Source organism: Nuphar pumila, chromosome 2 (genome assembly GCF_984573655.1).
Source record: "Nuphar pumila chromosome 2, dmNupPumi1.hap1.1, whole genome shotgun sequence".
NCBI classification, from domain to species: Eukaryota; Viridiplantae; Streptophyta; class Magnoliopsida; order Nymphaeales; family Nymphaeaceae; genus Nuphar; species Nuphar pumila.
In genome coordinates, this window is record NC_143250.1 from 128,095,623 (window position 1) to 128,167,711 (window position 72,089).

Sequence of the window (72,089 nt, forward strand, 5' to 3'; positions counted from 1 at the left end):
TACACCAAACTATGCTAAGAAAAGACGGTAATTGAATAGTCACACAAAAGAAAATTAAATCGGCTAAAATGAGTTACCTTAAACTACTCATGCTACTTAAACTAATTAAGTTGTTGTGCAAGTTGTAGACTAACGTTAACAAATCTGACTTAAAGAATAATAAAATAACCTATGTTGTAGAAGTTAATAAACACAAAATAGAAACCGACTATGGTAGACGTGATCCTAAACTAATACCAAAAAGAAAGAATATGAATGAATCTAAACTGCTTTTTATTAAAGAAACTAACGCTAATCTATAGAACATAGCACACAGTTGCTAAAAGAATATGAAGTTAGACTAATAAAGAAAATAATCTAAGCAAAAAAAAAATGTGAATCAGGAAATCTAATTAACGTCAAATGCATTCCAATATGCTAAAGAAGTGTAAAAGCAAATCTTAACTCACGGCCTACCCAATGTCAATCACGAGTATTTGGGTTTGACGTTAATTGTATACACACTGGGTCTATGAATTTTTTTATGAACTTGCAAGCTAGGCCGTTTGATTGAATAGATAAAACACAGATTTATTATAACGAAAACTAAACTATATGAGCTAGAATACTGATTGAACTTGAACTAAACTAAACTATTTTTTTATATTTTTTTATTCAGATGATAGATCTAAACTAAATATGCAGAATCATGACAAAGAAAATCAAATGATGTTATGCTTCATGCCATGCAAACTAAACTATAGTGAAAGAGACGGAGAAAGAGGGAAACCATGATTCACCTTCGAGGGAGGGGTTGGGAAGAAGAAATGATCAATTCAGTTGCATCCATGCTACCCCGACGACAATGATTAGAAGAGACAATGAAGACAGGGATTAGAAGATAGATGAAATAAAGCATAAGAAGAGAAAGAAGTAGAAGTAGAGAAGAAGAAGAAGAAATCGACTATGGAGAAGAAGAAGGGGGAAGAGAAGATGAAGGCAAAGGGAGCTGCTGAAAAAACAACCTCTATGGCTGAAAAAGATGTATTTATAATGATCTAATTAGGTTAAAATAGGTTTTTCAAAAAGATTTTGAAGATTTTGCTAATTTTCAAAACAAGGTCTCTTCTGAAAAACATGTTTTTCTAAAAATCAAAAGTTACTAAACTAATTAAAATTTAGCTAATACGAACCTAAACTAATTGAACTACAATTAAGAAAATCTAAATCTAATAAAAACATTAAAAACGCAGGAAAAGCTTTGAAAAACATATTTTTTTGATAATTTTCATTTCAAAGTGGTTTCTCAAAACTAACGATAAAACTAGGTTTTTAAATCAATTTTAACATGGATCATGCATAAATAATGATTAATAAAATACAAAATATTATGCATGATCAGTATGCTCCGAGAGAATTTACCTGGGGGCCACAACCTCAGGCCGCCATTATGATCATGATCACTCACTTCTGCAGAAGTCCTAAGGACATGCCCACCTAGGATAAAAGTAGCAGTCTTGGTCTCCCTAAATTTTTTGCGTTAAGGGACCATCGAGGTATTGCCCCTCGCATCTCAAAATAATTAAGGGCCCAGAGAGTTTCATACCGCCTACTTTCTCTATGGTAGACCAAAGGACCATTCTGGTTCAACATACCTTAGTAAAGGCATACTCAGAATCTTGTTCAAGGCTATCTTTATTAATCAGGCCATAGGTAAATGCAACTACCATTTAGGCTAGTACATTGTCATCTCTCTATTCTCTCTTTTGGAACCATAAATTTTTTTAATTCATCAAGCACACCAAGTGCTCATACAACCATGTGGGATTTCTATCAATCCTGCATGCATTTTCAAATACTGCATCTCAAAGAATCACATGCATCATCATAATAAGAAATCATATCAACATGTGGTTTAGCAATTCATTCATGCAGTATCACAACATTTCAAATATTTAGGGACAAATATGCAATAATATCACAGATATATATCATTTTGCATCTGCACATATGGTCAATATGCAATAAAATTAACATGCTCATATTCAATTTTCATATGCTTTGCACTTACAAACATGCTTATAATCAGTTTATCATAAAATAACATAATTAAACTGCCATAATTGAACAGATTCATAAATCTCAATTACAATATATATAGGAGTCTTTTTCATCAGAAATAGGGCATCCCTACACCATAATCATAACTTATCCAAAAGCAATCAAACTCACCTTTATCTTTATCACAAATATTTATATTAGATATAATATGATTCAAAACTGAATTTATAAAAAGTTTAGGATATCAAAACATAATTAAAGCCATAAACCCGACTTTCCTAATAAGAGCTCCTATAAACCCTCATCGAGCAAATCAGTATGACTCTAATTAATATCTTGACTTTTTAGTTCTCAAATCATACCAGAACTAAATGAAATATTCATGATAGCATACACCTTAAAGAACTCACTACAACTGGCCTGTAGCTAAAAACACATAAGTTTTTTTCCTTAATTTAGGCCCCTATAAGCTCAAACCAGAAAGGCTCACATGTTTCTAATTACGCTTAGTTGTAATCATACTTAAAAAAGATGAATATACTTCACTTAATTTAATTCAAGCTGTACAAACTTGTAAACATTTATATTTCATTGACATATGCCTTTGGAAACATCAAAATAAAGTAAAAAGCTCAAAAATCCTAAAAATCGATTTTTGAAAAATCAAAGTCTTGATTCTATTATGAAGAAATCATCAGATATATATTAAATCAAGTATGTATTCAGAGATTTAACAAACTAACATATTGAAAATAATTATATAACAAAAGTACTTGCCTTTGGAATCAATCAAAATAATTAATTTGCAAGACAATATAAATTGATTCAGGTCTTACACATATAATTCACATAAACCTTCATTCAGATTTTCTTAAATGTCTAATACATTTTTTTATACAATAGGGTTAATAAACACTGATAATATGCAATACATGTCAGAAATATATTAAAACTATAAGTTTTTAACACGTTACTACTTAAACAAGAGCATAAGTTTTCAGAAAAATTTGGATCCTTGTTGACCTATTTTTATAAAATCTGTCAAGAATAACATAATGTATATAAAACCATGATATTTTTATCGTGGTTACCTATACTTATCAAGAACACAACCCAATAGATAGATCTCAAAATTAATAAATATATAATTAATTAAAAATCATTTATAGAACCCTGTTATGATAGGGTTTCAATCCAGAATTTGTAATCTGTAAGTTTTTCACTACATTGATGTATTTCTTGGAATTTATATAAAATATTTTTGACAAAACTCTTTTTATACAGTATGTTATTATGTACTAAGATTCACTTAAAATATTTAGAGTCATTTTTTAAGAGTGTTTATATTTCTTACCAGAGATCGAAACCATCCTGTAACCAGAGCCAGAAACTAGGGCTCTGTTAAAATGGGTGTATCTTCATCAATATAAATTCAAAACCGATGGAAACATTTCTAAATTCAAGATTAAGATATGTAGATTGTCATAGTAATTTTATTTAAATTTTTTTAACTGATATTCCTAGAGATATTGATCTATTTCTGAAAGTGGTTGAGAATAATATATCAGATATCGCATATTTTAGTTTCTCAAAAAGTGTTTTCATAAAAACCTTTTTTTAAGATCATAAAACCTTTGAAATCTTATTATTTTAGATTTGATCTGACATAACATGAATTAACTCATGAATAATACCATCAAAGTCACATTATGATTGAATCTAATACGAAACAATAATGAAACCCTAATTATGCATGTTTCTTAAAATCATTTTTATGAAAAACTTATTATTTATAATTTTGAATCAAAGAAACTATTTCTTCAACAAATAGAACATGCAAAACAGATCAAAACATGTACATATGTTGCTGGAAACTAAAATAATCTAGACATACATGCTTTATATACGTAAAGAGCATTGGCTACGTAAATCTTACATGTGAATCGATAGATCTTTAGGGTGGAACGGGGGAATCGGGTAATCCGACTTCTACACCACTGCCACCAATGAGGTATGTGCAGGTTTAATGGTTGTACAACTCTTCTTCAGACCTTCTAAACATTTTGGAGGAGAGAGAAAACAAAAATCATAAAAGAAAAGAAGAAGAAGAGAGAGAAGAGATTCTTTTTCTCAAAAGATGTGAGGGGCATGTGGGAGGGGGTATTTATATCTCCTTTCCAACTCTAGTCTGATCTAATTTGGACTCTCCCTCTCTAAAATCACGTAGAGGGGGAGAAAAGTTCTTTCTAGAGAAATTCTTACTTCTAGACTCTTAATTGTTTAACTAATTTGATTTTTTTCTAATTTTATTTTAGTGAGATAATTAGGTTTGACTTTTCATCAACTCCAGCCCATCCAACTTGTGTGGTCTCTTCTAGAGGTGTGGGGTGTCCTACCCTCTTAATTCCTTTATTTATTGCTTTAAAAATGTTTAAATTAAAAGTCTTAATTATTGTCGTTTTATTTTTGTCTAATTATTTTTATGAATTTAAAACTAGAGGATAGTTTAATCCATATGGACACTTGGATCCGAATGGGGGTCAACATTGGATGTCCCCTATGAGGGTCCAAAATATATCCATTGGATCCAAATAACATTTTAAATTGAATCCAAACTGAACAGCACCCAAGATCCAACTTGAATCCAAACTGAACTGCACCCAAGATCCAACTTGAATCCAAATGGCTATTTTGGATCTAAAACCAAAGTTAAAATTCAAACCACCCCAAACTCATAAAATCTCTATAATTTATCTTTTTTTGCTTATTTTTGAAATATCATTCACAACTTGAGACAAAGTTTTATAATTAATTGAAACCAAGAAAATCAAGAAAATTGATAAACTCAAGGAAATCAAGAATATCATGAATTCAAGAATTTTAAGAAGATCAAGAAAATCAAGAATGCCCAATTATAGTCATAATCACATAAATACTCCATCATTTATTCATTTTAATCATAAAAAAGAATCTCAAATTTTATAATGATCATATGATTCTTATTGTTATTTCATTACTATGAACATGTTATTTATGTTGTTATCAAGATTGTGAACATGTCATTACACATTTGGAATTATGATCATGCTAATCATATTGATATTGCATAACTGAAATCATGATAAATGCTTTTGATTACTTATCATAATACACAATGCTTAAGTTTACTTACTGGCTCGCAAGAGCTTTGACCCTGTTTCATGGGGTGCAGGTGACGAACAATGATGCATTGTGCAGCGAGGCCCTGATCCAACCTTTCTTAACTACGCTCCCGATCTTAAAAGCAACTGTCAAATATCTCATTCTCATGGGATATTTTACTAAACCTTTAAAGTTCAAACTTAGAGAGCAGATTACCAATGTGTCATAGGTGGTATGTTCATATCTTCTACAAAAGTTTAAGTTGCATCATGTTTTTATGCTGTCATTGGTAAAAATTTCTCTCGATCACAGACTGCCCGCAGTGAGACCAATTCAATGAGGATACATATAAGAAAAAAACAAGAGCCTTATACTTGAACATATTTATTTTGTGTGACAATATGTATTTTGATACATTTGTGTTATGTTGCATGAATTCTTCAGTTGAATGCATGAGTTTAATTATTGTAGTTATCCAAATTGAATGCATTATGATTCTGAATGATGTATGTTTCATGTATGCTTGGTTATATATACATATGGATTGTTATTGTGTTTCTACTTAGATATAATGAGTTTGACCCCTCTATCATAAACTTATAGGTAACAAGTAATGAGCTGGAACAATGGCAAAATGCTACATGTGGTGCCAAGAACCAATTATCTAGATTCATGATTTGTTTTGAATATAAAGACTTGTTAATTTGTTTGATAATTGTCTACAAAACAATTCATTTATTTGATGAATGGTTTAATTTGGAACATGAATTATATTGCTTCTTTTATATTTCATATTTGGGTTCCTTAGTTAGAATCAATTTATAATTTGGACTTGAACCCTAGTCTAATAAGAGAATTGGATCCAGCCTTATGCTGAATTTGCCTAAAATTCTAACAAAAAAACAAAATGAATATTTTCGTTGTATTTCTGTTTTTCTTGATAAATGGTAATTATCCTTAGTTGTCTCTTTCTCGAACTTAGTTCTAATGAGCTAATATATGTGAACGCTTGTGCACAAGATTGATTCGATTAGAGCATTGCTATCAATAAAGCCTTGCATAAAAAGAATCAAGTATTTTTGAGTTAAAATTCCCAGGCATATAATGAAAATCTAGTATATCATAAACTTTTGATTTTTGAAGCATTTTGAAAACTTGCCTAAGTGTAATAATTGGACAATTGTAGAGTGAATTCTCAATGAAAAAAAATCACATTTACAAGGTTAGATTCATGAAAAAATTGAAAAAAAAAACAAGGCCTCGTTTGGATGACACCCAAAACTATGTTGAAAACCTGGTTTTGGGTGTCAAACCAGGTTTTACTTAGAAAACCTGGTTTTGTGGTTGTTTGGGTGCCACTTAACTAGGTTTTGTAAAACATGGTTTTATTAAAAACTATCAAAATCCAAAAATTTGAAAAAACCACCCACCTTATTTTCACTAGGAAACCTGGTTTATCGAGTGTGAGTGGTGGGAGGGATCACCATCTCTCCTCAACCCACTACCATCCCCTTGTAAAACGAACATCAGCTGGCCAATGGTCGGAAAATGTTGGGACGATATTGTCCTCCCCAAATGGTACCGTTCTGGCCAATTTTCTGTTAATTACTAGCTGAAAATCCATTTTTTTCTTTTTGAAAAATGACATGATCTGGCTATTTCTGGCTGGTACGACCTTTAACAGGTGGTATCAGTTCGGCCATTTTCTGGCCAGCTATTTATTTTTTATTTTTTATTTTTTCATGTTTTTTAAGTTTTTCACCTTTTGACCAGCCACCAGATTGAAAATGGCTGACTAATTTATTATTATTTTTTGTTTTTACATTTTTTTTTGAGCCATTTTTGGCTAACCACCGATTGGAAATGGTTGGGCTGGTACCACCCTTTCCAGGTGGTATCAGCCGGGTCATTTTTCGATCAATGGCAACCCAAAAAATGGTTGACCAATTATTTATTTATTTATTTATTTTTCTGCTATTTTCGAGCCAGCCACCCACCAGTGCGGTCATTTTCTAGTCAGTGGCTGGTTGAAAAATGGTCATTCAATTTTTTCTATATTTTTATTTTTTTTATTTTTTTGGCTTTTTGTCCATTTTCCAGCCCACCACTGGCAGGGAAATGGAGCCGATGGCGGGCTGAAAAGTGGTCAACCAGTTTTTTTTTTTTGCTTTTTTCTGCATCTTTTTTCCAAAGTTTTTGTCATTCAAGATCTGGAAAATGGCCAGACAAGTATCACCCTTGTTGGGTGGAACCACACTAGCCATTTTTTGGTCAGTAGCAGGCCGCTGGCCACTGAACATTTTTTGGTCAGTCTCCTTTTGACCATTTTTATTTTCTTATTTTTCTTATTTTTTAATTGTTTGGATTTTGTCCATTTTTCAACCAATCATCAGCCTAGAAATAGTTGGACTGGTGCTGCCCGACACAAGCAATAATAACTAACCATTTTGCAGATGGTGGCCATTAAGTTTCCTTTTTTTGTTAATTTTTAAAATTTGAAAATCAAAAACTTGATTCTTTCATCCAAACTCAATGAAAACCTGATTTTTGATCAAACCAGATTTGCCAAAAAGCAGGTTTACAAGGAAACCGAGTTTTTGAGTTTTGGTATCCAAACAGCGCCCAAGTGTTTGTGAACTAATGACACCATGCCCAAATGTTATCCCTTGTATACGAAGAACTAAATTTTTTCCCTTGTCAGATTGTTATATATTGGACTATTCTTATGATGACACTGCTGCCTTTCGGTTGCTTTACGCAACTGGTGGGCCTCTCTTAATCTTATTCAGCACTCTTTTGTTTTCTTAAATGGTTGATACAGAGGAATACTACAGCCTCTCTCTCTCTCTCTCTCTCTCTCTCTCTCTCTCTCTCTTCGGATAAGAAAATGCGACTCAACGACCCCAAGCTAATCAAATTTGACCAATTACAACAAAATTTCAAAGTTAAACACTAAAGGATCCAAACTGGGAAAAGAGAGAGAGAGAGAGAGAGAGAGAGAGAGAGAGAGAGAGAGAGAGAGAGTACTGACTCTATCACATATATTCTCAAAACTAATTCGAGCCAGGTGATTCAACTTGCAGGACACAACGGATCTGACAAATTCATTTCAAATCTGGGTCAGTTGGCAAAATAGGACACGAGGACATTATTTTAATATATAAATATACATTATTAAAAATAAGAAAAACATTGTACCATGATAACATACTGTGCTACACTGTACACACTCTTGTTTTGATAGATCTAGCCACCAAAAGGAAAATCTAACCACACATACATGTTTAGTATACATCATTTATTATATTAGAAGGTTTTCTCATATCTAATATATTATAATATCTTATTTTTAAATCAGTGAAAATTAACAACTTACGATTCATGAAAATAAGGGTGGTTAGAAATTGTATAAAACACCATATTCGAGTCAACTTTAACATATGAAAATAATCAATAGAGTATATTAAATGTGATTCAATGGTTAAATTTATTCTTTAATTATATTTTCTTTCTTAAATAGTGTATGCTATGTCTGCACATACATATTAAGTCATCACTTCTTAGCCTTGTGGGTACAACACATACATGAACCTGAATTCGGGCCATGACGTAGGAGTATTTTCATATAATGATGACTTTGGCCTGGCCAGGCACATTTCACCAGTCTCGGGTGAAGGACGACAATTCAAGAGAGACTCTCAACACCTTCATATCGATGTATCAGAATTTTACTTATAAGTATCTTTTTTCTTACGCTGCAGTCTAATGCAGAGGGTTTTCCCTATCTTCGTGGGTGGGGAGGAACAACCTTTCATACTCGAAATATGACTTGCCCCACAAAATCAGATATACCGCTTGCTACTCTCCTAGTAAGCCGCTTTTACTTATGATGCGGCATTATTTTTCTTACATTAATTAATGCATTTTATGCAATCATAGTAATTCAAATCTAGCAAAAGGATTCGACCCTTTGTTGAAAAATTGATGCACTTATAAACTTTGGTCTTGATTCACACTCATTCATGCTTATAAACCTACCTGTAAATAAAATAGAACATCCATGTGAATTTCATATACACCTTGACATACATTCATGTCATCAACCACATCATTAACATTACATGAATTTGCATAATTTAACATGTAAAACATTAATCTTTCGTAATCACATTATGCAAATCAGACCTCTTAGTCTCTTACTTAATTCGTAGCCCTCTCTTAGGCATCATATCTTAATATTATAACATACATTCATGCCTTAGGGTAAGCATGTTATACCTTGCATAAAATTAGACATATACATGCATACACATTCTATATACTAATCATAAAAAAAATTATGCAAAGCATTAGCAAACTATGCAAGTATCAGGGTTCAGTCCTTAGACCGGTTTCAATTTGCAAAACTCTCAACTCTATCTAATTGTTACAGAGTTAACCAAAAAAAAATTATTCTTTTTCATTAATTAAAAGAAATTCTGTCAGCTTTCTATAGTCGTAAAGCATTCATAAAAATTCATCCGTATGAAAAACTTAGGAACGCTTTACTATAGACATATATATTTTTGTTCTGACTATCACATAATCATGCTCATTCCATGAGCAGAGTTCAAAATTTCACAGTACGTGTAAAATTTTGTTAGCTTTCAAACACAATAAACCGCTCATCAAAACTCCTTTGAATAAGAGAGTTATGAGTGTTTTACTGGTCGAATGTCTGACCAAAAAATTATAATATCGAGCCTATGCATTCGGGTGGGGTCAAACCGGGTCACCCGAATCCATACATTCATTTTTTTAATATAAATTAAATAAAAAATTTAAATAAAATTACACACATTATACTAACATAATCTAATATAAAAAAATCTATTTTTCCTTAGCCGTTTGGCTGGAAAAATAGACCTGTCTTTCTCATGGCTTAATTCCTCAAAATAAATTTCGGTAAACTACATAATTAAATAAATAAAATATAAAATTTCTTTATAAATAAAAATCAGAAAAATATAAAAAAAATCACAGAATATCCACATGCACATATTTTTGTCAACTATAATTAAATATTGCATGGACTTAATTACAAATTTCATGGGTTTTACTAAATTTACCATTTTTTTTCTAAAAAATCTGATACGACTAAATTCATAAAATCTAAGGATTTCATTCGTGAAAATCCCTCAATTTTTTACAAAACATTATTAGTATCATGCACTACTGACCCAAATCAATTTTTGCATGAAAGTCATAGCCCAACTTACGTATTTTGAAAATCTATGTTTTTATTTTTTGAGAAACCAATTTTTAAGTAAAATGTATCTTCAATTGGATTTTATCTCGGAAAACCATTTTTTTCATATTTTAATAGCCCTATGCCCAACCCACATATGTAAGGTTTGGTTTAGGCTCTATGCTTATGAAAAATCAATGAAATTTATGCTACAAATTTTGTTTCGCAAGAGAAGTATAGATCCCCCTACCTTTTGGCAAAAAAATTGTTCCTACGTGAGTCAGTTGGCCTTTTCGCACGATCCGGCTGTTCCACACGAGCCACAAACTTGATTATAGCCTCCTTACACCTCTTTCAACCATGTGGAGGCTTCCTCAAGGTGAAAACCCTTTGAAAGAGGCATAGGAAAAGGAGAAAAAAAGAGTTTTGGAAGAGAGAAAACTTGAGAGAAAAAAATTGGAAAAAATCCAAAAAGAACAAAATGAGGGAGGGGGTTGAGCCCCTCCTCTCTTTATATAAGCATAGGGTTTGGGTCAAGGGCTGGGATCAATCCTAGCCCTTGATCCAAATCAAGGCTTACATACTTTTTTCCAAACCTCCACGTTTCTTTCTTTTAAAATTCCTTTCTTTCTTCCTTTTTTATTTATTTATCATAGCTTAGTATAATATAATATATTTCATACACTATAAGATATAGTATACATATTATATCTTATGTTAGGAGGAAAGGGTTGGTCGACACCCCCCATGGGGTCCCAACCTTTTCATTTTGCTATTTTGTCAACTTGCTTGCTTGGCAAGTCAGCCCCCCCCTCCCCTTTTTCCTTCTTTCCTTTTTCTTTGTTTCCTAATCTCTTCATTTGGTCCAACCCTTGCTGTACCCTTTTAGAGTCCTCTAAGATTGACCCCCTCCTCTTATGGGGTTTGATTTTTCAAAAAAGGCAACTTGTGACTTTTTGCCACTCTTCTTGTTTTTATGGTAAGTTTTCACTTTAGCTTCATTTTAAAGTTTTATTTGCTTTTTACAATTTAAAGCTTTAATTAGGTTGCCACATAAGATGAGATCACCCACCTATGGACTCCTACCATTTTATAAATTTTAGTTAATATTTGAAATCCATTACATGAAATACCAACTTAATTTATATTAAATTCAAATAAATTTTTTCACAAATGCAAATGCAAATGCAAATTCATGTAAAATGTTAATACATGGAATTTAAATTCAGTATATGCCTAATTAAGTTATATTAATATATTTTCAAAATCTTAAGTATTTAAATTACTTATTTTAATTAATTCCTCTAAAGGGTCAATTCAAAAATTTCAAAAACTATTTAGGAAAATATATTTCAAAATTATAGAAAATCCTAGGCGTGTAGGGGTTCTTTTTTCACATTTTAATTTCTCTAAATCCTACAAACCCTATAACACAGTGTCTAGTTAAATTATCATTATGAAATTTCGTTTCTAAAAATATCGCTTTCTCTATAATGCATTTCGAAAATGATTCCCACCTCAGTCGGCAAGACCTGTTGTCGTATTTACTATTTGATTTTATTTTGGTTTTGTACATTAGGTTTCAAACTTGAATTAATATTCAATTAAGTCTTAATTTAGATTTGAATCAAACTCAAATCTAATTTATAATATTCGAGATATATTTATTAAATCTGAATTCAAATCCAACTTCGATATGAATTTGAATTTCCAAATCGAAATTCGAATTGATAAAACTTCAGAAATTAAAATCAAAATTCAATAAGACTTCAAATTAAAATATACACTTAGTTCGAATCCTGACTAATATTAAAACTTAAATTAGGTTTTCATTTAAGTTCAGCTTAAATCTAGATTAAATCTGATTAAAAACATAAAACCTTGATTTAGAATAAATTTTCAACTTGAAATTTATTCTGAATCCCCATTAATACTTGAATTATAAATAATTTTATAGCTTAATTTTGAATAATATTTCAGCCTTAATTTACTATTATTTCTTATAAAGTATAAAAAATTATGGGTTTTACAAATGACCATACTGTATGGGTAATTTAACCTGATTCTTTAAAAACCATACAATTTAAGATATTCTTTTGATGTCTAAAATCACAAATAACCAATATCATTAGGATTATTTTACTATTCATAACTGAGAATTTAGACCTTTTTGCGATAAAATTATACCGACCGTCAGTTAATTCCAACTCCTACTTAAATCCAAAATTGCAGGTTTATTTATGTGAAAATGCAGACCTCACAAACTCACATAAATTTATTTATGATTTTTTGTGAAACTGAAACCATCAAAATTGCAAATATCCTACTATTTCACATATATGTCATAAAATTGCAAAAACATATTTGTGAAAACTCTACTTAAACTGAAACCATGTTTTGCATATAATTCACATTTGTGCATAAACATATTTATGCAAATCCTACAGTTTCGCATAAATCCTTCTATTTCATAATTGAATTGGTTATTTGTGATTTTAGTTATTTCAGTGGTTATGCAAAACAATAGGATTGTTGCGAAATTGTTAGCTTTGTGTGAATCCATAGAATTTTTGCAAATATTATTTTCACATATAACAACCCAAATAAGTGAATGTAAGCCAATAGACATTCAAATGGTTTGAAAACATATAAACATATAAACAATGATGTTATATATAAATCATTCAACAATGCTTTCAGTTTGCATACTCAAATCATTTAACCATTCAACAATGGTTTCAAATTAAACATTCAACAATGGTTTCAATTTTATATTCAAATAATTTAAACATTCAACATTGGTTTCAGTTTAACATTCAACAGTGGTTTCAATTTTACATTCAAATCATTTAAAGATTCAATCAATGACATTATATATAAATCAATAACAAACAAATGGCTTTATATAAAAATTTATCCATAGAAACATTCAAATGACATTATATACAAATCAAGAAGTTACAATGTTGATCTTCAAATATATAAAAAAAATAAAAAAATAATTAAATGAATTTCTACATTTGAGGTTGTTATGATTGCTGCGATCATAGCTCCTCGATGAACTTATTTGCGTTCTCTCGAAGGCTAGCTTGAGTACATATCAAATCCTTTTGAGTACGTACCATATTCTTCAACATGCATATTTCTTCAAGTGTAAGAGTCAATTCTCCCTCTGATCCATTTATGGTCTTTTTGTGTTTCTCTTCAACTTTCTTCTCTCCTTGAAAGACCTTCTTTACTGTTGAAGAACATGCAACCTGTTCGACAACTACAAAATCGTCAATGGTGGCACGTTTTATGGATGGCAAGCTGATGTCTTCACCACCTTCATGCTAGCCTTAAAGTTCGAAGATGAATACTGTGGAGTAATCCTTTGTGGCATGCGGTAGAAATTGGCTAACTGAGTGAGGGTGATTGGTTAATTGCTGAACAAACCCAAATTGCCGAATGACTCGGCTGACCATTTGGTGCTCAACTTTATTCATGTTGTGTATCTAAATGTCCTTCGCCCCCACAACCACATCGACATTCTCCTCATCCAACGCGCCTTCATAAGGGCACCACTAGTTTACCTATATTTTCTTTATGGTTAGAAATACACACTTGCATTTATTAAAAAATCATACGAAATATCAACAGCAATACTTACGTTTGCCTTAGTTAGCCTGCAAAATGATGAAGCCAAGTCAACATGTGACATGCGAGGACCCACCAATCTTCGATCATAGCCCTCTTCATTGCATGATTGACTCCATATTGTAGTGCATGAAAATTCAAAGGCAATATCACACATCTAGGGCCTTTCAATGGATATGTGCTTCCATATCCAATCCTGCAAAACAATGAATAACAAGGATTAATACACGATATGTATCAAAATATAATATGTATAAAAAATAAATTAAAAATTTAGGTACAATGAAGGAATAAATACCTCTAACAATACCAACATCCTGACAAGGTTTTTTCTTCTCTTCCTCGTGCTACTCAAACTTGCATACAAATGTGCAAGTGTGGCTGCTCCCAATGCGTATTGATTGGCATGATCCAGGTCTTTCAATAGTACGATGTATGATACATGAATCGATGTCCCACGAATGTTGATGAATAAGAATGAATTAAAAAAGTATAGCAAGAATGCTCTCACCATCTTGTCCACCCTTCCTCGCCTTACTGGGGTTGTAGTAGCTCCTAAGCCATGAAAAGTTAATTTTATCAGTTTCGAACACATCATCATTTGCTTACAAGAAAAGATCACACAAGTGCTTGAAATCTCTCCACCTCATGCCACCCACTGGCTCCTTATGGCACTTTAGTCTGGTGTTTGATGCTACGTCCTTCAATGTGATGGTCATCTCAATATCTCTAGACTGGAATGTGTGTTTGGTTTCAGTAGAACCGGTGCATGCAGGATGTTGTCTATTCTAAATCAATTGGTTAAGAATCCTGCAATCCAAATTAATTTTATTCAAATTAATCAATTTCAGTGAATTTAATCAATAAAATCAATTAATTACAATGAATTTCTACACGTTGCACACATACATGATAAAGTAATCAATCCTTTTTGTCATATCCAAGGCCGTCACCTGAATAGGTCCTTGATACTTAAATGGGAGTTTGAATAACTTGATTGTCTTTTTCTAACCGCTTGAAAGGTTGGTATCCCATTCACGTACCTCCTAAGATCTGAGTTATCAATTCTCCCAGGTATCATGTGTAGTATATATATATATATATAATTAATGAAATCAATCAATTTAATTAATTTCTATATGTTTTATAGATACATGATAAACTAATCAATTGAATTCATGCATAGTAACAATATATATTACAATTTAATAAATGAAATCAGTCAATTGTAATGAACTTCTACATGTTTTATACATACACGACAAACTAATTAATTGCATTTATATGTAGTAGCAATACATATATATCTCAATTTAGTCAATGAAATCAGTCAATTGCAATTAATTTCTATATGTTGTACATATACATGGCAAACTAATCAATTGAATTCATGTATAGTATCAATTTCAATTTAATAAACAATTATTACAAAATAACAAAATGAATAAAACACATGTCCATAAACACTAGACCTTTTCCCTCTCTGTGACCTCTTTGTCAGAGCATACACTTTCTCCTGTGCATGAAGAGCAGCATCAGAGTCCTGTACGGTGTTTGCATCCGACCCAGCTAATTGACCCTCACTTACATCTACTTTCTATACGGTGTGACAAATTTTTATCTTCTTAAAAATTTAGCTCAAAAGTTACCATATCATTTGAGGACAATTAACTTTTTTGCTTTTCCTTCATTCCTTTTAAGCCTATAGCTTTGTAGGGTACCTGAATATGTGAATAGTGAAATGTTTTTGGGTCAAATGGACCCACTGACGGCTCCATACATGGGAAGTGATCCAACATTTTCTTCGGCTGACGGCTAAATTTTACAACATTGCTTTCAATGCTTAACTGTTAAGCGACATTCAGGATAGACCCAGCTTTGGTTGCCATCCTTATTGCAACTGCATCCAAATTAAATAGTTTTTACTGGATTTGGATCCAAGTTTAGGGGAAGTATCCAAGACTGGTTGAAAATGGATCCGGATCTAATCCATTAACTGTCTTCCCAGCTGATATGACTCAATCTAAATTCTAAACCCTAAAATCCCATCGAGGGGAAGAGGAAAGAGTCAAACCCTGGTATGAGAATAACTTGATAATTATTATTTCATTTTTTTTCAATAAAAATAATATAATAGGTCTAATGACTCCTCTAATTACCGACTTTGGATTTTGTTAGGTAACATTGACATAATTACAAATGCTAATAATAGACAAAATTTATATCAAATATAAACAAAAAATACAAGTAATTGTTCTTATCACTGTAATATCATGATAAAAACATGTTATTTTCAAGGTAATTTATTTTGAAAATATCTCCTTTGTGGGTACTATCGGCCTAAACCCAATTTAACCCAGACCTTCAGGCTCATAGAGTCCATGAGCTCAACCAGCAGCCCGTTATCTTTATGATCCAGAGGCACAAACGGATCGAATTTAGTCAGACCTCCAATTTGGATACAACAGTACTGCTCAAATTTACTATATATTGGGTCCAGATTTTGCGGTGGTATTTCGATGAGATCTATCACAGCCAACCTTTTTTTACCTGTTCACATGTAGAACACTTGTTTCGAACTTTTTTTTTTACTACATCCAATTTTATCATTTAAAAGCTGGATTCGAATCCATCTTTCCAGATTCATATTAGTTTGGATTTAGATCTAAACTTAGACTTCTATTCCGTGAAATGGGCCCCTGTTCAACCATGATCCAAATTGATTCTTCTGCTTTTGGACAATAGTCGTAACACAGATAATATTTTGAAGTCATCCTGCTATCGTAGTCAGATATTCACAAGCAGTTAAATTGACGATAAATATAATGAGACTTTCAAAAGTATTGTTGATTTATTTTGTATTTTTAATGCTTTAGATGTTTTCTATATATTTTTAGCACTGTCACGCGTCTCAAAGTTGCAGTCCCACCAAGGTTATCATCCATCCTCAGATCCAAAAGCACTTTTTTTATTACACAAATTTTAATTTTTTCTTAGTTACAATATATTTTTAATTGTTTTACAAAATAATTTATTTTATCTAAAGATTTTTCCTTGTTATGAAATTTCAAACACCAATATATTAGGCATTGTTTTTCAACGATAAAGCACCAGCCAACTATGTCACATTCTTCAATCCTTGTATTTTAGAAGTCAAATTATTTTATATTTTAAAAACAAAAAAAAAATCTCAATTCATTCCAGAGATTTTCCTTTTTAAAATTTCTCAAGCAGAGAAAAACCTCCACGGAACAGAAGCGGTTGCACCTGTACCACGATCACGATTGACAGCTCAGGATTGACATGGCCCAAAGTCCGCCTGTCCATCCACACCGAGCTTGGGTGGAGTCAAACTGGTCTTCCGGTTCGTTAAAACGGGGTACGATACGGATCTCAAACCGATTCTTCTACACTTTCTTTCATTCGGCCGCTTTATAAAAGACAGACAGAGAGGAAGAGAGGCGATCGATTCGTTTCTTGCTCGCGTTCTTCCTTCTCCATCTCTCCGGCGATCGGAATTACGAAAGTTCGATCGAGAGAGAGAGGAGCGATGGCGGACGAATCGAAGGGCGACGATTTCCTGAAGAAGGCGGAGAAGAGGATCAACGGCTGGGGCATCTTCGGTTCCAAGTACGAGGACGCCGCCGAGTTGTACGACAAGGCCGCGAACCAGTACAAGCTAGCGAAAGCATGTAATCTCGATCCCCTCCCCCACTAAATTTCCCGTTTCTCGATCGATCATTTTTTCTTTCTCGCTTTTATTTATTTATTTTTTGGGAGAAATTCTCTCTCTCTTTGAATTCTGATCGCATTTTCCGTTCATTTTAATTTGGAAAATCTGGGGTCTTCCCTTTTCCTCATCTCTCTCTCTATTTTCGAGGCTAATGGGAGAAATTTAGGTTCTTTTTGGTGATCAGTTGCGTTGTGCAATTGAATTAGTTTTTTTGATAGTTGGGTTTCTCCTCATAATCTGATTATTGCTCCTTTTCAGTTTTTGAATTTTGTTTTTACTGATACAGATGATGGATTTATGAAGTTAATGTGTTAGGTAGTTTGGAAATTCTGCTTGTTTATCTTTTTAATTTACAAAGGATTGGTTGGACGAGTTGATAGAACATTGAATTTTCGTAATTAAAACAAAATTAGTTCTTTTTTTTTTTTAATTTCAAACAGAGGGTATTTCTATTGTATACTGAGAAAAAGCAAAGAACGAACGGAAGAATTTATTGGATATTGCGTAGTTGATTTTTCTTGTTTGCCTAAGGAGAGAACGTCTGTTCTTAATTCTGTTTCAGGGGAGAAAGCGGGAAGCACGTACCTCAGGTTGGCCGAGTGTCATTTGAAGGTTCTTCTCTTCATTCTTGCTTTCTGGTCGATAATGGGGTTGGTAGGAGATGCATTGGTCTTTTTATGGTTAATTGATTTTCTCCTTCTTCTTTGGACAGTTGGATAGCCAGCACGAATCTGCTTCGGCATGCGTGGATGCAGGGAATTGTTACAAGAAAATCAACACTTCAGGTCTTTGTTTTGCATCTTTTTTGACCTCTTGGGCACTGATTGCTTTAGAGTTTTAAAGGTGTCTTTTGTTTCTTCTGTTTCTCCTTCCTCATTAATGGTTCTGCCAGTTGTTGTAAACCCCATGTTTTCCGATCGCTTGGTTCAGAAGAAATAAATGCGCTTGTTTATGTTAAATTGCCTGAATGAAATGATCTTGCTGTAAGATTTTAATCCAAAACATTGAGTCAAAAGCAATTGAGTCTATATGACATCTTGCCTTTGTCTCACTTGGTTGTGCTTATTTCTTTTTTGCATTCACTGTCTTACTGCCTGTGAGCATGTCGACTGACATTAGTGCATTCCCATCGCAGTGGTTTCTTTGGTGTTTTTAATTTATTTACCGACGTTGTTGATGCTGTTCATGTTGTTGTGTCTCTATGTATATAGCTATCTTAAAACCCAAACTGGACTTTTTATCATTTCAACCTGCAGACATATCATCTTACATCTAATGGATGAAAATTTATATTTTATTAAAGGCACTTTTCTACATTATGTATTCAAGAGTTTGTTGGTAGCTTTTTTATCTTAAAAAATTATTTACGTTTTTTGTATATCCTTGCACTGGGGACAATTTGGAACCTTTTGGTTGTGCCATTAGATGTTGTCACGCTTCTTGTGCATTAGCATCTGAATTTCACAACATTCAGGATTTTAAAATACATAATCATATGGTAACGTTATCATTAAACATGACAATGCCAAATTAATTCCCCATATTTGACTCTTATATCGGCGTTTTCTGTAAGTCAAGATGTACTCTGTAGCCATATCCTGGTTATATTGTCAGTACCCATAATACTTGTACCACGTTAGAGATGTTTTGTCCTATTCTTTACCTCAAAAAAGGAACTCATGCATAACTTTTTCATATCAACATAAGAATTAGCTGCAATTATCCAAGAAATCTGTTTTAGTAAAACATAAATGAAGTTCTGTGAGATCATGCGCCATGTATTTTCATGAATGTGCTATCTGCAGTTTTATTTTCCTTTCTTCTACATTGGAAATTAGTCATACTTTTAATTTTTGATGTATGCACACACACATGCACGTGTGTGCAGACACACACACATATGTGTGTGTGTGTGTGAACATTATCATAAGGACGACATCAACGAGATCTTACTCTCTCTCTCTCTCTCACATAGCGTTTGTTTTGTTGTAGATGCTATAAGATGTTATGATACAGCAGTCAGTCACTTCATGGAAATTGGTAGACTTAATATGGCTGCAAGATATTGCAAGGTACTAAATTCTCACTTTTGATCTGGAAACCAGTGCAGATGCTTTCTGTTGGTTTCTGTATATATTTCTGTTCTAGCACTACTAATTCCCTATAGTTGTTCCCATCCAGAAGCATTCAATCTCTTCTCTGACTTGATTGCTCGAAATTTTTGTTGACAATGTTTTATTGATTGAGGTTTTATCTTTCATGATTCTTGTGATTTTTGTGTTTGTCTCTTGCACTTACATAATTACATTTTCTTGGTGATTATATTATCAGTTTGAATGTTGATTAACATCCTTAAAACTTATGAGCAGGAAATTGGTGAATTATATGAAGCTGAACAGAACTTTGAGCAAGCAATTGCATACCTTGAAAGATCTGCTGATTTGTTTCACAGTGAAGAAGTGTCAACTTCTGCGAATCAGTGCTTGCAAAAAGTTGCACAATTGGCTGCTTCATTAGAACAGTAAGCAGCAGTTTGCTCGTGATTCTGTTTTCAACTTGGAGTTTTATGGTGTTAGATTGGTGTTTGTGCAGTGTTTTAATCTTTTTTCCTACAAGAGCTTCTATGTTTGACATTCATTGGGAATTATCAAGACCTTGGTATTTGGTGTGTTTTTTGGTATTTAGGATTTTTTTTTTCTGTAGACTTGAAAAATCAGGGGATTTCTTCCCACAAATTTTTTTCTAGATTGTTCTAAACTCTCCGTTTAGTTATACACTGCCGGTCCCAAGCCCGGATAAAGGAGGAGGGTTGCGGTAGGCCAGTGACAACCATCATAAAAACTTAGTCACACCCTATGAATATGAACCGATATGAGAATTTCGTTGAGGCGTTCCCTACTGAGCGACGCACTGTACTCTATAGGCCTGGAGGCAGTGATAAATGGGCAAGGGTTGCTAGGTCGTCGCTTAGAAGCGACGCGTCACACCGGCGCCCGGGTGTGGTGTCAAATAGGCAAGGGTTCCCTAACTTTGTTGGACGGGTGGGGGTAAAAAAGATAGTTCAAGACCATAAAATTAGGTTAGCCACTTGGAACATAGGGCCTTTAACTGGTAAGTTGGTAGAGTTAGTAGATGTTATGTGTAGGAGAAAGATGAATATTTTATGTCTACAAGAGACCAAATGGGTAGGTGAGAAAGCAAAAGTGATAGAACCTTGGGGATAAAAGATTTGGTATACAAGAATAAATAGGAATAGGAATGAAGTAGGGATTGTTATTAGTCGTGAATTTATAGATAATGTAGTTAAGGTCCGTAGGAAGGGTGATAGGATTTTACTTATTAAATTAGTATTAGGTACGAATATTATTAATATTATTAGTGTTTATGCACCTCAAGTAGCTTTAGATGATTCCATTAAGCCTCAATTTTGGGAAGATTTAGATGGAGTAGTACAAGGGCTATCTTATGGAGAAAAGCTTTTCATCGGCGGTGACCTTAATGGACATGTAGGCATTAGTAGGGATGGATTTGAGAGTATCCATGGAGGCTATGCAATAGGAGAAAAAAACAAAAGTGGAGAAAGGATTTTAGATTTTGGTTTGTCCTATGATATGATCTTAGCAAACACTTGGTTTAGGAAGAGAGAGTCTCACCTAGTAACATTTAAAAGTGTGGTTAATACGAGTGAGATATATTTTTTCCTACTTAGAAAGAGAGATAAGGGTTGTTGCATCGATTGTAAGGTTATACCGGGAGAAAGTGTAGCTACACAACATAGAGTCTTAATTTTAGATCTTAGAATTAGAAAATGTCGCAAAAGGGATAGACATAAGATAAATCCTAGAATTAAGTGGTGGGCACTGAAAGGAGCTAAACAAGGAATGTTTGTAGAGCAGGTAGTTAAGGAAGCTGATTGGTGTCTCGAGGAGGATTCATAATCAACGTGGAATAAGATAGCGGGTGGCATGAGAAAGGTGGCTAAGGAGGTATTGGGTGAGTCTAAAGGCGGTGCATCGCTAGGTAAGGATACATCATGGTGGAACGAGGATGTCAAATTAGCTATTAAAGTTAAAATAGAGTGTTATAAAAATCTAAGTAAGAGTCGTGATAATGAGAATTTGGAGAAGTATATGATAGCAAAGAAGGAAGCTAAAAAAGTAGTTTGAAACGCGAGGGATAAGGTATATAAGGAGGTTTATGACAAGTTGGATACCAAAGAGGGCGAGGAGGATATTTATAGGCTTGCAAAGATGAGAGATAGAAAATCGAGTGATCTGGGTATGGTTAGATGTATCAAAGATGAAACACAAAGGGTTTTAGTAAAAAATGAAGAGATTAATGAGAGATGGAAAAATTATTTTGATAAGCTATTTAATGGAAGTCATGCTCAGGATCTTGGAGACTTCTCCATTCCTTTTCATGAGATGAATCGTGACTTCATGCGCAAGATTCAAAAGAAAGAAATTGCAGAGTCTTTGAAGAAAATGAAATCAAGAAGGGCAGTTGGTCCAGATGGTATACCTATCGAGGCTTGGAAATGCTTGGGTGAGAAAGGTTTAGAATGGTTGACAAATCTTTTTAACAAGATTTGGCGGACAAATAAGATGCCTAATAAGTGGAGGAAGAGTACTTTGGTGCCTCTATATAAGAATAAGGGTGATATACAAGATTGCACAAACTATCGTGGTATAAAACTCATGAGTCATACTATGAAACTTTGAGAGAGGGTGGTTGAGTATAGGTTGAGGAAGGTTGTCACGATATCGGAGAATCAATTTGGTTTTATGCCTGAAAGATCAATTATGGAAGCTATACATCTTCTTAGACAACTTATTGAGAGATATAGAGAGAGGAACAAAGATTTGCATATGGTTTTTATTGATTTGGAGAAGGTATACGATAGAGTACCTAGGGATGTTCTCTGGTGGACAATGATGAAGAAAGGTGTTTCTCTCAAGTACATTAGTATAATTAAAGATATGTACGAAGGAGTAATAACCAATGTCCGCACTTGTGGAGGGGTGACAACCAATTTTTCTATAACGGTTGGGTTACATCAAGGATCTGCATTAAGCCCTTTCCTATTTGCTATTAGTGATGGATGAGCTTACGAAATCAATTCAAGAAAATGTGTCGTGGTGTATGTTGTTTGCTGACGATATTGTTTTGATTGATAAGTCTAGAGTTGGGGTTAATGCTAAGTTAGAATTATGGAGACAGACATTGGAAGCAAGAGGTTTTAAGTTGAGTAAGAGTAAGACAAAATATATGGAATGTCGGTTTAGTAAGCAACGAAGTAGTAATAACCAATGTCCGCACTTGTGGAGGGGTGACAACCAATTTTTCTATAACGGTTGGGTTACATCAAGTAGTAATTAAAGATATGTACGAAGGAGTAATAACCAATGTCCGCACTTGTGGAGGGGTGACAACCAATTTTCCTATAACGGTTGGGTTACATCAAGGATCTGCATTAAACCCTTTCCTATTTGCTATAGTGATGGATGAGATTACGAGATCAATTCAAGAGAATGTGTCGTGGTGTATGTTGTTTGCTGACGATATTGTTTTGATTGATGAGTCTAGAGCTGGGGTTAATGCTAAGTTAGAATTATGGAGACAAACATTGGAAGCAAGAGGTTTTAAGTTGAGTAAGAGTAAGACAGAATATATGGAATGTCGGTTTAGTAAGCAACGAAGTAGTGATGAGAGTGTAGTGAAGCTTGGCGAGCAAGAAATACCGGTGAATGATTCTTTCAAATATTTGGGATCTATCATTCAAAAGTATGGAGAAATTGATGGAGATGTAAATCATAGGATAAAGATTGAGTGGATGAAATGAAAAAGTGCAACTGGAGTGTTGTGCGATCGTAGAATGCCATTGCGATTGAAGGAAAAGTTTTATAGGACGACAATTAGGCCCACTTTACTATATGATACGGAATGTTGGGCTGCCAAGAGACATCATATTCAAAAAATGAGTGTAGCTGAGATGCGTATGCTTAGATGGATGTGTGGAAATACAATAAAAGATAAGATTCGAAACGAGGAAATACATAAGAAGGTAGGCGTTGCATCCATTGAAAATAAGATGAGAGAGAATTGTTTACAGTGGTTTGGACATATTCGGCGATGGCCTAATGATGCTCCAGTTAGAAGGATGGAGAAATGGGAAAATATATTAGTTAAAAGAGGTCGGGGTAGGCCTAAAAAGACTTGGATGAAGATGATAGGAAAGGATATGAATGCTTTGAACCTCACCGAGGACATGTCATTGGATAGAAATGATTGGAGGAGAGGGATTCATGTAGAAGACCCAGAATGATTTTTTTTTTGGTTCATATCGCCGACCCCAATTGTTTTGGGATGAAGGCATAGTAGTTGTTGTTGTTCTAAAGTCACCGTAATTCACCCAAAATTAGTTCTAGAATCCAGAAAAGATGTGTTGAACACTGAACAACTTTTATTGTTAGTAACCCTGTTAAGAACTTTCAATTTACTGGCTATGCAATAGTATCTTTCCTTTTCACCATTTAGAAAGATTCTATGAACTACTTTTGGCAGTGAGGTTTGTTATATATCTGTTAGTTTGAAAATCCAATGATTCATAACACCATTCACTTTGTGCCAACCTATGTCACACGGACTCGGCTCCAAGGTCGCCGCACCCGCGTCGACACGCACCGACACGGGTGCGGCTCGGACTCGGTCAACCCGACCCTGGGTGTGGTCAACGCACCCAGGGTCATTTTGGTCCATTTTTTGGATTTTTTTTTTTTAAATTTTCTGGGCTACAGCTGTAAGGAAAAAAACCCATCACAACTAAAAAACCTGTACACTTTCAAGTTTTAAGTACAGAATGGGCACAACTCAAGTTTTTGTGGTTTTTTCCTGTATGAAGAAAGTGAATTATTACAGTGTATGAAGAAAGTGCCCAAAAGTGAATTATTCCTGTACGAAGAAAGTGTACAGAATGCCTTCACAACTCATCACCTGTCCCCTAATAGGCACAACTTTGACCGAGTCTTATATATATATATATATATATATATATATATATATATATATATATATTTTTTTTTTTTAATATATATATAGCCGAGTCCCCGTGTCCAAAATTTTTGAAATTGCGCCGCACCCGTGTCGCACCCGCACCTGCACCCGCACCCGCACCCATGTGACATAGGTGCCAACTTGCTAAGTGGGTAGATCTTCTGAAAATGTCTAATGATGGTGAAAAACTATGTTACGTGGACACACCCAAAAGGACGTAGGACACATTATCTTCCTGCAGTTTTCCATTAGGAATAGTATAAAAAGGGGTCATGACATAAATTGGAGTATCCCTGTGATATAGATAAAAAAAAATATCATATAAATAGATGCGATTTGTATATAATGGTAAATTCATCTACTACATTTGCATGTAAATGTGTGTATTTAACTAGCATCTATGTATCTAAAAGTATGCGTTAAGAATATAGATCTAATGGTTAGTGGCTATTTTATCACTAACTAACATCAAACATTTGTCAGTCAACCAAATCCACAATCATCTATAAATTGTTCTCATGTTGTCAGTCTATAATGGAATAGGGGTCCATTTTGGAAGGGAAGGATGACTGGAAGTTTTAGTCCCGCACAGGATACTCATTTGATAGATCTTACCACCACTGGATTAACTACTGTTATGGCCTGAAGATGCACAAACTTGCAACATTATTGAAAGTGCTTAATACTGTCATCATGAGAGCAATATCACACATAAAATAGTAAATAATGGTAATGAATGAAAAAGTTTGAAAAGTAAATCCTAATGGAAGATGACATGAGAACAAGTGCAAGAGTTAGAGCTCTTTCACTGTCTTCATAATTTAAATTTTAAATTGAATACAACATGAGAACAAGTGCAAGACTTAGAACTCTTTCACTATCTTCATAATTTAATCTATCTCAATGGATACGGATGTGGGAGTGGAATAAGATGTGGATACACTTTGGTACGATTTGATCATTTTCAAAAATTAGGACATGGGGACATGGCTGTACACGCATAGATGTAAGTGTGTGTGAAATAACAATTCTAAATCACCATAATTAGGAACATCAAATAATGAAACTAAGTTGAAATTGAAATGTCATGTAATTGATGACAAATTTTAAAAGCAAGAGAACTCAAGTGAATATGAAATAAGATCATAAAAAGAACACATAAAGCTAATGACACAATGTTGATTGTGCATGAAACTGGTTTGACTTTGTCCATGAAGTGTCATATCGACACGGGATACACATACTAAGTGAAGTGTCCGTGTGACATATCAACATGGGATGCACAAGGGATAAACTGGTTTAGTGTGCACATTTTTTTGGTGAGAAAACATCAGTGTTATTGAAATAAAAGAAGAAGTCATTGTAACTCACAAGCTGATATGAGAAATCATGAAAATCAACTGATCCGTGAGATGTCTGAATGAGGCCATTTGACTCTCGCGTAGGATGCAATATTGAATTGCGCATGATAGTGGATAAGCTCAGGTCTAGATATTTTTTCCTTGAAAATCTGATTGTTTCTTTTGATCCAAGCCATTACACTTAGGGCATCCGCCCACCTCCAGATACATTTCTCCACTTTTTACTTACAAATCATAGGAAGACCGAAAAAGAATTTCAGAATAGATGACACAGGTCTGAGACTCTGAAGTGGGGTGTAACACAGCCAGGGAAGGCCAAGCAGATGCTGAGAGAACCATTCTATACAATGTTAATTTGTATACACTATACAATGAAAATTAGAAATACGAAATAGGAAGCTTCCCAGAGGTCTTACCTCTTATTTGAATGAATGGATGACCCAGCCACGTTGAGAAAGGATCGATCATTGAGGTGGCTATCTCCTCATTCACTGTTTGAGGGGAAGATTCGTGAGCAATCATTGATTCTTTGAATTGCATCTTCTTCCCTTTCTCAATTATGTTTGGATTGCATCTTCTTCCCTTTCTCAATTAAGTTTGGATTGAAGTAGGCCTTGGGCATTATCTTTGGAGGCAGATTATGGGAGATCTAGTTAGTGCTGATGATTATAATGATTATGATAACAGTGATAAAACTATGTAAATAAACTATAGAAAGAGTTGCTAATGGATGTTAGATATCTATGCTGAATATGTGAGGGCTAATGATTTAGTTTGAAATTGATAATAAGGATCTATGCTGCATTGAAGAATAGTACAAGGGTACTTCATAGAATTTGTCATTGTCAAAGCCTTATTCCATCTGCATGAATTATTGTTACAAGCCATTTTGCATTTCAAATTCCTGTGCTAAATCCTCTATAAGCATATAAATTCTGATATGCTTTGTTGTTCCCATGCAAGTGTTCCTTCATCTTTCTTCTTTAGTGGTTCCTTCAACCTATGTTATGTCTTTCTTTTATATTTGTGTTATTGCAAGTCTCTGCCTTACATGCTTAAACCATATCAGATAATGCCTCTTAATAATATCTTTACAGCAACACTTTTTTTTTTAAAGAGACCACCATTGGAATTAGGTTAATTCATTCCTTAGCTTCTTGTTTTTTTTAGGTAAGGAAGTTATAATCAAAAGGAAACCTAATGCTATGCAAAGCAAAATGGTTTGAATCGGTTCTAATGGTGGCTTGGTCTCAACTGTGTAACACCCCAATTTTTGAAACTGAAAATTTAAGATTTTTTTTTAAAAACCCTTTTACACAATTTTCAAGAAACACAACGAAAGCGATTTTTAAATATGGTTCAAACCTTGGGCGGGCTACAGATACAACACACACATAAGTAAGACTGTATTAACTATTAACTCAATCAAACCATAGTTTGCATTTAAAATAAATCAAATATTAGTCTCAAATGTTATCAGAGTTTACAAGACTTAATTAAATAAACAAATAATAAAATATCAAGTCTTCTCAAAGCCATAAAGAACTGTGACCCTCTTGGTGCCACCCCGAGCATACTGTTATCACCCTTTTGCCTACTCATTACCTGAAATATTACAAATAGAAGCATAAGTCAACAACCTCAATAGGTAATCACCAAACACGTGAACACAAATATTCCAATAACATAAATAGGCATTGGTACAATTTCAAATATTATCTAAATCATGCAACTTCACAATATTAGAATTAAGCATAATTTACATCTACATAACTAATCATGCTTGCATTCATTTTATAGGATAAACATGCTATAATGCATCGTGCCAATGAAATAATAATTTATGTACAAACTGAAATATTATAATTATTCCATTATGATTTCTTATATTTCACTTTTTCTCTTGTCCGAAGGTATACTCTCGGGTTCCTAACTTCGATCCAACCAATCTAATGAGGGGTATATTATGCAATGTATTTTATTGACCTCATTGAATTGAAAAATCCGCAACCTTATTTCGAGGTTTCACTGGAGCGGTCCGTAATCGAGAGAAACTCCCAGTGGTTCTGCACAAAATTGATTCCTACTTTACAAAGATTTTGAACATACCACTAGGACACATAGTAGTTCGGGCTCCCTACGACCGAAGATAGGAGATCAGGAGACGTCGCTGCTCTCCAAAATAAAACAACGGTCAACCGGTCGTGTGTACCTCCACTCTTTCCAAAGTGGGCCCAATCCAAAAGACCTGCTTCAAATGGGTCATGGGTGTTATTTAATTATTAGGACCGTAAATTAAATTATATGTGCTCACAACACATGCACCCGAGCTCACAAACCCAATCTCTTACTGAAGATTCCGTAAGCAAGGTTGTTTTGACTTATTCAGATCTCACAGTTCACACTGTGAGCCCGGCATCCACGAGGCAATTATATAATTATGTGCATGGATATATTTTCTGTCTCTGGTGAACTATAACCACCCATAGGTTCTACCAAACCCTGGCTTAAACCAAGTTACACACATATTCATATCACACATCATTATCACTATGTCATATGCTGACGTGCATAAATAAAGGCTGCAACCATATGCAATTCATAATCATGCTTAAACATGCAACAACATATGTAACAATTCACTTTACATTGATCATGCCTTATAATATTCAATGTTCATTAACATGTATGTCATATGAATGATTATAAATCAAGAATAATATGAAATACATTTAGTTTGCATGCATATCAATTCAAATTTTAAGCTAAACATCTATAACCATGCTGCATAATATAAAATATACTTAAGCATCCATATGTGTCATAATGTGTAAATTCGATTTAGATCCCTGTTAACCCAATTTTGGAAAACCCACCGAAAATCACAAGAACTGAATTATACCTTCCCAATTTGACTAGGACTGCCCCCATATCTCAAGAACACAGTCTAAGAAACAGAACTGAAAAATTCGTTATAATAAAATCAGTAAAATTCTGGAACTAAACCCTGTTCAGGAAAAATGTAAGACAAATCCTGTCAATTACACAAATTTATCCCGGTTTGAGAAATTTCTCCAGAGCTACAGAAAAATCTTTTGACAAAACCCTTTTTAAAGTATCTTCTTATACATGTTACCTTTCACCCACATTTTTCTCAATTTATTTTGATCAGTCTTGGTTGGGTTTTTAGAACCATCAAAATCGTTGGTCGAAACAGTCCCACAAACAGGACAAAAAATTTGTGCTCTATTGCAATAGACTTTTCGGCCTCAATACTGATCCAAACAGAGCGAAACAAAATTCTAAATTCAAGCCCTGAATGTGTAGACCACTCCAATATTTTTATTTTAATTTATTGACTTCATTTTCATGATGATATCAATTTTTTTTCTGAAATAAGTCATAATAAAAAATGAGAACAAAAAAGTCAAGATTCAAACCCATGCAAGATCCATAAAGTAAGAACAAGATTCAAGGTAAAAATATATACAATCACGATTTTTGATACTCTAAACATATTTACATTATCATACAATACATATTTGCTCAGATTCATGCTAATCTTGCTAAAACAATAACATACATCATCCAAGAATCACAAAACCTTTAAGGATTACCTCAAATATGATTACATCTATGCAAGAATTATAAGAAACCCTAAACAATCATGAAAACATGGATTCTTTATACAATAACATATTCAATCATGCTAAATATGGAATAATCCATCATACATTGTCAAATAAACTTTCTTTATCAAAAACATCAAAACCTTAAAAACGTTCACATACAAGAACATGAATTCAAGCATATAATGGATTTTTAGAACTTATAAAACTTATATTTCATTAATATAACCTAAGATTAACATATTAAACATGCTGAAACAAATAAGATCTAGCAAATAACAAGAAAAAAGCTTTCTCCAAATCGTTTTTCACAAAAGAAACCTGAAAATCGTCTTGTTTCGAAAATTGTTTTTCTTTTTTATTCTATGGTAATAAAGATCCATAAAAACATATTCTCTAGATTGAAAATCAATCTTAAAGAGATGTTTCAAGGTCTGATCCAACATTGGTTCAGATCTGAAAATGGTCCCATGCATATTTCATGCGTTTGAAAAAATCTCTGCTTATGCGATTGATGTACCTACTTTAATCGGGTTCTCAAATGTAGATCGACCTTCGTCTCCCATCTTAAAACCTTAGAGGATCTTCAATGACTACTGGAAAAGCTCCAAAAAGGAAGAAGAAAAAAAGAATAGGAAAGAAGAAAAATAAGAGAGACTCCTTTCATTTTTTTTATATTAGAAAAGCCCACTAAGAAGGGGGCGTCCCCTCCTTAGAGTCCAAAAAGATCCTCAAACTAGTTAGGCTGATCCCTAAGAGTCCTATTTTCAAAATATTCTAACTAACCCCTTAATTAATTTAATTTACTATTATTTTTACCTTAATTAATTACTAATTAGTTATGGATCTACTAAGAGGGGGCATCCCACCCTCTATAGAATCTTCTAGGGTTTAAAGGCCCTCCTAAAGAGGTCTCTAGAACTTGGAGTGAATCCAAAAACCTGATTTAGATCCAAAACCCGATCCAGATCCAATTCTCCATTGGGTTCGATTTAAGAATCAAATAAGAATATCCAAATCCAAAACCAAATTAAAGATTCATATTCAAACATAAGATCCAAAACAATACTGGATCTAAACTCAAGTTTGGATCCGAACCTAACCCATCCAAGATCCAAATAATCCTGAGTCACCCCTGAACCCCTGTGAGCCACTCTAACCGTACCTGGCACCCCACTGGGCTGGGCGTGACCCCCCTGAGCCTCTCATGGACTCTGGTTTGAGTCCAAAACACCGCTTAGTTAACTTAGACTCTTGAATTTTTCCAGAATAAAAAAATGATTTTAGCAAGAATTTAAAAGTTAAACTAAAACAAAACTGCAAATGTTACGTCAACATATTCGGTTTGGGTCGGTTTAAGTAAGAAACAATTTTGGGTATATAATCGGTTTGGATATATACAAGGATCAGGTAGGTTCAGTTTTATATTATGTGGGACCATTAGGGTTGGGTTTGAAAAATGGGTCATGTCTAAGCAGGTTTGGATCTACATTCATTATACCCAAAACCCAACCTGTTTTTTCTACAAGTCTAGATTTTAGACCCAACCCAAACCCATGGGTCTATTAAAAACCGGCTGGGTTGTGTCCAATCGGTTCAGAGTGGGTATACATGACCCTGTTATACCCTTAGTTTGTCTCATAGTTGCTAGAGATGGGTACGCGAGGCCCTCAAAAGTTTTAGGTACGTTTTCATTGAAATGTGTACCTAAAAATTTTGGTACAAGTTTGTAATACAATATATGAAGTTTTGGTATGTGGTTTCTTTGATCATGGTGTGAGTTTCTAACGAAAGTGATACGAGTTTCTGGAAAGTAAATCTTTATCATTTATGTTATAAGAATAATGACATCATATATATAGTGATAAAAAAGGAAAAAATTGCTAAAAATCAAAATATCACATAATTTTACCATGTAAAAGTAAAATATTGAAAGCAAAACGTTTTAAGTCAATAACCAAATGAAGAGAAAACATAGAACAATCTCAAGCTAACACGGTCAATAATGTAAAGGCTGCTTCTTGCAAGAATTTGTGAAAAGTATATGCAACTATGAGCATGATATCTTGTTTTTCTTCTCAAATCTAAACCGTGAAATCGGTATAAAAAGTACAAAAATCAAGTTTAAATTAAAGAAAATAAATAACCTTCAATGATGCCCTCAATTTAAGTGATAGAAGCCTGCTGATGGTTTCTGAAACTAAATTAGATCTACATATATACAAATGGTGTATGAGGGGATGTGGAGGTCATATTATCCCATGTTTTAACTTATTTGAGAGGATACAACAATTGCCACCACTATAAATGAAACAAGGTTTCATATTGGTTTCACTTGTACAAGGGACTGGTTTCTTGTATTCTTAGGTACAAATTTCATATGCATTTAGAAACAAATTTTTTAGTGTTTCTAAAATTGGTTTTATTGTTTTTGAAACTAGTTTCATACCAGTACCACGTACTGGTACACCTGAAACGGTATATGTAGGAAAAAATGGAGTTTCTATGCAACTATGGTTTGTCTAATATGTATTGTTTCATCTACAAAGGATTCTTGTATATAGGATCTCACCATGTTTTTATTATAACTGATGGAAGCAAGTGTAAACTTAAATAATAACTCTATATGGGTACATGTTTGTGACCTTTAGTCTTAATATATAGATTGCTTATTCTATTATAGTTAATTTTCTGAATAAAGTCTATATTTTGAATTTCTCCAATATTGTTACTTTAAATATGTGTTACCCTGACACATGTTAATGTTCATCGCTTGGACACCTACACTCCTAGACACTTCATTTTTTAACATAAAAGTGTCTAAGAAAAAATGGACACTCGGTGTTGCGTGTCCGACACTTTTGAGTGTCTTACACATGAAATGTCCGATGCGGAACACTTTGTGTCAGCTTTGTTTGAACTCTATTTTCTCTCCATATATTTTATTGGGTCCTAACTCCATCAACTTTCTCTCTCTCTCTCTCTCTTACAGTTGATGAAAGAGTCAAGTTGATGAAAAAACTCTCTTCCTGTAACTACAATCGATCTGTGCTTAGTCCCATTTAAAAACTAACTCTCCTCTTTCATAGTTTTGATGAATTATGTGGTGCCACATATAGGGAAAAGAGAGCCAAAGATGCCTCCTCTCTTTCTCTTGTAGTAGGTCTTTTATTTTTTACTTAATTACCGTTCTCTCTCTCTCTATATATATATAGTTGTGTCCACGTATCTAGTTTTTCAAAACCTGCTGTGTGAAACACTATGTACCCGTGTACGACATCAACACCCATGTCAATGTCCAAGTAACATAGCTTTAAGTCGAACAAATTTTATAAAGATTACATTCAATTTATCCAAATATCAAATTTGTCATGAAAATTATGTGGCAATTTTCAATGCATTTGATGCTTAAGGATTGTAGTTTTCATTTTTTTTTCGTAGGATATTGAAAATTTTACTATGAAACTTTGGGAGAGGGTGATTGAGTCTAGGTTGAGGAAGGTTGTCATGATATCAGAGAATCAATTTGGTTTTATGCCTGGAAGATCAACTATGGAAGCTATACATCTTCTTAGACAACTTATTGAAAGATATAGAGAGAGGAACAAAGATTTGCATATGGTTTTTATTGATTTAGAGAAGGCATACGATAGAGTACCTAGGGACGTTCTCTGGTGGATAATGATGAAGAAAGGTGTTTCTCTCAAGTACATTAGTATAATTAAAGATATGTATGAAGGAGTAGTAACCAATGTCCACACTTGTGGAGGGGTGACAACCAATTTTCCGATAACGGTTGGGTTACATCAAGGATTTGCTTTAAGCCCTTTCCTATTTGCGATAGTGATGGATGAGCTTACGAGATCAATTCAAGAAAATGTACCATGGTGTATGTTGTTTGCTGATGATATTGTTTTGATTGATGAGTCTAGAGCTGGGGTTAATGCTAAGTTAGAATTATGGAGACAGACATTGGAAGCTAGAGGTTTTAAGTTGAGTAAGAGTAAGACTGAATATATGAAATGTCGGTTTAGTAAGCAACGAAGTAGTGATGGGAGTGTAGTGAAGCTTGGTGAGCAAGAAATACCGGTGAATGATTATTTCAAATATTTGGGATCCATCATTCAAAAGTATGGAGAAATTGATGGAGATGTAAATCATAGGATAAAGGTTGGGTGGATGAAATGGAAAAGTGCAACTGGAGTGTTGTGCGATCGTAGAATGCCATTGCGGTTGAAGGAAAAGTTTTATAGGACGACTATTAGACCCGCTTTACTATATGGTACGGAATGTTGGGCTGCCAAGAGACATCATATTCAAAAAATGAGTGTAGCTGAGATGCGGATGCTTAGATGGATGTGTGGAAATACAATAAAAGATAAGATTCGGAACAAGGAGATACGTAAGAAGGTAGGTGTTGCACCCATTGAAAATAAGATGCGAGAGAATCGTTTACGGTGGTTTGGACATATTCGGCGAAGGCCTAATGATGCTCCAGTTAGAAGGTTGGAGAAATGGGAAAATATATTAGTTAAAAGAGGTCGGGGTAGGCCTAGGAAGACTTGGATGGAGATGATAGGAAAGGATATGAATGCTTTGAACCTCACCGAGGACATGGCATTGGATAGAAATGATTGGAGGAAAAGGATTCATGTGGAAGACCCAAAATGAATTTCTTTTTTGGTTCATATCGCTGACCCCAATTGTTTTGGGATGAAGGCGTAGTTGTTGTTGTTGTATATTGGAAATTTTGTTGTTAATTTGCAATCATTCTAACATTAGTAACATTGTATGATAGAATATGTCTTGGAGTTTTTATTTGGATGGAGCTCCTGAGGTGAAAAGGTGTCATTTCTGAAGGGAAGAATGCTCAAAGCTAATTTTCCCCCAAGTAAACCTTATGCATGTGACGTTTACTCTGGCTAGCAATATGATATTGAACTTGTAACAAGTTCTGCTAAAGAAGGCTCTGCCTTTTACCCCATGGTCACGGAGATGATACCTATGAAGGACTGCTTATAAAAGGAGTTTCTGATATCTGAATCGTCTCATGCACATCTATTAGTGCTTATGGGAATTTCAGGTTGGAACACACATAAAATGCTATATCTTGTTTTATGGTGCTAATATGCATGTGAAATTCATTTATAAAATTTCTCAGTGGGTCCTAAAGGCACAAATCATCTGGCTTCTTACAGTAAATAATCTCTCTTTACTTTTGAAGTGCATGAAGTTCAAGTAAAATTGTTAAGCCCATTATTCTTTATTTTGTTAAGGATTTGATGGTGTTAACTGTGTTGTATACTAAGGCACACGGTTCTGTTTCAGGTATCCAAAAGCTATTGAGATTTTTGAATCCATTGCAAGGCAGTCTATGAATAATAATCTTTTGAAGTACAGTGTTAAAGGACTTCTTTTGAATGCTGGCATTTGCCACCTCTGTAAAGGGGATGCAGTGGCAATAAATAATGCATTGGAGCGCTACCAGGTCAAGATTGGCTTTATGTCAATGCGTTGGTTTTCTTTATTTACTGAACATAACAGAATGAAAACAAAAAGACAGGGAAAGTTGAAAGCATCTTGAAGATTTTATTATTGCTTTTGCAGGACTTAGATCCAACCTTTTCTGGAACACGTGAGCATAGATTGTTAACTGTAAGTTAATCGAAATCTGACATTGGTGTATGCTCTATACATTGACAATTTATTCTTGTGTTGTTTAATATTTTTGTACAGAAGGGACCTTGTTTATGCAATATTTGAATCTGTAAATTCGATATGTTGCTGATCTTTAGTTCTTGATCAACATCTGACTGTGCAAAAATGATTCTTTTAGGATGCATAGGATGATGATATCTCAGCTTTGTAATGATATGAAGAGCTCTCACACCTCAGGCTAAACACCACCCAAAATGGGTTCAATCACAAGAGCTACTAAGGGCCAAGAGAATACACTTAAAAAATAAAATATATTAAGGGAGGAATGCACAAAAGATGCATAGCCTCAAGGGACAAGAGGTCCCTATATATTATACACTCAAAGAGGGCATTATGGGCCTATTAGAGCCGTTGGGAAGGCCCCAATGACTCTATGATCACAAAGACCATAATTCCCTTATAAAAAGAAAAAAAAAAAATACCAAAAGGAATCCGTAATGGACATACCCTATTACATGAGTAAAATTACCAAAATACCCCCATAGGGTATTCCTATTACAATGTAGAAAAATATGTACATATATTCACACACACACATATACTATGTCACAGGGATTCGGCTAGCAGGGTGCCGCACCCGCATCGATGCGACGCGGGTGCGGCACCAGATGCGGTCAACCCGACCCTGGGTGCAGTCAACGCACCCATGGTCATTTTGGTCCAATTTTTCAGACTTAAAAAAAAATTTTGCCAAGAAATTTTTTTGCCCTATATGTCACAGGGATTCTCCAACTAGGTGCCGCACCCGCACCTGATGCAGTCAACTTGACCCTGGGTGCAGTCAACGCACCTAGGGTCATTTATGTCCAACTTTTGGACTTTATATATATATATATATTTATATTTTTGCCGCACTCCCGCACTCGGGTTTTTTGGAAGTGCCGCATCCCCGCACCTGCACCCGCACCCGCACCCGCACCTGCACCCATGTGACATATATATATATATATATATATATGTGTGTGTGTGTGTGTGTGTGTGTGTGTGTGTGTGTGTGTGTTACATGAACATATTCTAATGCATCTCCTCAAACCAGAGTTATCGGAAGCTTCTTAGACAAGTGAAAATCTCGCTTCCTGAAAACTCGCTTCGGAAGCGCGATACTCCTCGCTTTCGAAACTTGATGAGAACCTCCATTCCCCCACGCTTCTCCTATGCTTTCCACACGCTTCATTTATTCTTATTATATGTTCTCTTACTCAACTTTTCATGATTTTTATGTGTTTTCTCTGACTCTTCTCACTCACTTCCATGTGCTTTCTCTAAATTGGTAGTCATCATTTTTAGATTTTGTTAAAAATTTAATTCTTACACTAAAAAATCATGAAATTTAATATTAGTCGCTTTTATTTCAGTTTTTATGTGTTTTATTTTGATTCTCATTCAATTCTTATATTTTTTTTATTCCTCGCTTCCCGCTTCCTATATGTTTTAAACTGCATCGCTTCTTGCTTCCGCTTCCCGTATCGTTTCCCGTTTTCGCTTCCTAATCTGACAACCTTGCCTCAAACTCATGGTGTCACAACTGAGAGTTTGCCAAGGAAAATCTTGGAGACGAAGCGCTTTGATGAAGTTCACGAGTTGATACTCAGATGGTACATATGACAATGTAATGATCTTTTTAAAAAATTCTTCTCTAATATAATTGCAATCCATTTCGATGTGTTTGGTTCACTTATGGAATGTGTGATTTCCTACAATGTAGACCACACTTTTGTTGCCATAACATAATTTTGAAGGTTTCGCAATGTGAACACCCAAGTCTTCTAGCAATTGTCTCAACTACACCAACTCAAAGGTTGTAGTGGCCATGATACAATATTCTGTAGATGATAGGGATATTTTTTATTGTTTCTTTTACTTCCATGATGCTAAGGAATCACCTAAAAAAGCGCAAAAACTGGTGGTTAAGGTGTTGATCATTGGCATCTCTCCAATCACAACCTTAATATGTAATAACTTTTAATGAGAAAGAGGATGACAAAAATAAACTATAATTAATAGTATTTTTAATATATCTAACTATCTTCACTACAACACTCATGTGTACTATAGTGGAAGACTGTTGAAATTGACTAGTAGAATGAATAACATGTGCAACGTCAGGAGTAATAGAAAGATAAGAGTTCCAATCATTTATCGGTATGGAGTTGGATCTTGCAGAGGTTCTCCATCATCTTTCTTTATCTTTTGCATTGATGACCTATAGTGTATCAACTCGCTTTTTATCAGTAAGACCGAATCTTTATATTAGTTTGTGATAAAAAATACTCATGAGGTAAATATGTAACTTCAATTATAAGAAAATGACGAAGAAAACCAAGGTTTGTCATATCATAGTTAGCCTTGAGGACATCTTTGATATGACTAACTCCTTGTTTATCACCTCCTTTGCTAATCATGTCACCCATATAGAAAAGTAAAATTATTATAATTGCATCATAAGACTTAACAAACAACGCATTATCACTGTAACAAAATTTAAAACCTAGTTGAACCATCTTGTTGCTAAAACGATCATGCCAAGCCTTAGGGGCTTGCTTCAGACCATACAAGGCCTTGCATAGGCGAAAAACTTTTCCATGTGCCAACCCTAATTTTGAGGGAGGTTCCATATAAACTTTTTCATTACCATTACCATTACCATTACCATTACCATTAAGAAAAATATTTTTATCATCAATTTGAAAAATAGGTCATTTTCTAATAGATGCTATAACAATGAGTGTTCTAACCATAGTTATTCTAGGCTTCTAGCTACCGAGGCAAAAGTTTTCTCATAATCTATTCCATATTCTTAATCATAACTTTTAACCACTAGCCTAGCTTTGTATCTTTCTAATGTTCGATTACTTTTGTAAACCCATCTACACCCTATGGTTTTTTTTCTTATAGGTAATGATGGAGTCTCCAAAGTTTTTTTTATAGGGGCTTCTAATTCATTGTTCATAGCTTCAATTCATTCTTGATGATTCTTAGCCTCATTATAAGAGGATGATTTTATGTATGAATGGATGGCCATAAGACATGTTTTATGCTTAGGTTCAAAGGATTCATAATATACAAATCTACCTATGTCATAGGGACTCTGCTAATCGGGTGAGGTACTCGGTGCAGTCAACATAACCCTGGGTGCGGTCAATTGCACCCATGGTTATATGTGTCAAAATCCATTTTAGACCAAAAAAAATTAAGAAGTGGGGGGGAGGCTATGATTCCATCTCCCTCCTCCCCTGACTTCTCCTCTCCTCCTATTTCGACGACGGTGACCCTCCCCGACCCCTCATCTCCAACTCTGCCGACGGTCGAGACGACCACTGCAAGGTACCTCTCTCTCCTCTTCTTCCTCCTCGACCTCCTCCTTCTCTTCTCTTTCTTCTTCCTCCTTCTCTTCTCCTTCTTCCATCTCCTCCCCCTCCTCTCTCTCCTCTTCTTCCTCCTCCTCTTCTCTTTCTTCTTCTTCCTTCTTCTCCCTCCTCCTCCCCTCGTTGCCGCAAGTACCGAACCCTTGGGTTCGATTGTGCTGAACCCAAGCTTGCTGGGTTCGGCTTTACTGAACCCAAGGGTTTCGCTCTATCGAAACCAGGCTTGTTGGGTTCGACTATGCTGAACCCAAGCCTGCTGGGTTTGGCCCAATCCTGGATTCAGCAGAACCGAACCCAGGCCGAAAATGGTGGGATAAAGGCTTCATGAATTTTATTTTTTTTGGTTTTGCGAAACCTCATATGAATTTTATTTTTGTGTTTTAAGGATGAAAATAACAAATAAAGAAAAATGACTCACAAACAAAAGAAAAGGAATTGCGTCATTCTCATCTCCACATTTAAGTTCTGCTGCTAGTGCAAGTGTTGCTGGTAGCGGTAGTGATAGTGTTGGTTCTCGTTCATCGGCTGCATCATGTGATGATGAGCAACTATGGGCATATGTGGATAAACTTGAAAAAGCTGGACAACGTGGTAGAAATAAGAAATTTTGATGTAAGCTTTGTTAGAGATATTATGTTGGGTCTTCCACGAGAGTTAAGGCTCATTTGTTTAAAACATCAAGACATGACATTTCAGGATATAAAAGAGTTGACGAGGCAATGCAAAAACAATAAAAAAATAAGATAGATATGAGAAGAGGAAAATAATGAGTGATTATTGTGCAATCAATGTACCATTTTCATGCCACCAAGAAGATGCTAAAAAAAAAGAAAAGTGGATGTAGGAGGTAGTGAAAGAGGAACGATACAAACATCATTTAATACATATGGAAGGGATGAGATTGATAGAAAAGTAGGGAGGTATTTTTATTAGTTCACTTCCATTTAATGCATCTAGAAATCTTTATTGGAATGATTTAATTACTTTACTGGCAAATTGTAACTTAAATTATGTACCTTCAAGCTCAGAAAAACTACGAATGACAATTCTTGCATAAAGGAAGGCAAATGTTGAGAGATTGCTAGACATTAATAAATTTTCATGAAAACAAAATGAAGTTCCCATTGTTTATGATAGGTGGACGGATATTCAAAGGCCTCTACTGATTAATTTCATTGCTTCTTTGCTTAATGACCCAGTATTCTTGAAAGCAGTTGATGCATCTGGCCAATATGAAAATGCTGAGTATTTGAAGGAGTTGTTTATAAAAGTAATAAAAAAAGTGGGTCATGAGAAAGTAGTGCAAATCATTACAGACAATGCTGAAGTTTATAAAAGTGCAGTATTGAGTTTTGAGAGTGACTATCTTCATATTTTTGAACTCCTTGTATAGCACACAACTTGAATCTGGCTCTTAAGAGCATCTACAACCCAAAAGAGGAATAAGATTTGCATATATATAGTCACCATATTTTTGCTCTATGCTCATGGATCAAGAAATTAGAAAATGATGCAAAAAAGCATTAAGAATTTTGTTGTCAACCGCCATCATGCTAATGTCATATTTAATAGACATTATTATATAAAATTGTTGAAGGTTGTTGAAACACATTTTGCGTCTATCATTGTGATAATGAAAAGAATTAAGGAAGTCAAAAATGTTTTGGTTAACATGGTAATTGATGATGTTGTAAAGGCCCAAGAAATCAATAAATTCATTATTGATGATGAGTTTTGGGATAGAGTAGTGTACTTCCTTGAGTTTCCACAACCTATTTGGAAAATGTTGAGAGAAGTTGGCAAGGATGAACCCATGCTTCACAAAGTTTATGAAATATGAAATAATATAATTGAAAAAATTCAAGTTGTTGTTTTCAAGCATGAGGAAAGCAATTTATGATTCATAATTTTTTAGTTATATACATTCAATTTTAGTGAAAAGATGGGATAAATGCAACACTCCTTTGCATTGCATGACGCATTCTCTCAATCCCAAATATTATGCAAATAAGTCGCAGGAATGATGTGTTGGTCATGTCCATCCAAATCTAGATGCAGAGCTATCACGACATAGGAATATGTGTATGCAAGACTTTATTGAGAACAACATATTATAAAGCAAGCTATACAAGAGTTTGAAAAATTTTCCTTTTAGAGGTTATATGGACATGCATTACCAGCGAGAGAGGAGGAGGATATAGATCCTATCACACGATGGCCAATATATGGATCATAAACACCTCTTCTCCAACGTCTTGCATTGAGATTGCTATCTCAGCCTGCTACATCATCATGTTGTGAAAGAATTTGGATCACATATGCTCAAATCCACAACACGAAGAGAAATAAACTCACCAGCAAACATTCCAAGGATTTAATTTTCGTTCATTTCAATATTTAATTATTTTCGCAAACCGATAAGGAATACATGTACTAATTTTTCTCTTAATTATTTGATTATTTCTTAGTTTCTTCATTTAAATATGTAAGTATTTAACATTTTTAAATTTTAGTTGTAATGCAGATAAGGAGTATCCAAATTTTGGAATATAAACCCAAAGGAGTGTAACTTAGAGGGGGAGCATGATTTCAACACTATAAACATAGACTTATCTGAGCTTACTCTTCCTTCTTATGGTGAATTTGATGATGAAACAAAAAATTATTAGGATCATTACCTCATTGTCATATACATTGTTTAAAATATACTTTTGGTATGCAATTATGTATTGTTTGCTTTTTTTATTAGTATAATTTACTTCTTTTCTGCCTAATTTGTTTGATTGTTTCCTGTTTTCTTAATTCACTTAGCATACTCATAATATATTTAGGTTGATTTAATTGTGGTGTTTATTATTGATGAGGAATAACAATTGTAAATTGTTAATTTGATTTATTGCATGATGAATTGATGATATGATAATTGTTTTTATTTCATTAGGGTTAACTATTAACTTAAAATTGTTAGAAATATATATATATATATATATATATATATATATATATATATATATATATATATATATATATATATATATATATGCCTTCCCGCACCCAAGTTTTTTTAAAGTGCCACATCGTCGCACCCTCACCTGCACTTATGTGACAGAGAAATCTACTAGGTGCTTTAGAGATAGATGATTCTTGGTACGACGAGTATAGACTTGTATTTCATTGTGTGGTTCAATTATATCATCTTGAATATCATTGTCATTCTCATGTGCATTATGTGTATTATCATTGTCACTCATGCACATTATGAATATCAACATCATTATTCTCATGCATATCACTATCAAGATTATCATTAACATTATCATGCTTATTATCTAGCTAAAAAGGAAAGAGTACTCATAATGCTTCTTCGACTCAATCTTATCAAATCTATTTTTTTTTCTAAAGTAACATTTCTCGAAACATAAAGTTTATCTGATAACATCTATATCTTTTTATTTTTATTTTCGGCATATCCCAAAAATACACAAGGAATAACTTTTGTAAAAAGTTTATCATTTTTGTTGGTAAGGACCAAACATTTACCATAAAAAATTCTTAATCTTTTGTAATCGGGAGGAGTTTTAAACAAATTTTTTATAGGAGAAATGCTTTTAAGAATGGTTGAAGGCATTCTATTAATCAAATAAACCATTGTAAGGGCGGATTTAGCCCAATTTTTTTGGAACATTCTTGGATATGAGAAGAGTCCTAATGGTTTCAATAATAGCCCGATGTTTTCTTTCGGCTAAACCATTTTCTAGGCAAGATCTTTGATGTATAATTCCATGATGATTAATATAGTTTTTTTTAAAATATTTGATAAAAAATCACCTTTGGAATTGGATATGAAAATCTTAATGTTTGCTTTAAATTGATTTTTAACATAGTTGTGAAATTTTTGAAAATGATTAAATACTTCAGATTTGAGTCTAAAAAAATATATCCATCTATGTCTACTATAATCATATACAAATATTACATAATATGATACTCCTCCTTTATTCATAACCGTTGTTGGTCCATATACAACTGAATGTATTAATTCAAATGGTTATTTAGAGACAAAATATCTAGACCCAAAAGATGAAGATTTTATTTTTCCAAAAATATAATCTTTACAAACAAAATGCTTTTCATTATAATTTTCAAGAAATGAAAACAAGTACAATTTTGGCATACTTAGATGTCCTAATCTCCTATGCCAATTTTTTATGTATTTCTTTTCAACAAAATTACAAAAACTTTATTTGATAACTCTAGATTGTCCATGAAGTAGAGATCCTCACTTCTATGATCACGCTCAATCGGCTTCCCGGACCGGAGATCTTGCACCAAAGAATCACTAGATGAAAAAGAGATCCTACATCTATAATCGAAAATTTGAGAAACAAATAGGATGTTCAACTTCAATTTTGGTACTCTTTAACGTTTGACACAATTTTGAATATTTTTGGGAGAATCTTTTAATGTTCCAAAACTTTTGATTTTTAAGAAGGTCCCATTAGCGGTTAAAACATAAGAATCATTGGGGTTAATATGACATTTGGATAATATAGACTCATTGAGACTTATATAGAAAGATGTACCGGAATCAAGAATCCAATAAGTCTTTTCGTGATCAACGCAAGTAGATACCGCCGCACCGAAGAAACAAGAGTCTTGGTTCTTGAGTAGTGGTTGTAGTGATTCTATTAGTTGAGCAAGTGACATTGATCAAATACTTTTAGAGCTTTCATGTACACCACTTTTCTCAAATGATGCCCCCCCAGAAGCCATTGTCTTTTCTTCTCTTCTATCTTCTTTCCTCCTCTCTGGGCAAAAAGGCTTGATGTGGCCCGACTCATTGCAAAAGTGACATGATTTTCTTTTTGCATTCAGTCATTGAAACTTCTTTCAAAATGTGGGGGCTTTGTAGGTCCTTGTGTAATTCCCAGGTCTTGACATAGCAAAAATGAAATCTTTATCTTTAGAAGAGGTGGGTTTCTTTAACCTATTTTCTTCCATAGTTAGTTCTTCTAGAGTTTCAATTATGGAAAGAACACCTCTTCTATGAAAGAGAGCGGATTTAGTTTCCTCAAATTCAGGTATAAGTCCATTTACAAATTGATAAAAATGCTCCGTTTTGATTTGTTTTTCGCGGAGCTCAATGTCCATAAGACACTGCCATCTCGGCTCTAAGAGGGCTAACTCATCTCAAAGGAGAGATATAGCATTATAATATTGTCTTATGCTCATATCTCATTGGGTCATGATTCTCACTTTATTTTGGAGGTTATATACATGCACAATATCCTTTAAGGAGTACATATCTTAGAGATATTTCTAAGCATCACTAACAAAATCAAACTTTGCCAAGGTAGAACACTTCTGTATATTCACGCTATTAATGAGCTACACTATAATCTTGGAATGACCCATCTTCCATTCCTTCAATCTTTTCTCGTAATCAGTAGCGACCTCATATCTTTGAAACACCACTTCTTTTTCATTGAACAAGTTTTGGCTCCTTCTTAGTGCCATCTACCAAACCTCATAGACCTTTGCTTCAAATTTGATGTTTCACAATTGACACCCACATCACATAATTGATATCATTAGTCTCACGAGAATGGTACCAATGGTCTCTCGATCCTCTTCCATAGTAACCAAGATGAAGAAAAGAGAGAGAGAGAGGGAAAAATTGAGGAAAGGAGGTAAAAGAATTAAACCTCTTTTGAACACCATGAGCCCACGATCTACGAACTCACGTCTATAAGATTCAGTATTCCAAAGCTCTGATACCATGTAATGATATGATGAACTCTCACACCTCATGCAAGAGGCTAAACACAACCCAAAATAGGTTCAATCACAAGAGTCACTGAGGGCCACTTAAAAAATAAAATATATTAAGGGAGGAATGCACTAAAGATGCATAGCCTCAAGGGGAACAAGCGGTCCCTATTTATACATCAAAGAGAGGGCATTATGGGCCCATTAGATCTGTTGGGAAGGCCCGAACGACTCTATGGTCATAAAGACCATAATGCCCTTATAAAAAATAAAAGATAAAAATACAAGAAATAAATAGAAAAGACTGTTCTGTACCTAATGGACAGACCCTATTATATGAGTAAAATTTCCAAAATACTCTTAGATGGTGTTTCCTATTACAATGTAGAAAAAAATGTATATATATTCACATATACATACATGTAATATGTACTCACGTATATATATGTAAATACTCACGTGTGTGTGTGTGTATATATATATACATGTTACATGAACATATTTTAACAAGCTTACACCAGTTTGCCTCTTGATGATATCATAAGATTGTGATGACTCATCTAAATATATTGTTGTTGATTTGTCAGGATTTAGCATCTGCTATTGATGAGGAAGATATTGAGAAGTTCACAGCAGCTGTTAGGGAATATGATGCTATGACTAGGCTGGTATGTATTTATTTGCATATAATCATATAGCATTTTGGTTTTTCTTAACAAAATTTTTTCTGCTTTTTTTTTTTTGCATAATTACCTCCCCCCTCCCCCCCTCTCTATATATATAGAACGGCCCGTTATGAACAGATTGCACATGCATGCAGGCGCACAGATACACACCCTCTCTAACTTAAAAAATTATCTTACAAACATGAGGACTTTAGAGTTTTGATTAGTCCTCTCTCTCTCTCTTATATATATATATATATATATATATATATATATATATATATATATATATATATATATATATATATAGAGAGAGAGAGAGAGAGAGAGAGAGAGAGAGAGAGAGAGAGAGAGAGAGAGAGAGAGAATGGGGATTGTGCTGCCCCCTTTTTTCGTTAGGTCACGTTAGGACCCTCCAAAAATCATAGTTTTAGGTGTTTTATGCTAGATCTGAACTGTTGGATGTGTTTATCATTGATTATTCAATAGAAAACATATTTTTTGATTAAACATTTTTATGCTTAGATGTGTATTTTAAAGAGGTACAAAAATCAATGGTTGATAACTTGATATTGCACTAAAATTTGATGATAAAATATTCACATTTTTCCATCAAAACAAAGCTGGTTTCTTAATAAATAAACAATGATAAGCACATCTAAGTTCTAACGGTTCAACCTAAAACTAAGATTTTTTGAGGGTCCTAATGTTACCTATCGAGAAAAGGGGCAGCACAATCCCCATTCTCATATATACATAGTTCATGGAATGGACAATACTGAATTTTTAATTTTCAAGGCATGTTTGGTAAATCTGACCCCACCATATCTATGGTACCCGGACACTCCATTTTGCCCTCCATACCCGTGTCAACACACGTCGACACTTGGACACCATTTTACCCTCTGTACATGCAAGTTTGTATTTAATTTATAATTATATTTTCAGTTTATAACTTTATATTTTTAGTATATAATATATATTTTAGATATATCATATATATTTAGATTATTTCAGTTTATTTTGAATATATATATATATATATATATATATATATATATATAATCTGTGTCCCTGTACCCACATTTTTTAGAATTGTCGTGTCGTACCCTCCATACCCGTGCCCAGGTGACATAGCACCAGATGTGTTTAGCATGATCCATTTGCTAGGAATTGACTATCGGATCATGTTTTCTCAATGAAAAACTGATTTTATAAATTTTAAATTTATGAAAATTCTGAATCATCAAGTTTCAAAGCCTTATAAACCCCTTTCACATGCCATAATCGGATGACCCAAAAGCTATTATTTACTAAACAGGCCATGTACATCACATCTGTTAGGTTAGATTAGAAAAAAGTACTAAAAAAGTGAATGGGTCACAAAAGAGAGAGAATGACATCAAAGGTTGGTTTTTTAATGAAGAGATTATCTTTTATTTATTCCACGAATAAATAATACAACAGAGAATGAATGGTGACAAAAGCAGCAAACTTTAGAAATATTGAAGAAAAGGTTGATGACAGTAACCACTTACACAACTCCAACCAGTGTGCATGCCAATTATCCATAGGCAAGAAGAAACCATGAAAATCTGAAGCTAATTAGTGATATAAACAGAGCCCACCAAGCCACCTGGATAAACCAGCTAAGGAAGGGCGATCACAAGGCCCATGCGCTGTGTAGCTGTCAACAAAAGATGAATTGAATGGTAGGCTACAATAACTATAATAAACATGAAAAATGATCTTCCCAGCACCTCTGAAAGAGTGGCACCATCTTCAGTTCTTGACCATGTGTTCTAGTCACACCCAACTCAAAATAGCAGATTGACATGGTCTAGTGTTTGTCGCAGTCCAAAGCCTCAGCAGATTGCCAAGTTATGAAACTGATGGTGAAGAAATTTGTGTCAAAGTTATGATGACAACAGAGAGTGCAACAGAAAGAATCAAAATATTATTGAGCTAGTTATCCAAAAGATCTCTTCTCCTGTTTCCGCAACAATTGTCATGCTCTTCAAGCTCCGGTTGTTAAAATAAAGTCCTGTCCACAAAGAACCTATCATTGTAGCGAAAAACCTCTAGCACCTGAAGAACCTTTGCAGTAAGCCGATCATGCTGAACCTTGACACAGGCAGTCACATTGCAGTAAGATTAAAAGGCTACAGCACCCTGATTCCAAACCATGTTCCAGATTAATAAGCTTTAACAAAGGGGCCGATGCTTGTGACAAAACAGCTAGCTAGATAGCAGCAGAGTATTCCCTATATAACCGGAATTCCCTAAGAAATGCTTTTGACCCTGAACTGGAATGTGTAGCACTCAGCACTGTAGTGTCTAATGACAAACTCATTTTCCAAACATCTAAAATGAAAAGGCTGATGGGTTGAGCATGATAAAGATACCTTGAAAAAAAAAATCATTGCCTTGAGCAGGGATAGTTGAATTAGTCCTCTTTCAACAAGAACTAAGGGGAATATTTTCAACCAAATTCAAGAAATGACAATATAATTATGATACTCCATTTAGTTTCAACAATGTGATAAAGCACAAAAGTTCTAAATTACCTCAGACATGAAGAAACTCCAATAGGGAGAGTATGGGTTATTAGTGTGCATCTAGGAGACAGCATTATATATAAAAAAAGGTCTTTGAACCATAGAGAAATACTATACCAGCCATCACATTGCTGAATAAAAAACAACCAACAACATGAAAACAATAAAAATGAAAACTTGATCTACAGAAAGAATGAATCCATCCATGGAAAGTGAAAAAAGAAAAGGTATACACAGAAGTAGGGGCATTCAAATCCATTAAAGAATTTGAAGAAAAAATTGTAGAATCATCTCCATGAAGAATATAGTCAGACCATTCATAAAGAGAAACCATGTATGTTTGATTAAAGGTTTATTATATCAAGGTAATCAAACAACCATGCCAAAGAAACTATATGATTTGCTATAAAAATTTCAAGATTACATATGGATAACAAATAAAATTTCTAAGAGTCTATTACCCCACTCAAAAAAGGGTCAGAAGAAATTGAAGCGCAAAGATTTTCTAAAAAGAAAAAGAAAGAATAAAGATGGAAACATGTTTCTGTGTTGTCAAAATACGGTGGAGCTGAAATACAGACCCACATCGAAATAACTACCAAAAAGAAAAAACATCACATACATCATCTAAAATAGAAAGTCACTCCCAAGATTTCCCTCTGAACCCAAAAAAAAAGATGCAAATACACAATACTGTCCTGAAAAAACACAAAATCACAGAAAAATCAGTATAAAAAAAGAAACATAAAAGCAAAACCTAGGCAACATCCTAATTATGATATCAACTTCATGGTTTCTCCCAGAGTTACCGGAAGCTTCTTAGATAGGTGGGAAGCCTGCTTCCCTGAAACTCGCTTCGGAAGCGTGATACTCCTCGCTTCCAAAACTTGATGAGCACCTCGATTCCCCCACACTTCCTATGCTTTTCACACACTTCATATATTCTTATATATTTTCTTACTCAACTTTTCATGTTTTTTATGTGTTTACTCTCTCTTTTCACTCACTTCCATGTGCTTTCTCTAAATTGGTAGTCATCATTTTTTGATTTTGTTAAAAATTTAATTCTTACACTAAAAAATCATGAAATTTAATATTAGTCACTTTTATTTTAGTTTTTGTTTGTGTTTTATTTTGATTCCCATTCAATTATTATATATATATTTTTTCCTTGCTTTCTGCTTCCTATACATTTTAACATGCATTGCTTCTTGCTTCCGCTTCCCGTATTGTTTCCCGTATTGTTTCCCGCTTCTGCTTCCTAGTCTAGCAACCTTGGTTTCCCCTAAACCAAAAAAGAAAATGCAAATACACAATGTTTCGAAAACCAAAATGCTACTAATTAGTAAACACCAAACTAGAAAGATGGTCAAAAGTCTTTCTTTTGCTCCACCGTTGAATTCAAGTAGATTTTATTTTCAAATATACACGGGAATTGTCACTGTGTGGTTCAACATCAATGCCTTGATTTGTGAATAATACACTAATGACAAAAAAAAGAAACAAAATTCCCCCATAAAACTCAACATATAATAAATACCCATACATTCGAAGGAGAAGAATTCTAGAGAGAAAGAAAGGGAGGAACATGAGCGGTGAGCCATGAAGAATGCATCATCGACAAAAGAAAAAGGAAGAAAGAATTCTGCTGTGTAACAGACAAAAATAGATATCCATAGATTCCATACATGCAAAAGAGAAAAAGAAAGGGAGGGAGCTGACCTATGGAGGCCACCTTGCGTTCCTTCTCCATTGTTTGCTTCCTGCTACTTTGGCAGACGTGGGGAGGGAGAGTAGAGGGGGACTCCTTATTTCTCTGGATAGAGAAGAGACCCTAGAACAAGAAAAAAAACACTACTTTTCAAATTGACATAAAAGACGAAATTTTTTGGAAATTGACAATAAAAACCTAAAAACACACTGTCATTTTGTAAAAAGTTGTGTGACGGGTATTTTTATAAATACAAAAGTTCAGACAATTTTATTAATGACATTCAACCCTCAATGATTCCTATGGTATTATTAATTTGTTCGAATGAGAAATTTTTTCTCCATTGATGCCGTTGATCTCTCTCTCTCTCTCTCTCTCTCTATATATATATATATATATATATATATATATATATATATATATAAAGGGGGACCTTCTAACAAAAAAAGTCCAAAATCTACAACCGATGATAATCGAAGGCGTTCCTTTTCCAATGATCAAGTTTTTCATCTATCGGACTTTACATGTTGGATTTTTCCGTTCATTTAGTGAGCAACATGTTTTGAATTATGAATTTTCGATGTTTAGATGCATTTTTGAAAGCGCTAAAAATCAACAATCCACAATACTTGCATTGTGAGCTGTCAATTTTTTACGTTTAAAAAACATGCCTATATGTTGTAAAGTCTTTGTGTAAAGCATATTTCTTACTAAATAAATTATAAAGAACAAATATATGAGGTCCAATTGATGAGATGCTCAAGCATTGGAGAAGGGGAGCCATCCCATCATTGATGGTTGTAGATTTTGGACATTCCTTTGGTTAGACGGTCTCCCTTCTCTATGTATATATATATATATATCATCGATATCGTTGATATATTGAAAATATCGTGATATTATCAGCTATTTCAAGGTAGTTGATAATATCGAAAATATAACGTGATATTTTCAAAATATCACCAGAGACAATATCATGATATTTTTTGGAATTTTTTTTTATTTTAAGTTTGCATTTCCTATTTTTTGTTTCTTTTATATTTTAAAACATGTTTCTTTATATTTTTGAAAGAAAAATAGTGCAAAACTTATTATTTTCTTATTTTTTTGTTGTTATTTATATTTTTTTCAATTTCTTAAACTCTTGAGATATTCCTAAGATATTCTCGAGATTTATCAACTTTTGAAAATCTTTCCGAGAAATACCCTCAGAGAAATTACCTTTAACAATACTAGTGACTATATATTATATAGAGTGAGTGGTAGCTGTGCAAACCCTTAGCTGCGCAGCTACCGACGAAATGCCTGTGGCCGTCCATCATAGGGCATGATGGACGGCCATAAAAAAACTTGAAACTGGGAAAACACAGACTATTTGCGTGTTTTCCCCCTTTAGTGGCAGTTTTTGACTGCCACTAAAAACACTAAAATGCACAAATAGTGCATTTTAGCATTTTTGTGCTGGCCATCCATCAAGCCTCGTGATGGACGGCCAGTGCAATTGCACAGGTAGCTTTTCTCTCTCTCTCTCTCTCTCTATCTATCTATCTATATATATATAAGAGAGAGAGAGATTGCTAAATGAAATATGCTCAATGAAACGTGCTAAATGGGTTTCGAGTTTTTTTTTTGTTTTTTTTTAAATTTGACCATAAAAATGTGATCTACATACTTGATTTTATAGGGATCAGCTCTTGGAACATTCAATTACTTCATATGTGTAGGTCTTATAAGGTTTGAAAAATCGACCGCATAAAATCTTAGTAAATTATTGAGGCTTCAAATATCAAATTTTCATTGTAAAAACCATGACTCAAGTGTCAACTCCTAGTAAATTGACTGTGCTGAACACATCTATGGGGTCAGAATTGCGAAAAATGGACCAAAATTCCTGAAAAGCCATTTAGCATGTTGTGTTTAGCATGTTTGCATCACTCACTCACTCTCTCTATATATGTGTCATGGAAATATGGTTTATTTTTTAAAATAATGTACTCTAGCAGAAAGTCATAGGTTTGAGCTTTTAATGAACCTGACCCATAGATATGTTCAAGATAGTTTGTTTATGAGGAATCACACTGTATTAAGTGTTTTTTTGCATAAACATGTTATTTTCAACCATGAATGTTTGGTGCACTGACTGTTGATTTTTAGATCTCTTAAAAAACGTGCTTACACATCACAGTCAAATGATGCAAAATGTATTTTTTACTAAATAAACAATGGTGATCATATCTATGGGGCTTAATCTATAAACAAGAAAATGTTAAAATTGTGGTGGTTTCTACTATAGAGTACAGAATTAACGAGAATTGCTCATATTTTACACAAACACACATGCACAAGCCTTTTTCTCTTGGATAGATATATCCGATAGACTGCTCAAATGCTGATTGGCATTCTTCTTTGCATAGGATCCTTGGAAAACATCACTTCTGTTGAAGGCAAAGAACACTCTGAAAGAAAAGGAATTGGAGGAGGATGATCTTACTTGATTTATTTCATGGATTTGGTTTGTGTCATATAGCGCAATGTTGCCCTCAGCTGGTTTTTGAGGCTAGGCTCTGTCCAGAGTTTTGAAATTGATGTGTACCTGATTGGATATGCTTTTAAGAGGCGTGGGCTTGGGTTTGATTTCCTGAATATATACCTCAACTCTGTTCATAAGATGAATGCCTTGTTTGCTTTTTGTGCCTCTTCTTGCAAATTAGGGATGCCCATGGCTCCCGAGTTTGAGGCTTTATATAACTGTTTAAGGGTTCTCTTTGGAAACTGCCTCTTGGGGATGAACAATTGGATTCCATAATGGTCATGGATTTAGCAAATCCTCAGTGACGTTTGGGAACAGTCTTTAGAATCTGTCACAGGGGGCGATGTGGCACTTTAAAAAAACTTGGGTATGGGGCTGAGTGTGTGTGTGTGTGTATATATATATATATATATATAAAGGCTCAGTAGGCCTGACCTGCCCTTGACCCATTCTGCCCGACCCACCCTGTCCCGCCCCGCCCCACAGCGTCGGGCCCCATCCCCCTCTCTCTCACTCGGCGGTGGCAGAGGTGGTCCTCTCATTCTCCCTGATTGAGGGAAAAACTCTATCTTCCCCTCTCTTGTTGTTCCTCATTGAGGGGAGAAAGGGGAAGACTCTCTCTCTTCTCTCTCATTCTTCTTGATTGAGGGGAGAGAGGAGAAGACACACTCTCTCTTCCCTTTTTTCTCGTTCTTTCAATTGAGGGGAGAGGGAAAGTCTCTCTCTCTCTCTTTCCTCCGATTGAGGGGGGAGAGAGGGAAAGTCTCTCTGCCTAATGAGCTTGGGCTCAGCTTGGTTCATTGTGCGAGCTGGGCTGGGTTAGGCTTGGTACTTGACACGAGTTTGAACCCGACTCGTGACCAAGTCCATTTTAAATAAAGATAACTCTAAGTGCAAGTTGACTGCACCCAGGGTTTATTGACAGCACCCAGGCTCCTTACCTGCATTGCGGGTACAACGACCTATTTGACGAGTCCATGTGATATAGTTTAGATTCACTAGGGATTTCCCACTTCGATGGTCTCTGTCGTTTGGGATGCAGTTTTTATCATCATAAATGAACTAAAAAGGTCATCTGAAAATCACATTTGTGACCATCGGAAGTGACACTGGTGTGGTATTTGGTAATTACCACCTTACCTTGGTAGCTAAAATGAGAAATTGAAACTGGCAAATGTCATGCCAGTACCTATTTCCCCCATTTTCCTTGCTTCTAAACAGTTTTGGAAGCAGGGATTCCACACTTACCACTCCGGTGACCTCGGATGGTCACTTTTCAAAAAGAGCCTAAGATTACTCCCTTGTTATGTTGGTAACATATCCTTGCTAAGTTTCACAAAACATTTGCTTGATTTTTTGAGAGGCTTAAATATGTTTTTTCAGCTTTATTGCATGAACAGTGATAGCAGGCAGGGGTCAACTTTGTTCAAATTTCTGCCAAACCCATTTTATGAGCCTTCACGAAAGCACTATCATCAACCAGTTATGAACATGGTCAGTCAACTACAGACCAAGTTTTGGCCCTTACAAGATTGGGCCTATCCTAGTTTGTCTTCAAACTAAGGGGGTGTTTGGTGTTCAAAACATTGTCTTGGGAACATCATCATCATGATCACGCCTTATCTCAATTACATGGAGTGGGCTTTGTGAATCCTATTTTTCTATTCTTGTCTATTTAGAGCTGCAATTTCGATTGCTCTACAATCCATGTCACCTCTGATTGCCATCTTACAAGTCTTCAGCTCTTTCTTTTTTCCTGGTTCTTTCTATTTGTATCATATCAACTTTTTTCACAAGAGCCATAATAGGTCTTTGTGCAATATGTTAAAAATCACCTTAAATTGATTTTCATTGATTTTATGTTTTTTTATTGGTTTCTCTACTACTACTACTACTACTACCACTACTACCACTACTACCACCACTACCACTACTACTAACAACTACTACTAACAACTAACAACTATAAGGTACTATGCTTATAGCCAGTCAAGCTGCCCTGGTACTTTTTGGTTGGTTGTTGTTGTTGTTGTTGTTGCAACAACAACAACAACAACAACAAACAACTAACAACTAACAACTATAAGGTACTATGCTTATAGTCAGTCAAGCTGCCCTGGTACTTTTTTATTGCGGAGTCATACATTCTTTTATATCTATCAATTTTGCTAAACAACTTAGAGTAACCACTGAATCATTGAATCAAGAACTAGTAGTGTATAATCCTATAGGATTGAATGAGATATATGTAAATTATATGCTAGACATAGAAGTCATAATAGGAGAACATAATTTGCTTGCAAATATAATCCTACTCAACATGACAGAATATGATGTCATATTGGATATAGATTGGCTCTTTGAACATTATGCTAGAGTCCTATGTAGGGAAGGAAACATAATTTTATCCTGACGCGGTGTACTGGAGGTCGAATTCTGACTTTCGAGACCTGTGATAAAGAAAAGAGTAATCTCAGCTCTTAAGGCCCAAAAATATCTACGAAGAGGAGATGTGGCTTTCCTAGTCAGTATGACAGGAGGGGAAGCCAAACTCGTTTCGATCAAGAAACTAGAAATTGTTCATGATTTTTTTGATGTATTTTCAGAGGAACTTCCTAGATTACCTCCACAATGGAAAGTGAAACTCGGGATCGAGTTGGTGTCTAGTACAAGGATAATTTCTAGGGCACCCTACAGGATGGCACCAATGAAACTGGAGGAGTTAAAGAAGTACCTACAATAATTAATGGAGTGTGGTTTTGTGTGACCAAGCATATCTCCTTGGGGAGCAAAAGTTCTGTTCGTGAAAAAGAAAGATGGGTCTACGAGGTTATGCATAGATTACCGAATGCTTAATTAGGCAACAATAGAGAATAAGTACCCATTGTCACGCATAGAAGATTTATTCGATCAGCTGAAAAAGACAAGGATCTTTTCAAAGATCGACTTAAGATCTGGTTACCATCAGTTGAGACTAAATGATGAAGACATCCCAAAGTCAGCATTTCGAACAAGATACAAACATTATGAATTTTGTGGTGATGTCATTCAGACTCATAAACGCCCCAGCTGGCTTCATGGATCAGATGAATCAGGTGTTCAGACCATATCTAGATACTTTCATTATCATTTTCATTGATGATATATTGGCGTATTCCGAAAATGCAAAAGAACATCGTGAATATTTGAGGATCGTCCTGAAAACCCTCCGAGCACATCAGTTGTACACTAAATTCTCAAAATATGAATTTTGGCTTGAGGAGATCAGGTTTATAGGGCATATGATCTCAAAGGATAGAGTCTTTGTGGATCCAACTAAAGTGATTGCTAAACCCTATTGAATATTTCATAATCTGCTTAACACATGCTTTTTATTAGAAAGTTATAATTTAAGTGTTTTAATAGGTTGAAGCCGTAATGAATTGGGCACAATCGAAGAATGTCAGTGAGATTTAGAGTTTTCTCGGACTAGCAGGGTATTACAAGCGATTCATACAAGATTTCTCACAAATTGCTATGCCTATGACGAAACTCCTAAGGAAGGGAGTGAAGTTCGAATGAAATGACAAATGCGAAGAGAGCTTTCATAACCTCAAGGCGAAGCTCACAACAACACCAATACTAGTCTTACTATTAAGAAGCAGTGAATTTATGGTTTATACTGATGCTTCTGGTACATGGTTGGGTTGTGTATTAATGTAACATGGCAAAGTCATCACCTATGCATCATGATAGTTAAAGACCCATAAAAAGAATTATCCAACCCATGATTTGGAGTTGACAACAATACTTTTTGCCTTAAAGGTCTGGAGGCATTATTTGTACGGAGAACAATTCGAAGTCTTTATGGACCATAAAAGTTTGAAGTATTTGTTCTCACAGAAGGAGCTCAACATACGACAAAGAAGGTGACTCAAATTCATAAAAGAGTATGGGTTCACCATTTCCTACTATCCTGGAAAAGCAAATGTAGTAGCTAATGCCCTTAGTCGCAAGGTTGGGGGTACTTTGGCCAATATGATAAATATAGGATGAAAATTGGTGATTGATCTCGTAAAATGAAAGCTTTTTTTAGACGATCGAGGCACGATCAACATGGAAAGTCTTATAGCATGACTGAAATTGCAAGAGAGAATAATAGTTAAGTAGAAAGAAGACCCACAGTATGGAAAGATGGAGGCACTGGCATAGTAGGAGGATACCGCATTCTGACGTAAAGAGGATGGAAGCATATGGATGCAAGAGCAACTTTGGGCGCCAAATGATTTAGAATTAAGAGAATAATTGTTAAAAGAGGCACACAAAAGTAAGTACACCATCCACCCGGCCAATACGAAGATGTTTAAGGACCTACAATGCGGGTACTGGTGGAATGGAATAAAACATGATGTCACTAGGTAAGCAAAATTTTGAACCAACTCTATAGATTTCAATTAGATTTCTTCCTTATCAACTCAAATTAATAATATAAAAACTTTGATGTGCTTTCAAATTTGTCACAAAATGTTTAACATGCCAACAAATCAAGATTGAACATCAGAGACTGAGAGGAACAATAAAGTTGATGGAGATTCCTCAATGAAAATGGAAGCATATCATGATGGACTTCGTAATGGGTTTGTCGCGAACCCGTAGAAATCATGAAGTTATTTAGGTAGTGGTCGATCGACTTACCAAATCGGTGCACTTTCTACCGATGAGAAGGGAACAATCCTTGGAAAGCTTGTGAGATTTATATGTCAAGGAAATAGTATATCTACATGGTGTACCTGTTTCAATTATATCAGTCAGGGATCTTCGTTTCACCTCTCGACTGTGGGGTTAGTTGCAGACGACTTTGGGTACAAAGTTAAAATTCAGCATAACTTTTCATCCCCAGACCGACAGTCAGTCTGAAAGAACTATACAAACATTAGAGGACATGTTGTGTGCTTGTATGTTAGACTGGGAGGAAGAATGGGATGCTCACGTGGTACTAGTCGAATTTGCTCATAACAACAGCTACCATGCAACCATCGGCATGGCTCCCTTTGAGGCGCTATACGGGTGACCTAGCAGATCACCAGTACATTGGAACAAAGTTGGCAAAAGGGCGATAGAGTCCTCGGTAGTACTCCAACATTATACCGAGCATATCCAGATGATATGAGATAGACTGTGCACTGCTCAGAGTCAACAGAAAAGTTATGTTGTTCAACAATGCAGGAAACTCACTTTCGAAGTGGGGGATGCAATATTTGTCAATGTGTCGCTTACCAAAAGTGTCTTTCGGTTTGGGAATAAGGAAAAGTTGAGTTCTAGATATGTAGGACCTTTCATTATATTGAAACGGATCAGTGAGACTGCATACCAAGTGGAGTTACCCCTCTAGCTTGCCTAGATTCATAATATATTTCATGTGTCGATGTTGTGAAAATACATACCGGATCCCTCACATGTGATTCATTTTAAAGACATAAGTATGTAAGAAGACCTAACAGTGGAGGAGAGACTGATTGAGATTGTAGATCACAAAGAGCGAGTAATGTAGAACAAGACTGTTCCATTGGTCAAAGTGAGATGGCAACATCACGACCTAAAAGAATGTACATGAAACCTGAGGCAACAATGAAAGACAAGTACCCTCATTTATTTAATTAGTATATGTAATGAATTTCGAAGACAAAATTCTATTTTTAGAAGGGAAGGATGTAAAACCTCAATTTTTTTTTGAAATCATCGAAAAAAATAAGAGTAAAATTTTGTGAGAATAACTATGATAATGTGATGTTATTTGAATGGATTTGATCCAAATGGATTTTAGAACCGAACAAGATCATATGGATCCAATATTTAGATTCAGATATAGCAAATTGATTCAGATCTCTGATGGATCCAAAACCCAATTGGAATTGGATTTGGATCCTACTGAAACCCAAATATCGTATAACTCAATCAAGATTTGAAAACCAATTAACGAATTCTATAGATGTGTAATATTTGAGAATTTAAAATCCAAAAATTTCAGACCCGTTGGAGGAAAACCCAAATAAGAGTATATTTAAATTAACTTAGGCAAATTTGCAACAAAATGGAGTGTGGTGTTATGGAGAGATTCGTTGCCTCTTAGGGGTTTGATGCAAGTTCAAATCCCACCTCACCCATGTGCTTAATTTAATGAAAAAAAATGTGGTATGCTTTTTGACAAAAACAATAAAGTTCACACATGTATAAGTAAAATAAAGAAGACTTTATTTGCAACAAAACAAAACATAGTGTAGTGGAGAGGTTAGTTGGTTCTTTGGGGAAAGACCCAAGTTCAAATCCCCCATGCACATAGATTTTTGCTTTTGAATACTTTGACTCCTTTTACAAAAAAAAAAAACTAAATTAAGGTGTGTATCATTTGGAAATTCATTTTTCTGAAGGATGAGGAAGTTTTGACACCGAGCACACGACTCTTCAAGATAGGATTAAAGTAAAAAGAAAAAAAGTCTTAAAGTTAACTACTTTCTCTCTCTTATCCATGATTTTTGTGGGCGTGAAAGCATAGCTGGAAAAGGGCAAAAATATGAAAAAAATAAAACTGAGGAATCAAATAAAGAAAGAAAAATGGGCATGAATGGAGGGGCAAAATGGTAATACCATTTTAATCACTTTATAAAAAAGATAAGCTCAACAAATTTTGTTACATGATGGGCAGTGATAATTGTTGCTGCACCACAGTGGTGCATCCAACAGGGTATGCCAACCCTAATCGCTTCGTCGATCTCGGGCGACCAGCAGGGTACACCACCTTGCTGATCTACCATAACCTAAAAAGAATAATGACAAATAAGTATGACATTAAATTTCAGTTTCATTGAATGAGTTGACACCCATTCGGGTTCGGTGATGGACTGAAGGAGGTCTATGAAATTGGACTGGGAAAATCCATAAGCACATGGCATGTTATGTGCATGCAAGTTGTCAAAAGGACTTGACATGTAATAAAAGAGTTTTAGGCAAATATGAGCCTGTGGTTGCGGATAATTGTTTGAGTGCTTATTCGCATCTTAACGAACCCACTTATACTTGTCACCACCTGAGTGAGGGATGAAAGTTCAGTGCTCTACGAGTAACTGTGCTATGAAAGAGAATAATATACAAATCTATGAAAAGAACACTCTTAACCAAAATTCAGGGTTTTTGAGTATACCTAAAAGACAATATATGTTTTTGGATTCCCTGGGTTTTGGGTACACTTGAAAGATGGTGTGTGTTACCAGATTCATGGTCTGCATAGAGAGGTAGATGGTACAAACTCTGTGGGACATTCTTGTGGTTGTGAGAGCGAGGTGTCTCTCCCAGTCCCCAGTCCTCGGAGTTAGGGTGCTAGGGTATCAATGTGTCCTAGGTGGTTGTAAACACCCCAAAATTTTCAGGTCCATTCTGAACACTTTTTTTTTACAGATGCCAACCCTGTATTACAGTGTAAGAGTCTTACCCCTAGGTCTATCCCAATTTAGGTATCATTTCCCGCTATTTTGTTAGTAAAATTACTATTTTACCCCTAGATCACCCTAAACCTTTATCAGTTAGACCTAGTCAAGCTCATTTTAAGTTCAGAGGAGTTAGAGTGTCAGTCATTTCTAGTTCTCCTGAGCCCACGATGAGTATTGCCATTTTATTTTAGCTAAATTTGGTTTATTTCACATGAAATGAGCTCATTTCTAGCTAGAATCCCATCCAATTGTCTACGAGTCAATCAATTCCAGTAGATCCTATTCCCATGTGTCTAACTTGAGCTCATTAGGAGTTTGAGTGGTCTAGTTCCAGCTCAAAGTCACTTCCCACATTTTTGGAATTCATTTCAGCTTATTTCAGCTCATTTTAGCTCATTTCAGCCAAAATTGAGCTAACCCCAGTTAGCACAGCTGGTGTTTAAGCTCCAGATTTAGTTCACCTAAGTATAACTTGCCTTCATTTCAACTCAAACCGAGCACATTCTCGGCACTTACTTTACTCCACAGTGAATTTCTCATCATTTTGCTAAGAATTGTGTTAATTCTCGATCGCCTGGTATAGGGAGCTAGCCAAGTCAGAGTCTTTTTAGTTCATCTGAGTTTAGAAACCCTAGAACCCAGTCCAATTCAGTTTTATCCAGTTCAATTCAATGTCACTCTGCACCCTACAGGGCAAAACAAAATCGTTTCTTGGTCATTTTATTCAGAACATCAATTCTGTCAATTTTCAAGATGGGACAAATTTCCATCTGGACTGCGATCAATTTTTTTATCTGATATTTTATATATATCCGAGATCTAATCCATATTTCAATTTGGATATTAGATCTAATATTGGATCTGATATTCAATACCCATTTTCTATTCTGGACCTGAAACCTTTATTCAATTCATTCTATTATCTATATCCAAAGTCTAATTTACTTTCTGAACCTGGATTATCTTGTTAGATATCTAGGATCCAATCAATCATTTCAGGATCTGTTCTTCAATTTTAATATCCAGGATCTAATTCTGTCTTTGATCCAAGATCCAGCTTGTTCTTTTTATCATCAGGGATCCATTTTAAGTGTTTTTATCCTCGATCCCAGATTCTTTCATCATTTTCAAACAAGGATCAAGCTCATGGTTCAAGATTCAGATCCATTTATTACTTTAAAACCTCAGATCCATATCTAAATTCAAACTTTCTTCTGATTTCAAACTTGGGTTCAAAACAGATCTTTTAAATCCAAAACCCAATGCTTTACATTGGATATTTTGAAATGCTTTTCAAAAAAAATATCTTTGCCAATTTTTAGAATATTCTATGGTCATTTGCTATTTTATTTTAGTTAAAAACCGTGACTGGTTACAGAACACCATGTTCTGTAAAAGGCTCATTTTTTTTAAACAGAGCAATGACTTAGCAAAGCTTTTGTACCCAAACCAAAATAGATTTTCAATTTTTGTAAATTGGAGTAGTTTTCAGATCCTTTCAAATAAAATTTTCCACAAATTTGGGAATAATTGAATTCATTTAGCCTCTGAAACATCCAAATTACAGAAACCTATCTATTAATTTTAGTCTCTTATTTTTAAAATTTAAAATCCCAATGTTTCATTAATATCTCACAATCTAGAAAAGATTTTTGAATTCTATAAAAGGGATGTATTTCTAAAAAGTGTTTTGAGTCCACAAACTCAATTTAGGCAAAATTTGAGTTCGTTTAAGTGTCTCTTTGCTCATAAAACCCTGACAGTTTTCTACCTACTTTGATCCTGTTAAAATCCTGCAATGTGCATAACTAAAGGCCAAATCAATGTTTTTCTTCCAATTTTTTCAATTCTAGGTTGTTCCTAAGGTTGTTAGGAGTAATTACACAAATTTTGAGCATTTTAGCATATCATTTGCTATTTCATTTAATCAGTTTTCCAAAACCGTTTTTTTATAAAGTCATGATTTTGCTAAAACAGAGGCAAATTAGGCATTTTCTCATTCATATTCTCAATTTTGGGCATTATCTTCATGATTTAAAATTTTGATTATATTTTTTATCATATTAATAAGCTCTACAATATATTTCGTAAACTTTTGAGCCTCCATGTGAGGCATATTTCAAAATTTTCTTTCAAAATAACCCTAATTTTAAGGCCATAATCTTAATTTTAGGGGTATTTTGGTCATTTTGCCTTTAATTTTGAAATTTATTTTCTAAAATATCTTTAGCTTCATAGTTTACTAAATCATTTAGTATATTTTGTTTTGATGAAAAGCATGGAAAAGGCTTATTTTGAAAAAATATCCTTCAATTTCTAGATATTGTTGGATAAATCCAGAAAAACCTACATTTTTTCGCTAACATGTTTTCTAATTTTGCAGAAAGGCTGAAGATGTTATTTTCTTTATTTTTCTCTTCTCTTTTCTCATTTTTTTTAATTATGCAATATAAATTATAATAAAATATAGAAAATAGTGAAAATTTTCTTTTTTGCTTAGATAGAATGCATTTACATATAGTTTATTTTCTCAAAATTAATTGCTATGGTTTGTCATATATATTTTTTAAATCCACAATGGTGTAACACGAATGACACATGCAACTTCTTTTAAGAAGTTGATGAACTTAATAAAATTCGTATTTGTGACCATAGTCAGAATATAAATGAAATTCAGATTTATTAATTTCTTTTAAGTTACAAAAGGCCTACACTCTTATGCTATTTTAAAAAATTATTGCATATTTCAAAAGGTTTTTAAGATATTTGGAATTTAATACGATATATTTAAAACATATTTATAACCATAGTCATGGATATGTGGCAAATTCATCTTTATTAAATTTTGTAAGTCACAAAGTCAATTTCAAAAATAAAGGAAATTTATAAAGGTCGCTTTTATCAAACTTTTCAAAAATCAATTTTCTCAAAATCATTTGGATTTTCTCTCTTCAAAAATCATTTTTCTCAAACTATCTCATTTTCAAAGCAATTTCAATTTCAAAACAATTTCCAAAACCATTCAAATTCAATTTCAAAACCATTTCCAAAACCATTTCAAAGCATTTTCAAAACAATTTCAAAGCAATTTCAAGGCATTTTCAAAATTTCAAATTCTCCAAAAGATATCCATTCTCAGAACAATCATCTGGAATTTCCTTCTTCAAAATCGATTTTATAAAAATCACCCAATTTTTCCCTCTTCAAAATCGGTTTTCTCAAATATCTCCTTTTTCAAAGCATTTTCAAAGTGATTCCAAGTAGACATCACGATTTTTCAAAGTATCACTTTTCAAAATAATTTCAAAACAATTTCGAAAGACAATTTCAAAGCATCCTCAAAGCAATTTCAAGGCAATTCCAAGCATGCATTATGTTGTTTCCTTGAACATTTTTTAAAGTCACATGATTGATTTTCTTTCTGCATTCTAGGACTTAGAATAATTACTTAGGCATTTAAGCAAAGCATGTCATAAAGTTCAACTTTTGGTTCGATTACCCCTGGTAAAGGCGTCAGGAATAGTTGAACCTCGTAACGACAGACGGATCCTATTTTCCATTTTTTTTCGCATTTTTCAAAACGGATGCAAGTTTTTTAAAACTTTTTCAAAAGGTCAGTTAACTTGCAAGAAGTATAATTTTTTCAATGATCACAATTTTGGCTATCGTGATGGGACCTGTCCTCATTTGATTAAACTTATGCCTTGTCTTGTTTAATTGTCTAAGTTATTATTCTATAATGTCAACCTTTATTTGTGAACCTAGGAGCCTAGAATCTGACCTAGTTGGCATTGATGCATGTAGGCTTAGGCATGGTTTGATAGGACTGATTGAGGAGGTCTATTCATGCTCACTTAGACTTAGGTCAAATACAACCCTTCCCTAAGTATTGAATGCAAACCTTGTATGCAAGTGTATACTCTCTTATTTTAAATCTCCATCTTAGGCCTTTGCATTAGAGCCTTTTGATTTCTTCATGCTTGACTCATATTTTTAAAACATTCCCTACCTATGTGGTCTCGTCCACCATGTGGCTTTCTCCCTGAACCATATTTCGCGACAAAGCCTTATAACTGGGCCACTTATTTGGGCTAATAACCCTCCTGCCACGTACCGAGGGCCATAGTCCAAAGTATATTGGCAGACGCTTAAGGATGTTGCAAAACCATACCCTTAGAACCCCAGAGATATTTACGCCACGTACATTGAGCCTCGGCTTGAGTATATCGATGTATCTTGATTGGATACAGATGATCTAAACCCTTAGATTTAGGGTAGAATCCTACAAGCTTTTTTCAAAATTTGCATGATAAAGTCAGCCTTTAGAGAGTGCTGTATGCACATCCTTGTTTGTGCAGCTTTGTGAATTTGGTTTTGTAATCCTTATTAGTTGTTTTCTACATTTTTTGGTAATTTTCAACATAATTTTTCTCAAAACCCTGGGTGTCTTTTCTAAATTTTCCTTTTATTTTAAAAACCTAGGTGTATGTCTTTCTCTCCTCCTTGTTATCCTGGATCTCGATTCTTCAATCAGATCTTGATTCTGCTATATTTCATCTTCAATAAATGGAGCCCTTTTCTCATTCCTTCAATCTTTCCTGGACCGAGTGTGTCTTCTGATTATCTAGAGTGGTGGGAAATTTTCCACCCACCTTCCTTTTGTCCATGATTTTATCATCCTTTTAATAAAATTCTTTCTTTCATACGGATTTTTGTCGAAAGACATTCCTTTTCAAAACTTTGGCATTTTCATCATGGTTGATGACTTCGCCTAGGTAACAAGGCATATTTTAGTTGTTTATTTTTCTCTCACAGAATAACAACATAATTATCACAATTTCAGTGATGACCCAGTTCCTGGTAATGGAACACCCTTACTTAATTGTCAGCCTGATTTTTGTCAACTGTTTCTTTATTCTATTCATGTGTCATTTTTTACTTCGTTTTGTGGATGACGACCTTGCCTGGGTAATAAGGTATCCTCTAGTTGTTTATTTTCTCTCACGAAATAACAACACAATTGTCACAATTTTAGTGATGACCCAATTCTTGGTAATGGAATATTCTTTCTAATTATCAACCCAATTTTTGTTCCTTGTCCTTTTGTCTTCTTACTTATTCATTGTATTTTCTTTAAAAATCTTTTCAAAACTTTCATTTGTCAAACTATTCCTTTTTCAAAATAGCATTTTCATCATGGTCGATGACCCCGCTTGGGTAACAAGGCACATTTTAGTTGTTTACTTTCTTGATCCTCTTGTTATCAAAATTGGTCTCTTTTTCAAAATCAACCCTTAGGTTGACTCTTTTTACCAAGACTAGTTTGTACCGGTCTTTTTTCAAATCCAACCCTTGGGCTGACCCTTCTTTTATAAAAAATCAGTTTACAAACCAGTCATTTTCAATTTCAATCTGCAAGTCCATCTTCTCTATCAAAATCGCTTCCTCTTCAAAATCAACCCTCGGGTTGAGTCAACCCTTGTGTTGAGCCCCTTTTTCAAAAACTGGTTCTTACCGGTTATTTTCAAAACTGACCTTTGGGTTGAACTTATTTTTACCAATCATTTTCAAAATTTAACCTTCGGGGTTGAACTTCCTTTACCAATCATTTTCACAATTCGACCCTTGGGTTAAACTTTTTTTTCACCGATCATTTTCATAAATCAACCCTCGGGTTGATTTCCCTTTGATAAAAAACCGATCCTTTTTCAAATATAACCTTCAGGTTGATTCTTCTTTCAAAATATCGGTCTCTTTTAAAATCAACATTCTGGTTGAGCCTCCTTATCAAAGACTAGTTAGTACTGGTCTTTTCCAAAATCAACCCTCGGATTGAGTCTTTTATCAAAATTAGTTGAATCGGTCCTTCAAATTCGACCTTCAGGGTTGAATTCTTTTTCAAACTAGTTTTACCGGTCTTTTCTAAAACCAACTTGCAAGGTGAGCTTTCTTTTTCAAAAAGCTAGTTTCCATAAATTTTTTCAAAATCAATCCTCGGATTAACTCCTTTTTATCAAAACTAGTTTTCACCGCTCCCTTTTTCAAAATTCATCCCTCGTGTTGATCATCTTTTTATCAAAATCAATATTTTCAAATACAACCCTTAGGTTGAATCCTTTTATCAAAAGTGTTTTTCCCACCGGTCTTTCCAAAATCGACCTTCGGGTTGAATCTTTTTCTCAAAATCCAGCCTTCGGTTTGATCCTCCAATCAAATCCAGCTTTCGGGATGGTCTTCTTTAAAAAATCCAGTAAAATCTAGTGCTTGTACTAGTCTTATTTCAAAAATCCAGTGCTCGTACTGGTCTTCTTTCAAAATTCAATTTTTGTGTTGGTCCTTCAAATCCAGTACTCATGCTGGTCCTTCAAAATCCAGTGCTTGTGTTGGTCCTCTAAAATCCAGTTCTCGTGCTGGTTTTTCAAAAGTCAGTTTCATGCTGGTCCTTCAAAATCCAATGCTCGTGCTAGTCCTTCAAAATCCAGTGCTCGTGCTGGTCTTTCAAAATCCAATGCTCATGCTGGCCCTTCAAAATCCACTTTCATGTTGGTCTTTCAAAATCCAGTGCTCGTACTGGTCCTTCGAAATCCAGTGCTCGTACTGGTCCTTCAAAATTTAGTGCTCGTGTTGGTCTTTCAAAATTCAGTGCTCATGCTGGTCCTTCAAATCCAGTTGTTATGCTGGGTTTTCAAATCAATTTTCAGGCTGATGTTTTATAAAATCCATTCAACCTTCGGGTTGAGCTTTTTATTTAGCTTGTTTTCAAAATTCAACTTCGGGGTGATCTCTTTTTATCAATGCCAATCTTTTCAAAGATCCAACCTTCGAATTACAATTTTGCTAAATGCCAATCTTTTACAATCAAACCTTCGGGTTGTAATTTTTGCCAATGTTAGTCTTTTCAAGATTCGACCTTCGGGTCGAACTCATTTTCAAATTGGCCCAACATTTCAAATATCAATTTCTTTTGCAAAGGACCCTTTTTCTAGGGAGAGTTTGAGGGAGCTCGTTCTTTTTGTAACCAATCAATTTTCGTTTGCAAGAACCCTTTATCTAGGGAGAGTTTGAAGGGACTCGTTTCTTCGCGAACTGTTTGTAAAACAACAATAAATTTTATACAAAGAACCCCTTTTCCAAGTAGAGTTTTGACGAAAGCTTATTTTCTTTATGGCCCCCAATTTCTTATTTTGCCCTCCGTTATAGAGGACATTTTTTCTAGGAAGCGTGTGATGGACTTGCTCCTCTATGATATTTTTCTTGACCTTTACTATGAGCCGCCTTTCCATGAGAGAAGCCTAAGATTATGGAGTTTTGACGAAAACTTAATTTCTCTTCGAAAGTTCTGTTTTGCAAACACCTCCTCTTTAGGGAAGAGAGAAGTATTTTTCTACCCGTTCAGGTCAAGGGTTAAGTCTGAGTCTCTCTTTTGGAGAAAAGAGAGGAGAATTTAGTCACAAATTTTATCAATTTGATGTCAAGTAATTCTTTCATAAAAGGTTACAAGATTTTTCCAATTTGCTACATAATTATTCTTTGGTTTCAAAAATTTTTATGTGTAAGGGTTCACCTCAATCTACATCTTGCATTCTTTTCAAAGGGTGAAACTTCTGTGAGATAAGAAGAAAAATTCATGACTTTTTCTGTTGGTCAACCAAAAGGATGAAGGAAAAATCTACGGTATGGCGATAGAGAAAAATTCAATAATGATGAGACACTAGAAGTGAATTGATATTGATTATAGCAATGACACATTCTTAAAGATAATTCTTCTGGCAATAAGGCAGTGAGAATATCCCACACGATAAATCATTCAAGCTCATTGTATTACCTGCAAAAGGGTTCTCTCAATTATCACCAAGTTGAAGGTTGATAGACGAGTTTAGATCTCTGGGGACAAAGAAGATACAAACCATCTCCAAGTTGAAAGATGATGTGACGCATGCTTCCAGGAAAAGTTCAAATCATCACCAAGTTGAAGGCTTATGTGACGAATTTCCTGACAAACCTTAAAAGGTATTTACGTTATACTATCAGAAAAAGATTTTCAACCAAAGAGACAATTTCATGACATGAATCTAATCCCTAGGGACAAGGAAGGATTCAATCATCTCTGAGTTGAAGGAGGATGTGATGCATTCTTCTAGGGAAAATCAAAACATCTCTAAGTTGAAGGCTGATATGATGAACTTTTTGCCAACCCCAAAAGAGCTCAATTCTATATGTCTAAGAGTGCAAATAGATCATGATGGGTAAACTCCATATATCAAACTGTCAGGAATCATCTTTACCTATGTGAAATTCTTTCATCAATATCTTTTCATCCACTTGCTTTTATGAAACTGAGAACATTTGCTCTCTTTTCATACTAAGGAAATGAATAACTTCCTTGAAGAAATCCAACAACAATAACTTGAATTTGATCCTTGATTCTATGAAGTTAACCTTATTAGAGGAAATACTCTAGGTAAAAGAGGGAATATCTTTCGCACATGCGTACACATTTCTAATCATTTTGATCAATTATAATTTTTATCCTATTGGCAACACGTCTTGCCTATCCTGACATGAAGTGAGAGCTTGCCGTCTTTTGATGCATCCTGGTGCCTTATCCCTTTTTAGGACTTGATTTTTCAAGATCCTTCCCTTCTTCTTTTGATTTGAGTGCCTGGGCTCTAAGATCCTTGACACACTTTCCTGCTTTCTCCACCATCCCGCCATAGACAGTTCATTTTTAGGTTGAGGTCGAACCTGCTAGTTTTCACAAAAGGTCATTTTTGAAAGCTATTTCTTTGACTCAGTCATAAGACACCTGTTATCATTGCAAAATTTTACTTTTGCAAGTCAAACTGACCTTTGAAAAAGTTTTTGAAAATAACTCGCCTCCGTTTTAAAATGCGGGAAAATTTCAAAGAATGAGACTCGCCTGTCGGTATGAGGTTCAACCGTTCCTGGCACCTTTACCAGGGGTAATTGAACCAAGGATCATTTCGGTGCTTTGCTTTGCTCAACTGGTCTACATCGATGTTCTATTTCTAAATGCACAAAGAATCAGGCATGTGCTATGACTTAGAGAAATTTTTGATTGAAAAACATGATGTATGCTTCAGAGATTTGAAATACTTGGTAAATTCTTGAAAAATATGACCCTTTAAAAATTGTGAATCATGGTTGGAAAAGTATTTCTGAAGAAAAGAAAAACCGATTTTTGAAGAAATCTTTGATGCTTTGTGAAATTTGATTTTTGAGGAAAACTTGGATAATTCTAAGAAAAAGTTTGTTTTCTATGAACTTGAACTTTGGAATTGGGAATATAACTTGGAAAATCATTTTTTGAGCTTTGAAAAACATTTGAAAATCCTTTGAAAAACCAAGGGTTTTTTAGAAAATCGATTTTGACGGAAATCAGGTGAAATTTAAGGTAAATCGATTTTTCTGAGGTGATGTTGAGAAATAAATCAAAAGAAAGGGCGTGTGGCCCTGTGAAATACTTTCATGATGCAATCTAAACCTAGATGAATGAATGCAATTTTGAAGAAATTATTTTCTGAAGAACTTTAGAGAAAATTATTTGAAAAATGAAGTTTATGTGCCTTATAGAACTTTAATGAAGTAAATTCGCCTCGTATCCCTGACTATGACCACAAATATGGATTGAATATATCTCATTTGATTCTAAAAGGAGAAAAATATTTATAAAAAATTGAAATATGCAATGGTTTTCGAAGATAGCCTAAGAGTGTAGGCTGATTGTGGCTTAAAAGAAGATAAATCTGGATTTTGTTCGTATTCTAACTATGGCCATAAATACAAAATCAATCAAGTTCACCGACTCCCTAGAAGCTAGTGCACATTCCATTCATGTAGACCATGGTGAATTTGAATATGCATGAATAATCATTCATCACACATTAACATTATTATAAAATTAAACTATATGCACATGCAAACCCTAATCTAAGTAGAAAAAGTAAATTCTTATTCCAAATTTACAATTAATTTACATCACTAATTGAATTTAAATAAAGAAAAATAAAATAAATATAGCCTTGAATATCTCTGCAAAACTAAAAAACTTGTTAGTTAAGATATGTTGGCTTTTCTAGATTTATCCAGTAAAATATGAAAATTACTAGATTTATCCGGATATAAGCCTTTTTCCATGTTTTCATGAAATAAACATAATAAAAGATAATATAAAATTAAATAAATAACTTTAAAATTCAGAATTTAGGGAAAATTGACAAAAATACCCTGAAAAAAAGACTATAGCCTTGAAATCAGGGTTTTTAGAAAATATTTTGGTAAAATTTTGGATTTAGGGCTAAAAAAGACTCAAATCAAAACCAAATTGAATATGAAGTATCATAACATGATTATAAATATAAAAAAACCCTAAAAACATAAAATTTTATGAAAAAAATTATACATATTATAAAAATTATGATTTTTCCAGTGTTTCGCTCGAATCAGGACTCCGCGGGTACCCTGTTTTTGCAATTTAATCAAACCAAGCCTCAAATGAATCTCAAAATTAATAAAAATTAACACATGCACTTCTAATAACCCTAAAATTAAATTAAAATAAAAAAAACTATTTTTCATATTATTTCAATACAAAAATTAAATAAAACCCTAAAATATGCGATTTTGCCAACGGGCACGTTCCTATCACAATGTCAAACCCGAATCAGGGATCAAATCACCGTATAAATTCATAAAATTTTACAGAGAAATACTAGACAAAAAAAAAATATTTACCTTTTTACAGATCAGAAAAATCGTCTCCGGTTAGGGAGATATTTTTCTGGAAATATACGCTTAATTTTAATGAATATAAAATATATTAAAACAGGTACTTCTAATTTCGGGTACAAGGAAATATAGCAAACCTTATTCAAAATTTATGAAATTTTAGCAGTGAATAGCAGACACACAGATAAAGGTTTTTCCTTTTATAGATTGTTAATCAGATCTCCGGTTAGGGAGATACAATCGACACAAGTCGACTTAGGGTTTAAACGGGATATAACGAGTTCTGAGAAACTGATTCTAATTTCTGACTAAGGGAAAATAGTAAACAGAAACAGAAAATATAGAAAAATTACAGTAAATACTAGACATCAATATGAAACTATTGTAATTTACGGATAGTAAATCAAATCTTGGATGAAAAAAATATCGCACATGAAAGTTGCTCTCGAATCTCAATAGCGATTTCACGAGTCAGAAATCATGGTTCAACTTTCTATTTTTTTAATAGGGTTCCCTAACCCAAAACAATCTGATTTTTTTACAGAGAGTCACTGACAAATCCGTGAACCAACCCTAAAAAAATCAATTTTTTTTAAAGAAGATTCAATCATGAAACAATACGATTTTTACGGCTCTGGGATCGAAACACATGGATATTCAATAAAACACTGAAAACCATGATTTAAACATGAAAAATAATGAAAAAAATATGTAAATAACACAATGAAATTGGGTTTGATGCTGGAATCAATAAAATAACCATTAATATGATAAGAAAATAACAAAAATCGAGGGAACAAATGTTTAGATTTGATTTTTTTTTAAAAGAGAGATTCAACCCATTTAACGGGCGAATCTCATCTTTTATTGGGAAAAAGCATAAAAAAACCTATTCTAAACCATTCTAATGGATCAAAAATGAAAAATAAACCATGGAAAAACATTAGATTGTGTTTTTTATTTCGTTTTAGGGTTCTTGGAGGTAGATCATGCATAAAACTCATAAACAAAGGGGCGCCCATGGTGGAATCCATGGTAAAAGCATAAAAAAAGTAATAAAAACTTGAAATCCATGGTGAAATCTTACCTTGGATGGCTGCAGTTGCAAGGGAGGAAGGGAGGCTGGCTGGGAGGAGAGAGAAACTCCAAGAAATAGCAAAGAAAGGCATAGGGGTCGACGCCCCTTTTGGCTCTTTAAATAAAAAAATAGGTCTAATTAGGGGAAGTTCTAGTTTAACTAGAACTCCTCATATGGGGGGTGATTTTTGTTGGAATTTCCTATTATGACCCTGGCCCTAACTAACCTAATTAACACCTAATTAAACTTCTAATTAACTTAAAAGAACTCCAAATGTGGCGCCACCTAGTGTGGGCCCACATTGGGTTTTTTAAAACTCTAATTTAAAACTCTAAAAACCACTAGTTAAAAATCAAAGTAAAAATAGATTTTTCAAAATCAATTTAGACTCTTCTAAACCCCTAAACCTAACTAAGACACACTACCTCTAATCTAACTCTAATTTCTTTAAATGTGGCGCCACCTCGAGTGGTCCCCATTTGATTTTTCAAAATCGATTTTAAAACTTGAAAATAAGAGATTTTTCAAAAGAAGTTTAAAAGTATAACTGAAATCGAAAGTTTTGAAACGACACAGAGTCCTGACTAGATCAGAACTCCTCTAGATGTGGCGCCAACTAAGTGGGCTCCACATCAGAGTTTTGAAAAAATTGAAATAAAGACT

General features: G+C 34.2%; 1 protein-coding gene across 1 annotated transcript; it reads left to right on the forward strand.

The window, feature by feature from the left end:
* The first annotated feature begins 17,517 nt into the window (after nt 1-17,517).
* LOC149847075 (alpha-soluble NSF attachment protein 2-like) lies at nt 17,518-52,295 on the forward strand. Its single transcript, XM_089996787.1, has 9 exons — nt 17,518-17,736; nt 18,340-18,389; nt 18,490-18,562; nt 19,770-19,849; nt 20,147-20,298; nt 35,149-35,308; nt 35,428-35,475; nt 45,260-45,340; nt 52,021-52,295. Exons 1-9 carry the CDS (start codon nt 17,595-17,597, stop codon nt 52,099-52,101), a joined length of 867 nt encoding a protein of 288 aa, XP_089852913.1. The 5' UTR covers nt 17,518-17,594; the 3' UTR covers nt 52,102-52,295.
* Nucleotides 52,296-72,089: the final 19,794 nt, after the last annotated feature.

What these genes read in the sequence shown, in the direction of transcription:
- LOC149847075 (XM_089996787.1), top strand. Translation starts at nt 17,595, where the DNA reads ATGGCGGACGAATCGAAGGGCGACGATTTCCTGAAGAAGGCGGAGAAG. An exon ending in TGGCCGAGTGTCATTTGAAG is followed by an intron (nt 18,390 to 18,489) that starts GTTCTTCTCTTC and finishes TTCTTTGGACAG; the next exon opens with TTGGATAGCCAGCACGAATC. An exon ending in GTGAGCATAGATTGTTAACT is followed by an intron (nt 35,476 to 45,259) that starts GTAAGTTAATCG and finishes TTGATTTGTCAG; the next exon opens with GATTTAGCATCTGCTATTGA.